Source organism: Apteryx mantelli, chromosome 2 (assembly GCF_036417845.1).
Source record: "Apteryx mantelli isolate bAptMan1 chromosome 2, bAptMan1.hap1, whole genome shotgun sequence".
NCBI classification, from domain to species: domain Eukaryota; kingdom Metazoa; phylum Chordata; class Aves; order Apterygiformes; family Apterygidae; genus Apteryx; species Apteryx mantelli.
Window position 1 is genome coordinate 139,220,222 of NC_089979.1, and position 55,019 is coordinate 139,275,240.

General features: G+C 38.2%; 1 long non-coding RNA gene across 1 annotated transcript; it reads right to left on the reverse strand.

Annotated features, from left to right (window-relative positions):
* Positions 1–1,892: 1,892 nt before the first annotated feature.
* LOC106483413 (uncharacterized) lies at positions 1,893–39,533 on the reverse strand. The gene is made up of 4 exons (XR_001292384.1): positions 39,517–39,533; positions 39,000–39,167; positions 11,432–11,588; positions 1,893–1,961 (listed from the first exon to the last, which is right to left on the reverse strand). It is a non-coding gene; the product is annotated as an uncharacterized lncRNA (long non-coding RNA).
* Between the last annotated feature and the right edge of the window lie 15,486 nt (positions 39,534–55,019).

A 55,019-nucleotide genomic window follows, 5' to 3' on the forward strand; every position in this document is an offset into this window, starting at 1 on the left:
TTTTTCCTTCCCTTAACAGTAGTAAAAACAAATAAAATGCCTACCTGTACACACCAAACTGTGACTTCAGCCTCATCTATGAATTCTTGCCAGCACTGTTCCTTGAGATGCATATATGTAAACAGAAATATAATTTGAATCCATGACCAGAATTTAGTTAACTGTTCTGAGAATGTATATTCACCATTTGTTGGCTCGCCAGTATTGACAGATAATGTTTAATGCACTGCATCAGAACCCCCCCCCCCAAGAAGCCCCCAAAACTCAGCCCAGACTAATTTATACCACCCGAACTCACAGAAAGAATATCAAATCTATGACAGAAAAACAAAGTAAGGGTGTCAAGTACCATATTGTATCTTGCTTTCATACTCTAGACCTGATTTGCTTAACAACTTTCTTCCTATGCCCCCATTGTGTCTGGGTGCTTGGAGCAGATGGCAGGTTTCATCTTTACCTGGGACTTTTCTGATTTGCACTGATTGCTGTCATAGCCTTAATTCTCTTTCATTGTGGCTACTCACTCTCAAGTACGTTTGACAACAGTAGTTACAAAGTGACAACTTAGAGATATTTCAAGGCTTGCTAGCAAATACAAAAATATGCATACCTAAAATGTGATTTAGAGACTGAAATCCTTTGTTCCCTCTCATCGTTCAACCAAAAGTGCAGATATGTATGTGGAAACCTTGAAGATATAGCTAATTCTACATACTTCAGGTTCAATCACATCATTCTATTGCTGTTACTTTAAACTTTTATCTACTGTTCCCTTGTTATACTTGTTTTGTGTTAATTTGATTGTAAATTCAAAGTAAGGGCTGTCTCTTCCGTGTGTACAATTTTACCAGAATGGCGAACTCCCTCCCTGGAAACCTGACTGTGATAGGATAATAAACAGTGATTAGCACAACTTTAAATACTCAATATCTATTATTCTTCCAAGAATTCTGGGAGGCGAGCTTGGTGGACTGCCCTAGTCACTGAGAGAGATTTTTCCCTGGACCAACCTCCTCTCCCATTCTTCTGATCTCAGGAGTTCACAGCATGACAGCATGACATAATATTCCAGAATAGTTGTCTCCAGCATTTCTAAAAGATGACAAGATCTGAAATTCTACAATACCCTTAAAAAGTGTGTAACTGTAACATATTGAACTGCTCTTGACACATTGCTGGACTCTTGATGAGTAACTGAAAGACCCTGCAATCCAGTGGGATAAGTTGCTCTGAGTTATGGCACCAAAGCTCTCCTGCAATGTGTAATAAGTGTTAGCTACTTAAGCAATGGGTTCACAACAGCCAGCGAGCCAAATGTGCAGCTGCCTGAAGTAGACCATAGGAAATGCCTAGGAGATGGTCTCTCTTCTCAAGGATGTCAGCTCCCATCTCCAGGGCCAGACGGGGGGAAAAAGTATTTCCACTCAAGATTCTCAGCCACAAAATCACTCATATAATTAAGTACCTAACTTCATCTCTTTTCATGGGGAATAACAAGACTAAAACACTCCTCCTATTCAGTATTGAAGAATAATAATGTTCAGTCCCAAACCTGCTCCATTTCAACCAGAGCGCAGAGCCTATATTATGTACACTCTCTTCTTGCCCTAACTGGATTTTTCTACAAGGATGAGTTTTTGCTGAAATCATTCTTGTCAAACAGGCTCAGTCAGGCACTGAGCTGCTAAAACTAGTTATTAGTCCCCAAAGCATAAACTACTAGTTATTTAATACTGGCCACATGACCCACTGGCAAAAAAAACCCCCAATATGTCCTGTGGAAAGCATGACTTCCAGGCTAGTCTGAAAATTTGAAAGAAAAATAAAGTTTTACCAGCTCAACGTTAGCTGCTATTTTAAGCATTTTGTCGCTATTGTCCTCAGAGCTCTGTATCAGTCCCTAAGAATGGAGGATTCTGCAGCTCCATTTGGTGAGTGGAAACTGGTGCCACAAGGTTTTGCTCAGAGGAGGAAAGAAAAAAAAAAATTAGCCAGCAGTTTTGTGACTGCCTGAAGTTGAATTTAATGAACTGCAGCAAAAGCTTTCTGCAACATTAGAAACAGAAGCTGGAGCTAAACCCTACATTTCTGCCTTAAATGGCTTCCACTTACTAGTTGATGAGCAAAACATTAGCAGCAGTCATTTGTTCAGTTTTACAGAAACATAAAATTAAGCTTTGCCAGAACAAGCAAGAAGTTAATTGCCAGTGTCAAACTGGCTCTCCAGTCTCATGCCACAATTATAGTGCTAAAGCAGCCAAAAGTCTAATCTCTTCAAAATTTCAGAATGGCAAAATGTTGTTTATGTTACAGATGATTACTATCCTCCACCTCTGTTGATGCATTCTCTTTGAAATTAGGTGGTCCTGAAGATTATAAGATTTCCATCTGCCACCTTGGATTAATGAAATTGCAGTAAAATGTATTTCTCCAGAGTACTTCATGGCCCTTGTCAAAAAAGCCTGACCACCACTTACTAAAGATGATTGTCTTTGTGTTAAACAAATTTTTAATAATGATGTGTAAAGCTTTCTATTATTATTTAAGGCTATCTATACCTACAATAGCACTATAGAGATACTAGTATTGTAGACTACTATAGCTAGTAGATAATAATGAGATAATATAAATAATAGCATTTAGCGTTATTTTATTTTGTTTTGCACAATCCTGTGCATTTCTTCATATTGCCATAGCCCTTCTGAAAAAAACACTGTACTTTTGTCCTGCTGTCATCAGCATACATATTTGACCGTCAGCCACACGTCTGAGTTGCATTCACTCATGTCTTGAAAGTCTTTTGACCCAGCTGCTAAGAGGAGCATCAGCAGCAGAGTACGAGCTGGGGTAGCAGGAGGAGTTCCTGTAAGTAGGAGAGCAGCTTTAGGAGGGCCTGAACAGTTTGTGCACCCAGACTCTTGAAACAATTTGCATTGGTTCTGCCTATGTGGCCATGGTGTGGTGACATTCAACAAAGCAAGTCAGCGTGGACCCAAGATCATGTACGCCAATCCTCAGTGTAAAGCTAGTCTGAAAGCCTCTATCCAGCACTGTGCAACACCCTGCAGGCACCCGCTCTCTCCTGAAGTCTTTGGGTGCCATTTTAAATTGACAAATAGAAGGCTCCCACATATAATTGGCTAGTTTCTTAAATAATAATAAGATGGTACCTGCATGAGAAAAGGGAATTTGGCTGAAGAGTGACCTTTCTCGATATCAGCATCAGATTTTGGATTTGGAACTGCTTTGTGGCATCTGGAGAGCATGCTGCCATAGCATACCAATTCTTGGAAATCAGAGTAGATCAAGATGATTTCTTAGTTTAAAAAATTTACATATAAACTCAGTCATAAATCACATGGCAAGTAGTAAGCTCTATACTTATTATATCTGCAGGACATGGTAAAACTGCGTGGACCATAAAGAAAAGAAAACAAAACAAAACAAAATATGCATTAAGAATGCTGGAGGCCAAGTTTGATGAACTATTTTGCTGAAAACAGTAGCTTGTTAAGACCACAATGACTGGCTGAGTGTGAGAGACTGCCAATGCATAACACAGAAAAAAACACTTTGGAAGTGTGTCTTTATGCTAGAACCAGAAGGACTTTTAAAGAATATCTTCTTGTTTGTTTAAATTCTGCATATACTAAATGATTATATATGAAGCAGAAGTCATGCCCTAGAAGGATGTTTTTTAAATGTATCTCTCTGAAAGATGCCTCAGAAACCACCCAATGACTGAGCTAATAGAAACAATAGCAGAGAGCTCTGTGTAGCTACAGAGAAAGAGGGTGGAGAACAGGAAAGAGTATGTTACCAGCTGATCCAGAAAGGCAGACTGAGTTCTGAGTATATATGCATGATGACTGGTAGGGCAGGAAACTACAGAACTCCTTTATGTTTGCATATGGAGGACAAAAATGAAAATGTGATGATAGTGATGCCAGAGACAGGGCAAATGTCAGATGTGACCAGCTGGAGCCAATAGGGCACAAGGAGGATTAGAGCATTTAATATCCCTGCTTTCGCTTCCCTGTTCAGTTAACCAGAATGCACCTGAGAACTGCTGCTAACACTGTGGTCCTCACCCCTTCTGTCTATTCTGATCCTAAAAGATCAGAATAGCTCCAAACACAGCAAGAGGGAAAAGTTGTTTCTCCTAAATCTCCACCCAAAACCAAAAACAAAACACCTAACAAATGCACAGTTGTATCTTTCCACCTTTGGGATACCATATGGATACTATGTGGAGAAGAGTGTAATGAAAGAAAAAAAGAATTCAACAAGGTCATTACACACAGGAGATATTTAAAGCATTTATATAAGCAATGCCTTTATCCAGATCAAGATGGCAGATGAGGTGTCACAAGGATAACCAACTGAACTAATCATCTTGTGCACTTAACATACCAATGATCTGGAAAAATGTTAATAAGGACACAGAACTTGCTAATGATAAAATAAAATATTGAGTGAGCAGATGTGGAGAGCCCACTGGCTAACTGAAAAAAAGTAGTAAAATTCTGAGCAAAAAAAATTCTGAACAAAAAAGTGGCAGGAATGAATAAAATATTGCTAGAATTCACTGTAAAACACTGCAAGATAGCAGTGGGGGACAAATAACAGCAAGGCAAAATATGTCATAAAGCAATGAGCCACAACAAAACTTAGCATGATCAAAGACATAACACCAGAGCAGGCGCTGTGAGGCTTTTCTCCCTCAAGAGTAGAGCAGAATTATTCCAAAATAACTTACATTTGCAATAGTAAATAGTTAAATAGTGCCCTGAACTATAGTTCACCAAAGAACTGGTGAACACGGGACAGCCTAAGCAAGGAATTACTAGTACAGCATCTCTTCTTAAGAAATAACTCAATGGCAAATGACATTAATCAGCAGGAAATTTGTAATGATTGTTCAAAGAGCATCAAAAAAATGTAAACTTTTTATAACATCAAGGGTGGTATTTTTTTCTCACATATACATTTCCAAGTTGAGTATCATTTGGCTCAGGCCTTCATGGGCCAGACCAGTTGTTATATATTAGCCACTGTATCTGGCAGACTTAGGTGGCTTTTTCTTCCATGAAGGGGACCAATTTGTTTTGAACTTATGTCACCTCTGCACCCACTGCTCTTCCAATGGTTCCAGGATGCTTGAGTAAGAAGCAGATCCAAGGTACAGTCTACAGTGGGTACCGCTGCTGTAAGTTCGTAAGAGGCAAGAAAGAAACAAAGTGCCCGGCAGACAACTTTTTCCTCAGAGCACAATTCTTCCTCAGGCAACAAGGGCAGGTTAGTACATAGGTAAGTACCTGAAATGTGCCTGCCCACCAATAGCAGGGTTGAAAGAGTCTTTTAAGCTGGAGACAGCTGAACAAAATTCTTTCAAAAGGAGGATTCGAAGGAATGGGAATGCAATGATGAGGTGAAATAAGACTAAAATTAAATTCCAGCACATTCAGATATTCAACGTACCTTGAGAACAAAGCAAGCAAAAGCATGTAACTGAAGTGCATGAAGAAAATAAAAGGTTCAGATAAATGACCTTGAAAATTCATCAGGGAACACTTCAGCTTGTATTTTCATGATTTCTAAGACCAAAGCACACTCTCTCCAGAAAAGTAGTAGAAGTCCCATCTGGTGAATCATTCAAAACAAACTGCCTATAGCAATGGAATTGCTGAGACAAGCAATTCTGCTGGTAAGGGGAAAGCACCCATATCTCCATAGTTAGGGAGTGCTGTTCTGGTGACAGCACAGGTAGAGATGCCTACGGTTAAGACTGTGCAATATTTACAGTTACAACAAGTAGTGTCATTTACTTCTAGTTCATTAATCTTTATGTAATTTAATTTTTTGAAAGCTTCAGCTAAAATTGGATATTATATGTTGATTTTCTCATTTAAAAAAATCCGGCAATCGTTTTATTAAGAAATGTTACAGTTTCTTTGCTTTGGAAGAGAGCTCAAACTGGGTAACTGTGAGAAGGTTTTTCTGATGTCAAAAACAGCTCTTCTCCAATTTTTCATATCAGAACAAACAACAAAGCTATCAAAAATCTCCAATTCCCACTTGTCCTGTAGAGACTTCTTAGAAGATTTGAAAGCTAAACTCCCCAGAGAAGTCTTTGTCATGGTGCATTAAGGAGTGGGCAGAAGATTACGGGGACATATGGACAAGGGGAAAGATAAATTAGAGAGGAGGATGGGGATGAATATTGAGAAGCAGAAGCAGAAAAGTGAATTGCAACAATCCACTGTTCAGAGTGAAGGAAGGTTGGACTCTGTGAGAAAAAAATACCAGGTGATCATATAACTAACAGCACTGTAAGACATACATATTTTTCACTCAGTACATGACTGTATGTTATTCAGACACTGAGACAGATAGTGTTTTGGGATTCATATAAGACTTAATGGGGTTAACAAATAACCCAAATGAGTTTTGGTTCATAGCTTCTAATACTTCCAGGCACAAATATGGGCAACATCACCATTTTTCACATGTACAAGTAGGGCAGGATGGGCTCCTGGGGTCTGGAAAATATTCAAAATTATGATAAAAAACACTGAATTAATCAATCATCAGACAAGGGAAAGAAAAGACCCTCTTACTACAAGTAGTGATCTCTAAGGGAAAAAACATTAAAGTACAGAGAAGAAAATAAAATCATGTTGTCATCTACTTTTCCATATTTTCAAAGCCAACATGTGTCTCAGTAAAGGCTCTCTCCCTCACAGCTTATCAATATCTGGTATATCATGCACTAGCATCACATTGTCATTTTCCTCATCTCTCTAGCACATTTCTTTAGACATGAGCTTGGTACCAAAGCAAAAAAAAAAACACATCTAAGCTGTGAAAAATTAATCCTTGAATGCAGAAGACCAAGGGACCTTGTTAACCACAGTGCCAAGTGTCTAGTCAGACAGAGGACTGCAGAGGAGACAGCAAGAGCCCTGCATCAAAAAGCAGATGCATTTCTAGCCCAGGGTGCAATTGGGCAACAGAGGAATGAGGGATCAAAGCTGTAAACTGCCCAAATTTTAGTTTTTCAAATGTTACGCACTGTTTATCAATTGTTCATTTGGAGTGTGAGTCCACACAGCCTTTACATTTGATCAATTGCCAGGTTTTCAATTGCCTAGAAAGATCAACTTCTCTCCTACACTACTTGTCTAATAGAAGCATATTTATTCACTACTTGTAACGTGCATTTAAAATATAATGAAAACACAACCCAGAGATATTATCTTCTAAGCTATAGATTTTTAGGTACCAAATGAAATAAGTTTGTGAAATAACTGCTTTGCATCACCAAAGATTTTGGACTTCAGATTTGTAAGATTTGCTTGCTGAGAATTAAATGCAGCCCAGGTTGGCATCGCCACATCAGTACATCAAATTAAGCTGACTTTTCAAATGAGCTTCTAACTTGTTGGCTAAAAAGGGGAAAAAAATGGCACGACCTCACCACATAATACTTCCCTTGTTGCTAGTCTGCATCCAGGCGATTTTACCTCATGGCGTATACTGCCATGTTAGATGACTTAATAGTAGCTCCTTTGGATTAGCTTCACTTTCCTGGCATTTCTAGATTATAATTAGAATGGGCTATTTAACACACTGTACAGTGGTTTCATGACAAACATATGTGGGACTTCTGGGATGGAGAGGCTGATGCATTAATAAGTATGCTAACAAATTCAGCCAATATGTTGTTAGTTTTCCAATCATAGACTCTTATCTTCATTTGAGAAGGCAATTTGAATTTGCTTTAGACTTCAGTAGAGGAGGATGTAGCTAAAGCTGAATGACTTCTCTAGCAAAGCAAATATTTACTTCATGATCTTTCATTAGCAAATGTTTGAGGCCTGTTTCTCTTTTTTATCTCCTCCACAGAAAGGCACTATAATGCTGCAAGATGAAATGTAAAAATGCTAGGTTTGGTTTCACCCCCAGACCACCTATAACAGTGGCCTGTGTGACTTCCCCAGAACTTTCTTCAGGACTCTTGATTCTCATGCTTTTGTCCTCAGTGCAAAGTAAATAGTATCTTAAGGTAAAATAAAGTCTGGATCATACAGAATAAACCCATATAATTTGGTTTCTCAGAGCAAGGCATCCCTGAGTATTCTTGTGGATGAAACTTTTCAATATTCCTTTGCACTTCCATCCAAGACTCAAAAAACAGTACCTCCTGTTACAGACCCTGGTTCTACACCTAAACTTTAGAGAATCTAGTTGTCTTTTACCTATACTGCCTTGCTGCTTTCATCCCCAGAGACTTGCTGGAGTGACTGCTGGCCAGCTGTGGCTGTGCCAGCTCCCTGAGCGGAGAACTCCAAGCCCTTTTTTTTACTATGCAAATGTGCTCCTGACTGGGGACTGGCATTTCCCTATAACGTCCTGCTCTTAATTACTACTAGGGTTTTTTTTATTTGTTTTTGTTCCACCTCCCTCCTGCAGTTTTTAGTCATTTTATCTCCCTTCTGGGGAAATGCATTCCAACAAAATGCCTGAAAGCCCTTGTAGGGCCAGAATTTGTCTGAAGATTGGGGGAAAATCCCCCCAAAAGCAGTAGCCTATGCAGGACAATGTTATTTTGACACCGTCTAGTATTCAGTACTATATCATCTTAATTCTTCTACCTCACTACCTCATAGTTGAGGTTGGAACATCATTTGGTAATGCAGGCGCCTTCTGGCCCTTGAAATAAACATTTCAGTGGAGCCACTACTCTTTTAGTAATTAGCTTCACCTATTCCTAGGCGGCATATACCATATAATCAGTGAACCTACTTGTTGGCTTAATTTGATCTTCCAGATAAACATAAGCTTATCAAGGCTTAATTTCAGTAGTTTCTAACCTGCATTTTGTTTCGTTGCTTAATTAAGCAATGGTTTTGTTGCTTAATTTGTTGTGTTATATAAGCAATATTTACTACTGATTCAACTGCCTTTTAGAATTTAATAACTTAGTAGGATCAGTCTCCGGGTTACAGTCAATAATCACTTATCAGTAAGTTAAGGACACGGAACCACACCAGTGATTAGCAATAAAAGCAATTCATAGTTTTTGTTACAAGGACAAGCCCAACCAACATACAGCTATGATCTGACAAAAGACAGAAAAATGTTACAAATAATCAACCATCAGCCTTGCCTCAATAACAGAGGGCAGACATCACATTATGATGATGAAACAAGAGAGCTCGTCTTCTTACACTAACCCTCAAACTCTTTTATGCCCTGTCTGCTCACAAGTTATAACTTTACATCAAATGTAAATGGAAAATATGGTAATTTACTATGAAAATTCCTAAAATGCACTTGTTGTTAAATCTTCTACTATGGATTACATTCTTCAGCACTTTCTCCTATTCCTAACAAAATCCATTAAAAAATCAGTAAAATATATGGTTGGAAATGAAAATGATTCAGTGTCATCTTGTCTGTACCTTTAAAACAAATTATCACGTGCTTACAATAGAGTATTCTCTAAAACAGGACTTCAGGCTTGATGGCTTTTTATATTACCATGTAGCTATAGTTCTATGCCTTTAACAGTGGTTGTCTATAACACGAAAATCCTATCTCCTAATTATTCCAGACTAAATCCTATCTCCTAATTCCTATAGTTATTCCAGATTGTGCAGGAAATTCTGAAATGTTTTAGAAACCAAAGTGGTGGGGGAATGCTTCCTAAAATATTGTAGATGTATTAAAACACCATTCCAGCAGTGGTATTTCTCTTCCAGTGAGTCTTTATTTCATAGGGATGAGTAGCCTTAAGGGGAATATGCATTTTCACTCCAATCTAATATTTTTTATCTTTCTGCTTAGACCTTTCAAGCTCCTGACACTTTTATCTGACCATTTCTCAGGACCTAACAAGCAAGAGCAGAATCTGATTTTTCAGTGATGCTAATAACACACAACTGCTTTTAACAACAGTTGCTTTGATAAACATGATAAATAATAACACGATAAATGAAGATACTTGTTTCCGATTGTACTGTCCACGTGGAATTTCCCTGTATTTGGGCAAGCAGAGGGCAAAGAAATAACAATTGGGCACAAGGGTAAGATCTAAACCCAAGTGATACAGAGAATAACTGCAGAAGCCTGCAGAAAATAAAACTGCAGTCACAACATATTGGAACAATTTATAAGATATCATATAGGTAGGAAAAGGGTAAAAATACTAGGGGAAAACAACTTTGCTTATTAGCTCAGCAGAGGTCTGGAGCAGCAGCATAAATATACTGGAAGCATACAATAGCTAATGACTTAAAAGGTGAAAAAGATGCCAGCTTTACTCACTGAATTAAGGATGAAAAGAACTCGCTGTTCAGACTGACTCCTGTTAAACTAGCAGTCAAGACACACAGGTAACCACAGAAACTTTAGAAAACCTTCTAGCCCTAAAGTCACTAATTATTGCAGAATACAAGTGATATTGCCTGGTTACATGGCTGAGTTACAGAAATCACCAAAGCAAAGGTTGGGAAGAGCTTAGATGATTCAGGAGATCAGTTGATACATGATAGAAAAAAATGAAACAATGTACAATCAACTTGTTCACAATATCTGCTTTGATCTTACAGTACGCACTAGGAACTGCAGTTCCAGTGAATACCATACTATGAGTTGCAATCAATAGTTGTATGAGATCCTGCAGCAGTGGCAAGAAAAAACAGTCAAGCACAGAGCCTGATACAGAAGCTCTCAAAACCACATGTCCTTCTTGTGCAGCACTGATGACTGTTCAAGAAGGAACAACACAAAGCAGTAAGAAACCAGAGTGCGCACAGAACATGGACAGACTGGTGCAAAAAACACAACCCTCCTCCCAGAGGCAATACCAGAGAATTTCAGATCATCATTTGCAATTACAACACAGACTCCACAGAGAATTCTATGATATCTTGACAACTGTTTAATTTAGAAGGCAATAAATGAAGCATTTATTTCATTTGTGAGGGGAGAAATAGGCCTTAAAATCGAGGTCATAGAGGATCTGCTATGTCTGATTTCACACCACCATTAGTTGTAATTTTTAAAAGACTTAGAAAGTATGGAACACATCCTTTCTGACTCTAAAAACATATACGGTGAATATCTTTGTTCCTCTGCTCATTCATATGGGAAAGGCACACCAGCTATGTACAGCATGCATTCACACCACCTTGTAAACTGAAGTGGCCGTGCACTGAAAGGCAGGGATGGCTCACCCCGTGCAATCAGTACTCTCCCAGGCAAGGCTAGGCATAAGCAGAGGCATAGCACAGCCACTCCACAGCAGTATGGCAAAGCCTTTTGTTTCTTGAAACTTTTTTCTGGAGGTGGTGGTGGTGGTGGTGAAAGTAGAAGGAAGAGAGAAGACAGTGCAGCTCTGTGCATGCAAGATGTGCCATGTTACTTGCTCTCCGGCTGGAGAAGATGCCTTAATCACCGTCCATCATTAGTACAGGTTGATCCCTCAGATCCACACAGGAGCTCCAGAGGATGCTGTTATTGACTCAGGTACTCTGAGATGTGCAGATACTCTTCCAGATGTCACTGTGATACCTAAAAGTCTGCAAGACATTAGCCAAAGAAAATCTGTAAATCTCCTCTTAGATCTTATATATAAGATGTTCTATATTACTGACTGACATTTTCACAATAAGATATTTGTACTTTTATGTGCTTCTTCAAGCATGTAAAATATGAAATTTCTTAGGATCCTTTTAAACAGTTCAGAGAACCCCTTCTAGTACACCCCTTTTACAATGCAGAAAGATCTTGAATACTACAGGTAAATAGGTAGTCAGGCCTTTCTTGCTACTGTGAAGTTAATAAGCCCAGTTATTAAAATATGGTTGATTGACTTCTCTATGTTCTTTCCTTTTATAAAGAACAAAGGCACAACAGTTTCAAACATTTTCCCTTTTTTCATTAAAGCCCCCTGCAGTTTGAGGTAAAAGCAATTTAATAAAGCCTCCTTCTGATGTTTACAGCTCTAAAAAAGAAGAAAGAAGAAACTTCAGAAAAGTTTACTAGACCACTAAAAGGTATTAGGGGCATATTTTTCCTGTCACGTTTATGATGTCTACTAGCCACTTTTACTTTTGCCTCAGACCAATTAGCCAAAAAGAGACCTATCGCTGAACAAACTGAACCAGAATAACTTCATCATTTAATAAGAATAGCACCTTTTCAAACCTCACCATCTGACTTCAATTTCTCTGAATCAAAGTGGGACATCAAAGATGTTAGATGAAGTGCAAAGATTGTTAACTGCTGAAAAAAGTGATGGTCCAACAAAAAAGCTTAATCGAACAGAGGTGCAAATGAAAGCACTGAATCTTTAGCAGAGCTTTTAATATAATGATAACGCTTTATACATCAAAACATGAATTGTTGAAAAATTTTGCAGAATTTTCTAGGTGGTAACTATTACAGTGTTTGCACTACTAGAAAATTTACTTGTAATTTATAACTTATCTGCACGTTTATATATATCTTAATCTGCACTATATATATGTTTTTAGACACTGGAACCACTAGCATATTAAAACGTCTTTGTACAAAACCCTGGAGGCAGAAGAAAAGTGTTTTTTCAGAAACTTTTCTGTATATATAAGCTGATTTTGGTCTTTATTTCTCCAAAATCTAGTGCTAGGGGACTAGATCTGGGAACTATATTAATAATAGCATTAATAAATAATAAAAGGTTATATGAGCAATTGCAAATAACGTACCAGGCAGCTGAGCGTGTTACTAATGAGGCAAGACTTATCCAGCCCCAAGACATTGGGTTGATTTTGAGCATGTAAGGCCTGAACTGGGGTATCTAAATGACAATACATTTTCAAAGGCATTTACTTCTCCTTTAAATACCTAGTCATAACAGCCAGATTTACACTTTAACAGAGTAATGTGCAATATGGAGGAGTCCCTAAGTGGTAGCCTGGTGTTTCACTCCTCTACCTGTCATTTTAGGGGCCTGTAAAAGTAGCTGCACCCTTCCTGCTCCTCTGGGAAGGCTGCTAGACATTTGGTGGAGTGACAGGAAGATCATTATTCATTTTATTCATATTACCAGTGAGGAGCTCTGCCTGCTCGAACAGTCAGCTTTCTCTCGTCTTATGAATTAAATAGTCTCTCTTTTGGAAATAAAATTGCAACTTCTATCAAGCAAAGTATCATTGCATCTCACTACCCATGTTAAGCAGAGCGTAACTCAGAGTGGAAGCCCGCAATGAGCAGGCTGGATTCATTCAGAAGCTTCCCATGTACCTAATTAAAAGACAAGAAGAAGAAGCGACCTAATCTCCCCTCCCTTGGAAAAGCTGCTGACTTGTAAGGTGACTACTGTGCTGTGATAGCAGCCCTGGAAGGAAACATTTTCTAAAGGGTCTGGGCAGCAGCCCTTTAAACCTGCCTTTTGCCAGAGGTTAGACCTAGAAAAGCCAGCAGCAGAGAAACACATATGGGAAAATCATGTTGATACCTTATTTGGAAAACTACCTCCTGCCATATTTTTGCATACAAAATTCACAATTATTAACACTCTCATCAGAGTTTTCATTACTCTTTCTTCCTGCTGGCATTACTGCAGCAACACAACTGTGATTTCCAATGCCTTCCTCAATAACAGATGGGTAGGCGACCTCCTGTACTGAATGCATGAATAACAAGCAAGGCATGCGTTTGGAGAAAAACCACACAATCAAACCGCCTCTCCTGTTCGCTGCTTCATTCTGGTGACCATGCTATTCCCTCTTTATAAGACTGTGTTCAAAGGCTTTCTCTGCAGGGGTCACCATGGAATTAAATTACTTCTCTACTTTTGATTGACTGCAAAGCAGCTGTCAAACAACTGAAGTGTCTCCAATCTCCCTCACAAATTACAGTAAATAGCTGCTAAGGTAAACTTTGCCAAGCTAGTTATGCCTAGCAGCACTGCCACTGCCACGTGCAATTGGCTTAAATAGGGAGAGAGAAAAGGCTTTGGCAGTAGGTAATAAAACCGAGAGACAAAGCCCATAAGACTCTAGCTTGTGTGAGCTTCTGCGTTTCGAGAAGGGAAAACGGTGAAAAATGAGAACTGAAGCAAATACGGGGCAAAGAAAATAGGCCAGCATTTGGTTTTGAAGTTGTGTCACAGGGCCTCGGTGTCTGAATAATATTGAGGTTTCCATTATGAAAACACCTTGGCTGTGCCAGGAAAATATTTTCCCTGTATCCATCATCAAATCTGGGGCGATGGCTATTTTGGAGAGGATAAAATGATAGTCTAATTGTTTTCCTGAGAGAGGGACCCCTCCAGTCTGACCAGCCCTCCCCACCTAACCGCAAAATCTTGCTCCCTGAGCCTTAGACTAAATGGCAAGCCGAAGGCCTGGCGAGAAGAGGACACAGCCTTCCTCCAGCTTGCTAGGAGCAGCCACCTGGTCCCCTGCTGTACAGTATGTTTTTCTGGGGACCCAAATGTTAGTCTACTCTTTCCTAAGCCACCTGGGTAAGTGGAAGTGTCTTGCTGACACATCGGACCCACCACCAAGCCCCACAAGGAAGGGAGGGTGTGAATGTAATGCCTCACGGCAGCCTGGTCAGCTGTTCCTGCCAGCCCCCTGGGGCTGTGGAAAGGGTGGTGGGGCATGCTTGGCACTTACACAAACAAAACTGGTTATTTAGGTCTTGATCTGGTCTCTTGGCCAACAAAAGAGCAATTAAAAAAAGAGAGGGAGAGGCTGTGTTTGTCATACTTTCTTGGCTTAGAAAGTGTTATTTCTCCAAGATGGGGAAGCTAACGTCCCCTTACTGCCTTGGAAATGGCCTCAGCGGTGGTAAGATGAAAATCTTATGATGCTAACTGTAGAAGATAAGATGAAGGAAAAAAAAAGTCACAGAGGGGGAAAAAACAGAAAGAAATATAACAGGGTATCAGCTAGAAAATTTATAATGAGAGGGCTGATTTTGCTTTTTTTTTTTTTTTTTTGACATTAAGCAAATCTTGTCACTTTTAAAACACTGTCAGTTTTTGGTACACCCGATGTACCATTGCCTCAAGGAAAACTATCTACAGTGATAGCAAATGCTGCCAGCAAAATAATCACAAATCAGCCTTTTACAAAGGAGAAATATGCAGGAGAGGCCGTGTGGTCCCACGCTAGGGGCTGTGCTGCTTGCTAACGTGTGGGAGCAAAAGGCACCTCTTTTCCCACAAGGTGGCACTCCTGTCAAATTTCTCAAATTGGGGGAGATCTGTTTCTTTAAGCAGAAGTAAAAACTGCTATATTTTCTATTCTGTTCTATTCATTCCATTTCATTCTATAAAATTTAACATAGCAAATTAACGTATTCCTAAAAATACACAAATACTTAGGTATTTTGATACGTTATGCAAAGTCTCTGAAGATACTTTCATTGTAACAAAAGCAGAAATAAAATCAAGGCAATGTAGAGGTTTGGAGTCACAGATTACAGTATTGGGAAGGTCCCATCGGGGACTAAAAATCTTCCCGTTCTCATTTACATGTCTTTGAGTACAGCATTGCCCTATCCCATACAGTGCATCTGGCAATTCCCTGCTCTGCCAATGTTTTCCCTGGCTTTAGCTTTTTGAATTGCTGCTCCCCTCCAGCCCTTTGTGCTCCTTTGCTGCTGCTCCAGCACTGCTAGGAGCAGCGACATATAAATCAACAGTATTATATGTATGTAGGTATATCTCCCTTTAGATATCAGATTAGCAAACCCAGTAAGAGTTTAGTCCAACAACAGCTTTGAGGAAAGACATCAGTAGTGTCAACAAGTTTTAAAAAGAAGGTGGAAGTAAAGTGATAAGGTAGAAGGCAACAGAATACACTGCAATTTTCTGCAGAAATGGGACAAAGCACAGCACAGTTTACGCTACTGAGGAAGAGTATTAGGGACAGTCACTTGCACTACCAAGCAGTTTCTTTAAATAAGTGGAAGAAAGGACTAAGGACCAGAAATATTCTTACCATAGTAGTTATCCTGTCTAATCCTCACACTAAATATATTGTACCACCTTTGCCTAGCACAAGAAGTAACATAGTTAAATGTACCTTATTTTCCTCTGTTGTCTTTCCTGTCTTCTATTGCTATTGCTCCCCTTCATCTGTTTCCAATATACTTATTTTTAAATTAAAGCATTTGTTCTCCAGTTCCTATTTTATATATACACACCCTCATATTAAGAAGAAAAAAAAAAATGTATCTCCTTTCCTGTCTCATTCAAGTCCCCATGGCCTCAAACTGACCCCTGTGTTAAGTGTTGGAGAAAAAGGAGTTGTTTTTTTCTTGAATTATCTAGATGTTTATCCATCCCATGGGGAAGAATTATTCCTCCCTACCCCAGGGAAGTCTTCAGTTTGAAAATATCTAGAGTTACATTTTCTCTCCCAAAATAAATACTGTAAGTAATTTACTTTACCACACTGAATTACAGGGGTGGGGGGATCTGGGAGAAAAAGCTTCAAGAATTGTACTGGAATTTAAAATCAGGAATTTTCTTCGACTTGTTCTGTATCTCCAAATCCCGTTACCTTCTACCCCAAATACTTTCCCATTTCCTACAAAATCAAGAACTCTGTATGTCTAACTTATCTCTCTTTCTTTAAAGAAGAACATTATTCTTCTCATATGTTTGAGTGAATACCACCATAATCTTAAGCCTTTTGCTAGGTTATTTCACTGAAGTGTTTACGGCATGACAAGCAGCAAACTCCTCAATTTAACCACTATTTTCACGTCTATTATCAAGCTGAAATAGAAGAAGACAGAGTTTTCACTGGCAGAACTTTTAAAATAAACATTATTCCTGCAAACAGTAGGAACAGCATTGGCTGCCTGGCCATCAAACTCGCCTTGGAAAAACTTCACACACAAAGTCAAGAAATGGCAAATGCTTAACACTGATAAGACTCCCCCAAGGCAGAGAATATTGTAAATATGCTTTAAAAACACTGATATACAACTTTAAAACAAAACATTGCAATGCTCTGTTCTTCTGTCTCTGTTGTTTTCACAGGTTTATTAAACATTTTGGGAAAAGTGACTTGCAAAGATGAAAGTGGATCCTGGTTACAAAGAATGGTCTTAAAATGGATGCAACAATCTTGCAGAAACCTGCAAATGGATTTTGCAACTCTTACTACCTGCAGAAGCTCAGGAAAGAGAACAAACTATGCATATTCTTTACAGGAATTCCCCCTGGCCACCATAATGGTGAAATCATGACCTTGGTTTCAGTCAAATTTCACAGCCATCTTTTGACTCATATTAACAATACAAATAAAATTTGATCACTCCATTATGCCCTGTATGTGGATACTTTTCCCCTCTCTGGATGAACGGTCAATGATAGTTTTATGTGAAATACAGGGTGGCCAATACCACTTTCCAGCTTATCACAATGGCACCTGGGCTTCAGCCAAGTCAACAGTTCTGACGGTTAACAAATTAGAGTTCTCTAGCATAATTCATACAACATGATCCAGTTCGCTCCCTTCTTTTTTGCTTGAAAAACTAACAGTGTAAATATAGTGTATGAAAGTCAACATTTTTTCACCTTGAGTAGGCAATAGAGAATATATGTAGCCTTTGTTCCCTATTCCTCTCTCTTTCTGGGCCAAATTAAGAGTCACCAATTTACTAAACTAGTGATATATTTTGCTTGAATATTTCAAAAGCTGCAAATAATTTGATGATAGTTATGAAAAGATACATCACAAAAAAGGGATACTTGAACAAGCAGTTCAGAGTCAAACAAGACCCAAACATTTTAACAGTGGATTCATGCTACAGCCAGTGAAATACCACTAGAATGACCATCTGCCATCACAGGAATTACAGAGGTGGTGAGATAGCTCATGTGGCTGGAGACTGGACTGATAACAGGCTCTTTAGGAAGGACAGGCCAGGAAGGCAAGGAGCAGGGGAGTTGCACTTTATGCAAGGAACAGTTCAGATACATGAAGGTTTTCTATGGGAAGCGTGAAAGGCCTATCGAGACCTTGTGGGACAGGATCAATGGGGAGGCCAACAGTGGGATGCCATGTTGAGCATCTGCTACAATCAAGAAGAGGACAAAGCCTTTTTTTTTTTTTTTTTTTTGAGTAGCCTGAAAGAAGCCTCTTGATCACAGACCCTTGTTCTTATGGAGAACTTTAACCAACTTGCTAACTGTAACATGCAACACAGCAGGGTGCAAGCAATCTAGAATATTTTAGGTGTATGTCAGGGACAATTTTTAACGTAGGTGCTGGATGGGCAATTAAAGAAGATGCTGTGCTGGACCTGCTACTTGTAATAAGGAGTGATAATTGGTCAGAAATGTGATAAACAATGGCAGTCTTGACAACAGTGACCATGAAATGGTGGAATTTAGGATCATGAGGAGAAGGAAGGCAAATAGCAGAATAAAAACCCTTGACCTCAAGAAAGCAGATTTCAGCTTGTTTGGGAACTGATCGCATGGGAGGTGGCACTGAAGTGTAAAGGAGCCAGGAGAGCTGGTTGAGTTTCAGTGAGAACCTCCTTGAAACACAAGATCGATCCAACCCAATGTGCAAGGAAAAAAATCAGGCAGGGCAAGAGGCCAGCTTACCTGAATGGCAAAATCCTGTCTGAGCTCAAACACAAAAACAAAGCATACAGAAGGTGGAAGCAGCAGCAGGATACCTAGGAGAAATGTAGCAGCAGGTAAGTGCAAAGTCCTGTACCTGAGACAAAGTGACCCCATGCAACAGTATATGTTGGGGCTGACATAACAGCTCTGCAGAAGAAGTTCTGGGCGTGGGAGGCCAGGTTTGCTGGACATCACATTGACCATGAGTCAGCTGTGGACCACTGCAGTGAAGGAGGACAACTGCATTAGCAAGAGCTTGAAGGAAGTGATCAGTCCCAGGATGCCACACCTGGAGTCTTGTGTGCAGTTTGGGGTCTCCCCAGAACAAGAGAGGGACTGGAGAGAGTCCAAAAAAAACCCCACCAAGGTGGTGAGGGTGCTGGAGCACATGATGCACCAGGAGAACCTGAGGAACCAGGTTGGTTCAGGATGGAGAAAAGACAACTGAGAGGGGACCTAACTGCAGTCTTTCTCTACAGAAAACGGAGGGAGGGTCTAGAGAAGATGGCACCAATCTCTTCTCAGAGGCACAGGCAGCAAAAGGACAAGAGGTCACAGGCACAGGCTGCCCTTCGGGAAATTCCAGCTGGGCTTCAGGAGAGAAACAAATTCATCAAGCGAGCGGTCAAGCACTGGAGCAGGCAGCCCAGCAAGGCTGCAACATTTCTGTCTATGGAGAGAGTTCAAGCTCAGCTGGACAAGGGCCAGAGCAAGCTCTGCTTTGAGCAAGGGGGAGCTTGGACAAAAACACCTCTGGAGGTCTTTTCCAACCCAAATCATTCTGTGATTACTATAAAGTCCATTTCATGCTAAGCACCTCGACATAGATATCACACTATCATATTTTCGTACTTATATTGAGAAAAAAGGGTCTGTTAGTGAATTCCCCTAGTGAACTTGGGGCAAGCCTTTCATTTTCTTCAATCTGATCCATAAATAAAATAAATAAATAAAATCTTCAATGCCAGTATTAACAGTAAGAAGAATTTTCATACAAGTGGCTACTAGTCTGCATTTACATCTCTACAACCTGGTCAGAATCAGATCCAAAAGAATTTTTCTTCTTTCTTTAATAGTGATTAAAAAAAACCAGCATAAAGTGAAGTAGATTGCAAGCATGAATACTGATAATGTTATTTGGTCTCTATATTAGGAAGTTATCATACTATTTTTACCTATTAAAAAGGTCTGAGCTTTCTGACAGTTTAGTAAACCCCATAAACAATAAAATATTACATGAAAATCTTCCTATAAGGCTCTCAAGCATAATTTAAATATTGCTATTTACATCCCAAAATACACTTTAAGAAAACAAAATTCAATATAGCCATATTAATCCTGCTGTGAGAGAAGTTAATTCCAGCTTTTTCTAAATCTGCCATGATTCTTATCAATGTTGCATGAATACTACTTCTATCTCTGAGCCTTCTTCAGGCACATATCCTTCTGGGCACGGCAAGAGAGAACTTCTCCATATCATGCATACACCGAGTCTTGCCTTCCCCTCCACTTTCCCCCTCCCACACTCACACACCGCTTCATCTCTTTTTTTCATTTAAAATCCCTTGAAAATATGCTGAAAAGTGCTGAAAAGCCATCTAAAAAGCATGAACAGTCATTTTGGTAACAACACGTAACTTCTCTACACTGTTAAACCACCTGGAGCTCCAAGGACAAAGAAGCCATTCTGATGGTCTGCTTGTCAGCTCCTATCCATCCTGCGAACAAATAGCACTTTGGGAATCTATTCCTTTGGCACTGGCTTAGCCTCTCTCTAAAGAGGAGACATAATAGGATGTCGTAAAAACGCCCTCTCCCAATTTATCCTGAAATATTGTACACTCAAAATCTACTTGCTTTTCCTTTGTAACTCTCTCGCTCTGTTTCACAGGACTCACAAAAGCACACTGATTATGCCTTGATTCTTCAGACTCTCTCTTTTTACCAGAGAATATCCTGTCTACAAGCAAGAGAAGACAAGGCTTGTCTACAAGAGGAGCCAGTATGCAGGGAGCTAGAGCCTGCATTTGCCATTGCAGCAATTCCTCATGGAAGCACAGGTTGCACTAAAGATACCTCCAGGACAGGTCACTGGCTCCCTTTTGGAAAGGGGCTATACTTCTCCATGGGTTAGAGTGCACCAAATGCCTAATTCCTGAACCTGAATTTATTGAACTTGGCTTATATTGCAAGAGTAAATTCAGCCTCCTTAAAACTGTCTGTATAGTTTTAATGGTTATGATACTCTTACATAAACTTATCCTCAAAATTGTTGATGCTCACAGGGGTAAGTACTCTTACTAAGGAGAACTTTTTTTTCATCAGAGGTGGCAGCAAGAATTTATACTGGGGAATGAAGTGTTTCTCTCCAGTCAAGCATTTTGCTGTGTATACGTTATATCAATGAACTCAAGTAGCATTTCAAAAACAGATCAAGTATAAAGTTTGCAGTAGAAACCCTCAGGGTGAATCAGAAGGGAGAAGTTTAGTTGGTTGCCTGTAAGTTACTTTAGGATCCTGCTGGATGAAACAAGCTGTAAGACAGATGTAGGGTATGTGCATGCACAAATAGAACTGTCTTATGTTTTCAAAGTAAATAAAGGTAAATTGCTCTGTCTCAATCACAAATAACAGTTTTGACCATGTCTGACAGCAGCCTCAAATACTTATGTCCTACGGTGAAGACACATAGCAAGGTAGAGAGATGCCCCTAACGAAGGAACAACTGCCATGTAAACCCAAACACGTATATTCTTAGGAAACCAGAGAATTTCATCCAGAAGAAATCCTCAAGAAACCTGGAGTCAGAAGCCCTTCTGCTTGTGGAGCTCTTTGCTTCACTGTGCGGTCTGTAAGGACGGTTCTGGGATTAGACCACCTCTGTTAGTTGTCTGGAGAGTGGTTTATTTTGTGATGTTCATCTAAAAATTTCACTCAGCACACATTTTCATAATACACATGGAAAGATTTTAGAAAACAATTTGGAGAACACACCCCCTACACACAAACATCATGAAGACAAATACTCATGGTTTTGTTCCTTTTTTCAAACCACTATTTTCTTGCTGAGACTGATTAAGAGTGAATCAGATATATTTCAGAACTACAGATACATTTCAAAGTCACCTAAAGAGAAGAAAAGGCCAATTTCCAATACTAATAAATGTATGATTTTTGCAAAACAACATGCATCTGTGGTAATTCCAAAAGCAGCACACAGAGCTATGTCCCGCACAAATATTTATACACAATGTAGATGCTGTCAAATAAAAAAAATACAATAAAATACATTAACAAGAAAGATTGCCATTTATAAGACAGAGTTTGAACGAAAAAACTGCTACATCATATGCACTCAATACCCCTTAGTAATTTTCCAACAAAATAGATCAGCCAAAAAGCCAACACCCTTATGCAGTGCTGGTAACTACAGCAGAAGCTCCACTAGAGAGCAGCATACACTAGACTTTGAGAAAGAAATGGGCCAGACCTGTTCATTTCCCATTCTTTTTCCTCTTTTAATTTTATTATTCTGTTGCAAAAAGGCAATGAATGCAAACAAGCCCAAGTAGTTAGTAAAACAGCAGTTCCAAAACGCTCGCAGGACTGCTACATCGCTCCAAACTAGCCAAGTAATTCCATGGAACATGTGATAACTATTAAGAAAGGCTGTAGTAAAACATTAGGAAGTACGTTTCACCCTGCTGCTACTTAAAGACATATTCACTTGCAGAAAAGGGATGTCATTTTTATTAATGTGTTACAGATATATTCTGGAACACTTAAATCCATAGTCAGGCACATAAATACATGAAACTATTTTGAAGTAGATTAATTCAGTAATTATTTCAGGAACACTGGAAAGACTAAGCATAAGCAGGAAAATGATTTTTTTTTCAGTTCATATAGAAAGAAGTTGGGCTTGCCATTTTACTATGCTATGAGTTTTATATTAGTCACATATAAAAATATGAGTGTTTCTCTTGGCTTGTACTCCTAAATGAAAAGGGATTTAAAATCCCCCCAGGGAAAAAAAAAAAAAAAAAAAAAAAAGCCCTGTTCTTAAATCACAGAAAACAGGAGTTTTACAGAAGCCTTTAGCTGAATGCTTTACCCACCACACTTCCATAAAATCTGTAATTCAGGTGAGACCTTAATAGTTCATACAGAACAATAATAACTTCTCAAATGTTAAAAAGGATCTCACACCTGAAAAGGATGAGAAGTTCAGCAGCTGGAAAGAGGGAAACAGAATTATTCATATTAACATGAAAGAAAAAAAACTCACACTTGCAATAGCATTGATGAAAACCCACATGTTTTGGGGAACACCTCTCTTTCCATAGGCAAAAAAGTCAGATTAAATGCTAATTAAATCCACTACTGAGCAGAGAAGTGTGTGTCCAGACACTTTGATTTGGCTGATCTTGTTGAAGGGGACATGACAAGCACTTAGGCTGAAAGCCCTTCAATTTACATGGAAGCAGAAAAAATGTCTTAATGTTCTCATTAGCATTTCTTGCTAATGAATTGCTGTGCTGAACAGTGCACAATCATGTTTTCACCACTACCATGCTTTGTAGCATATTGCACCATATTAAGCCCAGTTCAACAGAGATTTTGAAGGATGCTGGGAGACAAGAAAGAATGTAGGAAAAATGTTAGGCAAATATTTAAATACTAAAAGTACTTGGCAAATTAGGAGATTTGTTTTGTTTTCAAAGAGACTTAGGAGTTAACTGTCATGGATGTCAATTAACATTAACTTGGTTGTAAAACAGCTGCAGATGACACATGGGCACTTCCTTCACTTAGGTACATTTGAAAATCATAGTATTTACCATTATTTGGGCATCATATTTACAATTCTCTCTCTATCCTGAGTATCTGTGGAGACTACCCTTCTGTTATCCATGCCTTCCAGATTCTCTCTTTGATATTAACTTCCAGAACAACTAAGGGAGAAGCATACAGGAAACAAAACAACAACTTCTGATTTTTTTTTCTTTTTTTTTCCACCAACAGCAGCAGAGGCATTATGCCACAGTAGCTAGGTCATCAATAAAGAAGTTGTCATCTGGCTCTATCTGTTTGACTAGCTTTTTCTCTTTCTCAAGATAAGTCTCAGACTTAGAGCCTCAGAGACAACCCCATCAAAGAAATCTGGGGCAAGATTGATACTCCAGCAGAAAGCCTGTCACATATAATCTTTTTAAAGAAACCAATGGTGCAAACAACCGCAACTTGCATCTTCCAGTCTAATGATGGATTTAGCTGTGCTACAGCAGCCTTATAAATGTGCAGATAAATATGCTTACATGTGGTCCTGTTTTGTTGCTATATGTTAAAAATTTTGGACCTGATTCTAAGGACACCAGTCCTGTGTCACTGCAAACCTCATGCTTCTGAGAGGGGGATTCTGTAAATGCCAAAACTGAGTCAGGCCAGTATCACTAACATGATCTGGAGGAATGGCTCAGACCTCAGCTCTGCAGGTGATTAGGCCACACGGTTCCACCAAAGATAAGCAGCAGAGAAGACCATTTACCAATGGGGCCTTCAGATATAGTCAGTCAGTAATTGTGAAAAACTCATTTTTAAAAATTTTCCTCAGAACTGCAGGAAATTTAAAATAGCAATTACAAGGATACAATAATGATTCATGCAATCCCTCTCCCCATTCCTTAAACCAATTTAAATATGTAAAATTCATCAGTGTTTCAAATGCAAACAACAGAGTTCCAGGAATCCTTTTTCTCTTCAATTAAACTTTGTAAATGCAGTTTTCTGAATATCTGATAAAGAAGTTCTTTGTCATATCAGCATCATTTAGATGTTCCTTTGAGCTAGAATGACTTATCTACAAACATAATCAACTTCTCTTAGTCAAGTCAGGACTTGACTTTTATGGTTGGTGAAAGTCTCTGCTCTTCATAGCAATATCATTGTTTTTACTGAAAAAACCCTTCATTACAAATTCTAGGGAATCTTATATTATGGGTTATCATGGTTTTATAGTTATTAGTAGCTGTTTCATTCCCCTATTATTTGTTATGGGCTGCAAGCATTTACAAAAGACATCAGTGCAAGATACTTGGGAGATGCATCGGGCTAGTAGGTAGACACTCATTTGGGGGCAATACATGAGCTAGGCAGTGCATTGTAGGATAGCTGTCTATGTTTGACGCTTATAAAATTACATGGTAGGTAATGACACACTTCCCACCTGCCTACTATCTATTTTCCAATCAATTCCAATCTATTTCCTAGGAAAGTGAAAAGGGTTTGTTTCTGTTTAACACATACATTTCTGGTTAATGACGCCTTCCCTCCTTTGTTGCACATAACAGACTGAATACTTATTAGTAGCTATAATTTAATCATAACTATGATCAAATTTGTTTTTTCTTAAACAATACTCTCCAGTGTGCAGGTTATTATGATAGTGATACTATATGGAGAAAAAAAAAAACACTGGAATTGACTGTCCTCTGGACCATACATATACAGAACCATACATTCACTAACAAAAAGCTTCATGGTTGCATATTACATTTTATTAGTTTTAACTTAACCATGGCATTCAAATAATATTTTTTTAAATAATAGACATATCACTACTTTGTATAACATAGAGATACTGCATCAAACTTTTCCAAGTGAGACTCAGCTGAATGACTACGAGGAATCATTTATTTTTGTGGCACTTCTGAAAGAGAAGGACTCTAGGACACTAACTTTGCTTCTTTTATATTTTACAGATTTTAGCCATTCTTCCAGGGGTGACGAAAGAAACGTACCACACTGTGTAACAAAGCATGGTACATTCCTAGCTTTGGACAGAAATGACATGGCATATTTTACTTTCTTTTCATGCATCATTTGTTTTATTTTGAGAAATTCTGTCCTTTCCCTTGGTACAGGGTAGCTATGTTATATGAACTGTAAAAGGAAAGTTTAGTTATCATTCAAATATGCTTGCTGTCTTACTAAGTGGAGAATGTTATCCCTCTCTCAGATATTTTGGCTTCTGAAGGTTAAGGTCCTGGGGATTCTGCCAGAAGGCAGATGCTGGGCTGGCAGACGGCGTATTCCTTCAGTCATGGGGGTGTTGTCCTTCATTTCTTCTGGAAAGAAAACCTTTTGAACAACTGTACAACAAACTCTTTTACTTTGCCTTTTTCTACTGAACAATGTAGTAGTCCCAGGAGAGGCAGACAGTTTCTTTGGGATCTATTTTCTGCCCACCCCCCGCCAAGATGTTCATGATCCATTATTTATTTTAGCTTTGTTTTTCTTCTTTATGAGGAATAGCAACAGCAATACGCTAGGCTCTTTAGTTCATTCCTCTGACAGAGCAAAGTATTCTCCTATTTTCTCTAATATGTTACTAGCTTACCTGTTTCCTTACCTCCCATGTCACATTCCTGATCCATACATCTAACCTCTAATCCTAGCTGGGGGCAAACAAGGGTAAAACTGTCAGAGACTGGATTAGTAACAGAGCTCTGAGTTTATTAGGAGAGGCTGCCTTGCTGTTCTTCTCTATTTCCCTGTGCTATTTAGTTTTTCAGATGTGGAAAACGAGAAAGAGAAGTGTGACTTGCACTGGAAGAACGGAGGAGATAACACGACCAGAATCATCTGCTCCATGTACACAAGATTCATGCAGTGTTTCCCCCCAAAAGAAAAAAGATATTAAAAAGAAGATTTTAAAATATTTTAAAATAGCAGTGAATCACTGTTTTCTTCTGCCTTTGGAATTTTGCTGACCAATCCTTGGTCTTAAATGTCTGCTAGATTTCAGGGGGGGCTGGGAGACATTTTGCCTAAAAATAGCAGGGGGAATAGCTTTTTTTTTCAGAACACCATGCTCTATGATATGGTATGAGTTTGTACACATGGAGGACTATTGCGAAGGGAGAAACACAGAACTCTCACTAAAGTTTCAACTAGTCTCTGATATTTCCTTTATCAGGAATTTTCCTTACCTTCATGGTGTCATGACTAAGGGAGGGAAAAGAACTTCACACCAAACTATTAGCGGCTGGGATTGCTTCTACTTACAAAAATGTGCATTTTAAAAGTGTGTCTCTCTCTGATTTCCCCATTATAGCCACCATTTGAGCCCAACAACTCCTGTTCTCTGCAACTAGACTCCATGTTAGTGGTGACAAGTAGCCTCGGAGCAATTTTTGCCTCTTCCCACTATCTGCTTCCACCTCACCGACTTCTGCTTAGGGCAACAGAACTATCATCTTAGCTGTTAAAGACAGATGCTCAAATAACCAAAACCTAACCAGTTACACAAACTAATTTCAGCTAAGAGCAAGCATAATTTCCACCTCCTTTTTCAGAAGCAAGAAGAAAAAGATATTTTCAAAATGAAAATGAAATTGCCTAATCATGTGCACTTTCACTTTCCAAAAGTAACTATTAAACTGCTACCCTATTAACTCTGACAGTTTTAAACCTCCTGCTGTATGAAAAATGTATAGAAGAAAAAACATAATGAGGAAGACAACTCTCTCCTTAATACCTGTAAGGACTGTCTTGAAGCAAGGCTTGACTACAAAAAGCTACATTCCTGACTGCTTAGAAACACACGTTCACTGTGAGGCTGCTGATTCGGCTGCCATTGGTACAGCTCATATCCCCCAGAGATCCCATGCCAACAGCAACTCACTGAGTCCTTGAGAGAAACAGCGCATAGGCCTGGAAGAAGCAAAACCCTCCTCTTTACTATTTACTTAGTGAGAGGTTCAGGAAGAAAAAAAAAAACTGCTTAAAACAAGGACAAGAGAAATTTCTGCGATTTTGAAAGAAAATAAATCTGGCTATCAGAACTTTCTTTTCTATAAATACATTGGAAAAACAAATTCTGACAAAAAATGTAATGGAGGACTCAGTATATAGGCCATCAATCTGTCTCTGACAATACAACCATCATCAACAAACAGCAGAAGAGAACATTGTTCAATTACAGTATATTCCATACAAGGCTTCCAAAAGTTTGTAGGCACTTATTTCACAAGTTTCAAAATACAGCAGCATATTATCCTTACTTAAGGTAGGAAGGCTGAGGTAATAAAGAGCAATAGACCTGCCCTAGGAGACAGAAGATTGTCCGTAAGGTCTAAGAAAAGACTGCAGCCTCCCCAAATCTGTCTCAGGGTTTTTTTGCGAAGGTCATTTTCCCTCTTGATATTGCATCTTTCTTAGCAAGTCTAATTACCATCCTTTGGCAGTCACTACACTGAGCCAAATTAAAATGAAATCACTGTGTGGGGGAAGCCAGAAATTGGACCTAATATTTTTGTTAACTCTTTTTTTCAACTAAAAATACAATTAGTAAGATATAAACATTGAAAACAAAGGACACCATGAGTAGCATGTATTTCTTTACACCTTAGAAGGGAAAGAATATTAAATATCAATGAAATGCTTCATTTTACTTTACAAAATGTGTTTCAGTAAGTCTACTTTTATCAAATTTAACTTTCAAACACTAAATTTAACATGCTTTCAATATTCCCTGCTGATTTGCACAGGGCAGTAAGAATTATGGCCAAAGAATCTCTTTAAAGTCAGTATTTTGGCTTACACATTGGCCAGCTTCTGTTCAAAGGCTTTTTGTGAATAATAAATCAAGTGAATAGCATAATAAAAATCACACTTCCTTTGGAAGAATCTGTATACCACATTTGCTTTGAAAGAAAATTAGTTTTTCCTTTGTGAAGCTGGTAAAACAAAGAATAGTTAATATTTGTCCCTAGCACCACATATTTTAAAGCTATTTGTTTTACTTTTCATATTTGATTATTGCAAATAGTGTAATGAAAAAAGGATCTTATTTATAACAATTGTTTCAAAGATAAATCAGAACATTCTCATGTAATCACAATGGCAATGACTATACAAAACTGTTTTAAAAATTGTTCTTAAAATGGAATTAAAAAAATGGTAATGATCTCCCAGATACTTTCTTGGGAAAGAACCACTGTATATTGTCAGCAAAATACAAATGTCAGACCAACATACAGTGGAGGGCAGGTACAAAAGCAATCCAGATGTTAAGATCAAGGCTGGAAGGAGGAGGGGCTTCATACAAATACATATAAATACATACACACACACAAGAAAGTGGGGAGATTGGGCAGGGGAGCAAGCCCTAGCAACTTTAGGGAGAAGTTAAGCAGCTAGAGAGCTGGAACCGTGTTTTCAATTGGCTTCCTTGCAACCTTTTCTTTCCAAGCTTATAATGAATAGTTAGACCTCTGGACCTACAAAACAAATTTTTGTTTCATGATTAAGTCTGCCCGGTGTTGGAGATGATGGTAATAAGGCTGCAACCTGCAAACCCAGGAAACCCTGAGCCCTCACAGGAACAGAAGCAGCCGAGAAGATAATGAGTGGCGCGGAGAGGGGAGGAAGGGAGCTCCTCATTAACACAAGAGTGAGGGGACAGTCTGCAAAATTGAAGCATGACAAGATACAAATCTGAAAAAGATTTTCCTTTTTTTCACACACTACACAGTTCGGCAGAAGGATTTGGGGCACATCCGTGCCGCTGAATCTTGCTAAATTCTTGGCATCAAAGGTGGAAAGGACTGACTCACAGTGATCATGGTAGATCGTATCATAGCCACAACAACAATAGTTAATGGTAGCAAAAATTTTGAGTAAGTTATGCAGTGTCATGTTTCATGGTTTAAACTATTTTCTCTAGCATGAATGATGATGACATCTTTAGGGAGTGCAGATGATCCCTCATTTTCTTTTCTCTGATGAATCTGTACCAACTGATATGTCAATTACTTATAATGTTTTCTATTATTTCCTCTAATGTAAGACTGCAGCATAAGCCTGATATTTCAGAAATTTCTGTCACACAATGAAATGATGTAGTGTCAATCTACTGAAGGAGCACATCCCACTATTTCTGTTCCCTCAAAAATTGTTATGGGGATGCAATACATAAGCTACAAAAAAAATTAGGATAGTGGATATAAGGATGCTTTTGTTATTGAATTAGGGGAGGTTGATCCTTGTTATTGAATTCTACTGTTCTAGAGATAAGATCCCTATTAAATAAATAGAGTTTTTTGTCTTCCATGTGTATTCAAACTAAGAACACAGACTTGCAATGATAAATGCCTTAAAGATTTGTCCTACAGGTTGTCACTCATCAATAGCTCTCCACTATTAAAAAGTAAAATAAAAGCATAAACCTTTGCAGGTCACCCATACTATCTATAAACAAACAAACAAACCTAGCAACATAAGCAGGAAATCACATAATTAACAATCATAGCAGTAAGAAATGAAATAAAACTGTATTTTAATTTTTATTATAATTAGCTAAAAAATGAGAATTCACAGGAATATTGGACCAGATCCCAGTCCATTCATTTTCACTTGCTATTAAATTCAGAATGATTTTATTTGCACAAGCTAGACTTAATAGATAATTTTATTTATTTTTGCTTTTCTTTTTTTATATCAGAGTCCAATCAGTTAAATTTTAAATCATCCAGAATTAGTTTTTCCCAATCCATAGTAACCAAGTCAATTAGAAAGGGTAATAAGGGAAGAAATCAAGTCAAAATTAATCTGTTAGGAACAAATCCAACCAACACAACAGGAGAGGAGTCTGGCTGAGCTCACCTGAGAACTGGAAAGTTAGTTCTTGGTCTGTATGGGCATAGCCTTCCATTTGTAGATTTAGGTTTATTTTTTTAAGAGTATAATAACATGACCTCCATCTGCTTGCTCCGTACGTGTTACTTTCAAACCCAAAGGAATCACGGTTTTAGAATTATTTAAGGAAGATCAAATAGGGCATAAAAGGAAAGCTTGTTTGTTTATTCATTGTATGACTACTTACATATAATTATTTTAATTCATCTCATCACACAGAGTAAAACACCTGAGACAGATGTTTTCATGCAAAACTATTCTTTTTTTCCAATACAAACTGACAGAGGAAAAGAACTAATTGGTTATGGACCGCCATTTCTCCTTGTTCACTCATAATTGCTTTGCAAGTGCAACCACATAGATCTCTGCAATCAGATGGTGGTGCTTTACTGATACTCTCACAGTTCTCTTTGAGGCTTATAGCTGGAAAGGTAAGAGAGTTTGTAGTCGTACGTTAGGTACTTCTACAGTCTGTCTCCCTCCCACTTGCAGAAGGAGTCCCTCAAAAGCCCTCTTGTTGTATGTCTCAGTTTCTCCTGTCTTTCATGAAACTTCAATGTGTTTGAGGGAGTGGTGTCCATGATCTCTGTCACATAATCTTCAGTAGGGTTAATTGCTTTTATACCTAGCCTGAGTACACAGTGACTGTTGTTATCAACCGCTCCCAACAATGTTTTACCCAAGTTCTAGCTCAGCAATAAATATGTATGCCATTTGCACCATTTTAAAAGAATATTTTGAGAAATAAAACAAGCTATGTCACTCTGGGCACATGCCCTGGGGCACAGCTCCACGGACCAGTTCAGACTAACGGAAGGTTAGACCGCAGAGGTCTGGGGCAACCTGGAGAGCCGACTTATCACTGTGATGGGCCTCAGGTTTCATCCAAATTCTGTTCTGAGCACCACCAAATTTGGAAGGAACAGAAATAACTTAAAATAACTGTAGCCATCCATCACCCCTGGGGTTGTGAGGCACAATTTAGTCTCCTCTACAATAGAATATTTTCAAAAATGACTACTTAAAACAACTTCCTTTCTGCATCTTTTCATTCAGAGAAACTTCCCTATCTATAAGGAGACATTATGGCTAATCCAAAGTAATGACACTCTCTAATCATCTTCTCAAAGTTTGCAAAACACTTAGAAAAATTAATCAGTATGTTTCTGGCTCTAAAGGAACTTTAAGGACAGTGCAGAAAAAAAGCTCAAGGATGAAACTATTTCATGGCCTTGACAGTGAAGTTATTCTGAATACTAGGATATCATCTTGGAAGAGCCCTTTGGGGATGGAGATCTCACTATGATTTTTCAAAGGACATATTTTATGCAAGAAATGAATGCTGTTTGTCAACAAGAGTAATGGAACCTCACCACAATTAAGTCATTTTGTCATATGCGCATATTTTCTGCAAACAGTAGTGAAAGAAGATAACCAACACAACTCTACAGGAAAACAACTTAGATGAAATGAGGAAAATAATTTCTCTTTTAGAAAAAGAATGACTCAAGCTATCTATAAAGATCTTATCCTCCACCTGTGAAGGCAAGCTCTTTATCCATGTAATGCTCTGTGTGCCCCATAGAGTGTTTGATAAAGGGTGGCAGCAGTTCAGTTCAGCTTACTGTTTGGGAGAAATGGGTTTCTTAATCAGGGACCCTAACCAGGCCTCAATCATCACGAGATGAAAACGGGAACAAGCGATCCCCAAGTGCGCAATAAATCCAGAGAGCATTGCAACAGATGCTTTGAAAAACATTCTGTTTATGAAGCTGTAGAGCTTTCTGGTAAATCATGCATAATACTAAGCCAATCAAAAGACTGTCCAAAGTTTAAAAACATTAGGAAACAGGAGCTTAATTTGGAACAAGAATGGCTCAGCTACTTTACTGCAGTTGTCTATGTAAGCCATTCCTCAACTGAGCTACAGTAAATACTGACATAAAAATTAAGTAAATAAATTTTAAAAAGTGAAATCGTTCTCTCTGTTTCATCTAAATTGCAAGAAATTCAGGGTTTTTCAGCCCCTTCAGGCAGCACCTACTGACTATAAGTAAGAATTGCATTACATTGACATATAAAATTATCTACTACTTAAACATTCTGCAGTCTTCAGGCACAACTAGAGTAGTGAAAGATGGAGTTCAAACCAGCAACTGGTTTGAGGGTGGCAAATCTAATAAATTTATCATTTAGTGAGCCTTTAGAAGCATATGCCCATTGGACACCCTGCAAACTCATTTAGTGACTTGATTACATGATTCTAACCCACAGAGTGAGATGAACAGCAAATATGAAAGGAAACGTACAAGTAGCCAAGCATCACAAAACATTTTGCAGTCACAAGCCAATGAAAACCTTTTTATTTTTGCTATTTGGGAGACTTACAATTAAAATACCCGGGAGGACTGTAACCTTTTACTAGGAGATAGTTATATATCAGAAACAAGCAAAACAGCCTCTAGTTGCAATTATCACATCCATCAGCAAAAATGATATTAAAACCACTTCAAAGCAAGGGGCAGCCCAGTGTAAAGCCAGAGGTTGTCATTACTCATGCAGCACCCAACAACATTACTGCTGTTTGCCACTGTCACTACTAATCTTGGTATCAGGCAATAAGAACAGCTGTGAATACCTGAATTTGGCCATAATATAAGTTGGGAGCAGCTCTTCCTCTTGCAGATACATTTTAAATAAAAATACAAGACTCTTCATGGGGGTTTTGTCTGTTTTTTTAAAGAACACTAGTAGGAGCCTGTCTTATCTAAACAATTATAGACTGACAACCTAAGTGCACTCAGTGCACTGAGTTGGAGTCTAGGTTTCACAGAAAAGAGCAGGAATTCAAATGTTCCCTTTCCCCTCCTTGCAATCTTTCTTATTTCTAGTTATAAGATGGCAGTTCCCATTTCAGCTCCCATTCTTAACTCTTCTCATGCACCTCACTCAGTCTGGATTCAGCTGCAGGGCCAGATACCTAATCCTTATGCATCCAAGGTGTGAGCATTAATTTGTTTTATTGTATCTAGTGCTTTTCTATCTGTATTGTATTTCCATATTCCTAAAATAAGACCTCACGGATATGGCAAGAAAAAAGGCTATTACTGATTAGAAGGTATTAGAATAATTTGCTAATGAAATCTAAATATATTGATAAGTTTAGCTGATGCAAATTTAGAGGCAAATTTGCACCCTTTTCCTTGATTTCTTTAATGATGCAAAACTTTGACTATTGCACAAAAAGTTTGCATATCTAAAAACAAATTGATTTATTAACATTAATCATAACTTAACATGTAAGGGTGAGGTAGCCGGGAAGATTAAAATTGCAAATATTCCCCAAGGTTGTACACAAAACATCTTGCATTATTTTTTTTTAAGTTAAAAGAGCTATTATTAGAAATGTAGCTCTTTGTGGGTAAGCGTGGCAGATGGTGCATAGGGGTGAGTGGTGAGCAATTTACAGTAAACAAATTCTTTATCTCTGACGGGTCATGGGGAGAACTAACACGGTCCCCAATTCAATCAGGGAGCCATCTAGAAAACATTGGAATTCAAATATGCTAATTATGGTAGGCCATGTTTAAAAAGAAAAACAAAAACAACAGAAAGGCTTTAGATTAACAAACTGAGAAAACCTTTCTGTATGGACCCTTTTAAGGACATGCCTTCTGGGGCTGACGGTGTGATGCAACTTGTGAAGGTGCCAGTGCACTCAACATCTGCTATGGAGAGCACTCTTACAGGCTTAGTACCATTGAAGCGTCAAATTTAATCCAGGTGTTTACTGACATGCCATGGTCCTTGCTAGTAACCTCTGCACATGGGCTACTGTGTGCAAATAAAACTTTATAATGACTTTAACCATTTGTCTTGCAAGACAAAACACCATGCATATCTGGGAATGTTTAGCAGGTTTTCCTCATCTTTTGAGGAGACTGTAAACTGTGTCAGAAGCAGATCAATAACTTTGAATAAAGCAACCCTAAGGAAAAGTATGAGAATAATGATCTTAAGGGAGTTTTCATGCACTGTTCAGCCACAATGTATTCAGGAGGAATTTAATTCTGCCCATATTAAATATGTCCATCTGTAGTAGTACCATGAACCACTAGTGGCATAACAATAGTTTCCCAAAACATTTTCTCTAATTTTTAAATTTGGTCTCAAATGGCAGCCTGTGCCTTGCATGTAACTGGCACCACTAGACACAGGTAGAATATACATTTCCCTCTTTATGTGGATGTTGGGTACGTGAGCTTATAGATATGCAACACTGGTGCCTGCCCACTTAAAACAGACCTAAATTAATTTTGCATAGAAAAATAAACGTTTTTTGGGTTTTTTGTTTGTTTGTTTGTTTGTTTAATCTGGTTAGGTATAGTCACTCTGGGCACTACTTCAATTTGAAGGAGAAATTGGTAATCAGGTCAGTTATCCTCATTGGAATTCCATTTATTCATATGAAAGTACAAATTCTTGCATTCTTTGCACAGAAGGTCTCAACCTGCCAAATCCTGTTTTCCTTGTCTCAACACCAAAATTGTACCGGGCAGCAGCTTCTGTCTAAAACCCCTCTCTCTTTCTGCTTCTCTAGTAATTTTAGGATATGTTGACACTTCCTCCTTGGTCTGTTTCCCATACATACTTAACCTGATGGCTTCAAGGGCACGTGGGAATACACCTTGACATGCACACAGCTTCCAAAAATACTTAACTTTCATCCATGGATCTGTTCTCCGAACCTTTCATATTCCTCACTGCTCAGGCATTCTTCCTGAAACCTGCCCGTTGTATTGCACTCATGAACTAAAGCAAAAGCCCCTACAGACCTACCTGTGTGTACTGCTGCTTACAACACGTAACTAGCATTTGCCTATGGAGACAGAATAATCTCCAGGAAAAAAAAAGACTGAAGATAATTTCTTGAGAACAATGACTTGCAGAAATCAATCGTAATAAATCAGGTTTAAAGAAAAGTAAAATTCTGAACACATTACTTCTCAGTTTCTTATCTTGTACAGCTTTTGAAAGGCTCAAATTTTCCCTTGCCTGGCATTAAAAGAACCTTTATAGTTTTTACAGAACTTAGTCATTTCCCTGAGGAAATTGCAGTGCTTATCACCATGACATCAAGAACAACAAAATTATTTCTCTTCCCACCCTTCAACATTGCAAAGATAAAAAGTGGTTTTAAATAAACAAATATTCCTCGGCAGTATTTGAAACCCAAACATGGAACGAAAAGCTGTCATCACTGATTTTCACTATGCACAACAGTGACAGAAAGGAGAAATCAGCAACAGTGATGAGTAAATGTTTTTGTTTTTTAAAGCCTTTGCTTTTCAGAAAAAGATGTTATAAAAATCATCAGTAAAACAGTTCTCGTTTATATCAGGGATTTTTGAATCTCAGATTTCCTCTGCCATTTCAGCCTGAATAATCATTTATCTGCATTGTTTGTTCCTTGACATAATGAAATATATGCTCTGTGTTTTTCACACTCCTTATCCATTCTGGATAATCCCATGTAAGCCATTTTTGGCAAATTACATGATTCCTACCCACCTGCATCTGTGCTGGAGATGAAGGCAATTATCATCATGATTCATGTTGGCCAGTCGTTTGAGACAGTGGGCTGACATACAGAAATGCAACTCTAGGAGGTTCAGCATCTCCCCTGGCCAGGGAGTATTCCCGGGAGGCTAAGTGACGTAGAACTGAAAAGTTGTGGCAGGCTACTCACTTAATCTAGAGGGCCATGGTTGCCTCTTGTTCACAATTTATAATGCACAGGAAAGCCCTTCTTCACAGACGTCTGGTATTTGTGTCTTTCCAAAGTTCTACATTTACTTTTCAATGGCCAACTAACATTGTAATGCTGGGAAATTGTAGTATGGGAGGATTTTCTTAGTTTCTGTTTCTCCTGGTTAATATTTTCTGTTAACAGAGACCTAGAGCATCAGACAGGCTTTGGATAAATGGTTACACTTTTAAGTAACCTGCACAAGATAATATTACTCTATATATTTTTTGGATGTTATTCAATATTTATTTAATAAAAATAAACTATGTTTTACATTTTCTTGGTATTCTGTCAAGTATCTGACTTGGCACTTCAAGATAGCGTAATTACAAATGAAACAATTTTTAAAAACTGAATAATACAGCTATTTTTTACTGTAGTAATAAATTAACTCTTAATTGGAAATCATTATCTAGTTACATCCTGAAGGGCTAGATTCTTGGCTAGAAAATGCTAAATAACTTCAAGCAATTAACCAGAAGACATGTAAAATCATTGTTTATTGAGACTGAAGATGAGAAAAAATACTGGCTGAGAAACAATAGTGAAGGTCATTTAGATGAGCAGTCATTACTGATATACCAGATTCAATCAGTCACCAAGGGTTTGATTGCATGAAAGTTCTAGGCAAGAGATGAAACTTCTTCACATGAGTTTTGCATCCAATAAAGTCATCTCTATTTTTATGATGGAAAACCATCCCTACCAATCCACACAGCAGTATTTCTTTACTGAAATGATTGTGTATACTACAGTTTCAAAAGATAGGTAGGAGAACATTTTATTATCAGCATTTTGTTACAAAATATGCATCTATCTCTAATAATGGAAGTACTATTTCATAAGTACAAGGAAGTACTATTTCATAAGTACAAATTATATTTGTTCTGCATACATATATTTATTCTTAGAGCTGTAATTACTGAAACACTATTTCAGCTGAGATTTCTCTGCGCTCTAACTTCTGTAATTCCAGAAAAAAAGTCAAAACTATACTACAAGAAATAAAGCAGTCTAGTTCCAGGTCTACTTCCAATAATAGCTCTTGAATCCACAGATGTATAATATCAGGCCTCTTGTACCACAGGTCTGTTTTCTGATGTGCACACCTACATCTCTTTTTGCTTTAACAACAAAGATGATATAATTGGCAGGTTCAAGAACGTGAATTTCAAGCCTTCTTTCTGCTATTTTTATTTCATTTTTTTTTTTTTTTTTTTTTTTAAGATTAGTCTTTTATCATGTGTCAGTCAGATTGGGGGTAGAGCAGCCAGGAATCTCTGACTATCCCCTTAACGAGTTATGAAGGCCCTTTAAGATGGAGATGTTCCAAGCTGGGTGCCCCAAAAATAGAAGTATCCAAATTATTTTTGAAAACCTTGATTATGACACTTCCATTTTATATTATAGTAAATCAATTAATTTTTGCAAATGGGATGTTTACTGAACACCAAATCATTTTAATTAGGTTTAGTTCCTTGCTCTTGTTCTGTTTTGGAGATGATGGTCGTAACAGTGCTATAAGTAAATCTATTACAATGAATTTCCAATCTTCTCTTTCAAAATATATGTTGTAGCTCAGGATGCAATCAATTCTCTTTCTCTCTCGCACACACATACATACAAATATTTCTGCCTTTTTCTCGACAACTAAAGCCCCATGCTATTAAAAAATAAATAAATAAAAGGAATTCTGAAAATGACTTGCTATCAGAAGCCATCAGATGAACATATTAGTCTTATTAGGCTGCATTGTTGCCTAAGGAGCCAGTTGCCAAGGGAATCATTGAAACCACCGATTTTGACTTTTGTAGAGGATTTGAGAAAATTGCTTTTAAAAGAAAAATCCTTTCATTTTACTCACAAAGTAGAAAAAAGCTAAACTAGGCAGAACACATAGAACTTCTCTGAGATGTCTGATAGAAAATTCCCCCCAGTGGGAGCTTCAAACAGGTATAATAAATCTAGACTTTTAGAGCTATAATATTTTTTTGGTACCATATACTTCAAGGGAAGAAGAGTGAGGGGTTTGAACAACTGTGTTGCAAACAATACATATACAACAGAGTATAAACAATAAAAACAGACGTTGTACTTAGCTGTTCAGGAGAAATCATAAAAATTGTCAGTGTAAATGTGCTAATTCAGTCCTGATACACGCACGATCAAAAATATCAAAGATGAAGCATGTCATACCACCATCCTTTCACGTCCTTCTCAGACTCTTGCCTATGCAGCTTCTATGCTGCCCTGTATACAATCTTTGTGTAGTACACAATTTATTCATTTACTTTCTGAAGACTCTTCCTGCATAGGCACACAAACACCGGCCTACATCAAGATTAATTTCTTTCAGTGTACTAAGTGCTAACATAAGAAAACACTCTTCTGTCAAGATAGCAGCCCTATCAGTTACCCTTTTCTCTTCATCCTACTTTTTATTAACATCCTCACTGAGTCCTTTTCTCAATTCCATTCTCAATCCCTGAATCCATCAAATCCCATCAAATCCAATCAAATCCCTCAGTTTGATTCTCAATCGCTGACCCTGGGAAGACACCACCAATCAGGGCATTAGGTGGCAAACCCTTTGGGACTGAGCTGATGCCAGTTTTATTTATTTAGTGAAGGCACTCCATTTTGAAATGAGCACCCATTAGTACTGGACTACGTGTCGCAGAAAGCACAAACGTGGTTTCAGCACAATACAATTTTCAGCCTAGTACGGAGCTAAAACCTACCAATTAATGACTCCAAAGCACCACCTATTCTGAAAACAGTAAAAATGAAGCAGAAAGAAAAAAAGAATACAGACATAAGCAGTAGTTTGAAAAGTACCAGCAAAGTTGAATCCAATCAACTTTCTCAATTGGCAGAAGGCCACTTCCTTTTTCCCTGTAATATTTCATCTCCTTTCCCACATTCCAGATTGGTTTTCTGCACATGTTTCCAGGCTCTGTTCCTCTCCCACTTCAGGTCATCTCTCCTGCTTCTGAATTGTAGATGCTATCATAAAGATAAAGAAACATCGTAAAGATGCTTATGATAAGGTCATCATAAGTTATCATAATCTTTATGATATGCATAAAGATATATTTATGAAACATATATCATAAAGAAGCATCCTGCTTTTTATTTTGGGAAGGTTTTTTTTTACAGAGAGATTCTAATTTTATTCTAAGTTCTTGATTCTAAGTTTACAATTTCTCACTATGCTGTGACCACTTCTTGCTCTTCCTGAGAGAATGACACTTTGTGTCACCCGGATTTGTACATTCTAGATGCAAGCAGGCTCGTGGTTTCTACGCTGGTGCATTTGAGTGTTCACAGGAAAAATGATACCCGTTTCATTTACCTCATAGCTAGATGCAATGACCTGAGGCATAGCTCCAGCATCAGGTGCACTGATGAATATTTTCCACACAACAGAGTGGTAAAATTCTTGTCTGGAAGCTCTTTTCTCAGTGCCCTAAAAGCAAACATGCAAGATCAGCAGAAGTATCTTTTCATTGCCATGTACATTACCAAATGAATAGTATTGCAAGAAAAAACAGTGCATAATTGCTGAAATAGTGCTGTAATAGTGGATTTACTGGTAAATTCATGATATTCCAATCATACCAAGCCATTACTATTGGATTTACTATTTAAACAGACAAAACCATTTCAAACAGGTTTGCAAATGTAACTTTTCTTTAGGCAGTTATTGGTTTACAAAAAGTTATAATGTTATATAACAATAACAGTTGGTACAACTAGTTGCATTGAGTAGTGATGCTGAGAACATGTTACTCAAGCCATCCCAGATGTTTGCCATGTTAATTCACAATGCTGGACTAAGTTTCAGAAAATGTCTGCAGAAACATTTGGAATTATGATAGAATATTTGAGAATATTTTGAAATAATGACAAGTTAATGAATTTTTGCCTAAAGAATTCTTTCACCTCCAAATGCTAAAGAGGTCATGGAAGAAAAATGGCAACATCTTGCTTGCACAGAATTTCCCTGTGCCAGTATCAACATAGGAGAAAAGAAAAGGAGAATATGCTTGACTCTTAACAGGAACCTTAAAATAATTTCACAACAGCTTGTTAGTTAGCAGAAGTCAATTCAACAAACATTCATATCCTTTGTCCCTTTGTAAATTATCATAATTGTTCAAGATGTATTTATTTGCCTTCTTATCCTTTTCCTTATATCAGCATCTCCAAAACATAATATAAAATCTTTGTTCCATATTATGAAGCATTAAGCAATAAAAGGATATAAAACCTCTCTGTTCTCCATTCTAGAATTTACATAAAGAACATTTGCACCAAGAGATAAGTTCATGTTAGTCCTAAGACAGATCATAACAGAGCAACTGTACTGAAGCATGGATAAAAAATGTCTATAAAGACTACAGCTAAAGTGTTAGCAGAAAATAATTTCTCAGACCTTCAAGGAGTCTGCTGACTTCCTGAGATCAATTTGACTATGTCCTAGTTTGGACTTACATGGTGCAAAATTATTCTTATTGCCCTGAGATGGCCTCAGCAGTCTGCAACATTTAGAAAGTTTCCAGTATTTAGCTGCAAAAGTCTTTTTTGCTCATGGTTAAATTTCAAAAATTTGTCCTTGGTAGCTGAAGAACTTCAAAGAATATCCATCTCTCTGTGTTAAACTTTCTTGCTTCTTATCTATTCAAACTTTCTTTTCTGTAAATTGTTGAAGCTGAAACATCATTAAGACAAGACAATTTAACATTTGTCTTTGCGAAAGATGTAAATAATCCTCACTGCTCTGGGAAAGTTCTCTTTATTAGCACATCTATGATCTCTAATATCTCAAAGCCAGATGTTTCCCAGTTGGATAGGGGTGGGCACAATGCAGAGTTTTATGTGCTTAATCAATCTTAAACAGAAAATTTCTAGATCATCCAAGACACTGAGAGAACTATTTCAACATTTAAATTATTTCAGCAATTTCATTTTTTAAACAATCCCTCGTTTGTCTGCTTCCTCTGTAGTACTTTGCATATTTTAATGCAAATATTCCTCCACTTTCAGTAAAATCTCCTGTGTTTATTTTTTGTCTCTACAGAACAAAATGCATACCCCATCAAAGCAGTACATGAGTTACTTAGGTATGATTCATGTCACCGCATGTTTTTCTCCCCTATGACAGACTAAAGATTCCTGGAACTTGGGGCAGGAGTGAGCTGGGAGGTTTTTGATGGTCAACTTGCTCTGGTAGAAAATGCTGAATCACCTAGAGAAAATTTTAGAAGGAAATACACTTGTTTTGGCCAAGACTATGTAGGGAATACTCTGGGACTGAGCATAGATTTTATGGTGACAGAAAGGTGAATAAACAGGTTTGGGATACTCACAAAATTCATATTTTTTCCCTGAACTAGCAGAGAAGAAATTTAAATGACCAGAGGCCTGGTGGTATTCAAATTGCTTTCTTGTCCTACTAACTTTTCTAGAGAGTGGGTGAATTTCCCCATGCCCATCACCTGGAAAAAAAAAAGTTTCATTCCATTGTGGAAGAGAATCAAACAATAAAACACATCACAGTTACTGAGTTACTGTTGAGATTTTTGCAAGAGGAAACTCTTATTTTTGAGTCATTCCTAATAATCATTCTTAATATTAAGTGCAGTTAATCCTCTTGTTGTCACTGGAGCAGCATGCTCAATGCTGCTCTTTTATCTCCAGAAACAGGAACAAGTCCATATTTGTCAGCTTTCTAGAAAACAGCCTAGTGACTCAGTCTGAGGCAAATTTAGTCTAGCCAAGGATGGCTTTTGTTTTCTACTTCCATCTGTCTAGAAAGCTTCATGAAATATTCATGTGACAGGAACTTCTTTCAGAGGAAGACTACACGCCTAATGTCTGAGTCACTAATTTTAGTAGGAGCGGGAGTGCTATAAATGAAGTCCTGTGTGCATAAAAGCTCCACTTTAAGAGCATGCCATTTAAGATGCCATCTTTGTAGCTATGAAAGGACAAGTGGTGGCACTCCTTCTATTTATTACTTTATAAATTGGATTTGTCTCTAATTCCCTCCCCCGTCCCCTTCCTTTTTTCAGTTCCCAAGGCAGGAAACTAGTATTATAGGCTAGCTGAGGCTGCTCTGTGTTAGCAAAATGCATGATCTTGAATAAGCAACCTCCCCCCACCTCTTTTTTTCTGTCAAGCCTTTCACTGTATGCCAGTGTTAAACCCAGAGGAGAAGTGATGATTCCCTGTATTTACTGCATGCACACACTTAGAGTTTCCTCTGTTACAGATCTTTTTTCAAAAGTTTATTCCACAAAATTTCCCATGTTTATTTCCCATATAGCGTAATCCAGGTTTGGACAAAGTACAGATGTTACCTCTTCAATCATTTAATCTCAGTAGGTAAAATGCCAAAGACCAAAAAGAAAACAGATGGGCAGAAAGTCTTTCAAATCTCAGGCTAAACAGGCCTGTTTGCTGGAACCAGCTAAGAGAAAAATGCCTTGATCATTTTTTATTTAATTTCAGACATTTTAGAGAATGAGCAATGGGAAAATGAAAAACACCTCTAAATATTTTATGGGATTGATTAAACAAATATATGTAAGATTTACAGTAACTATGATAAAAACCACCTACAGGCCTAGGCCAACATTTCTGTGATTTTTTTTTCATACTGTCTCTACACTCTGAAGAACAGAATTTTTCCTGGAAAAAAGAGCTAGAACATCCATTCAACCGAGCCAAGTCTTTAGAATATCTTGTATCACAACCGTCAGTCCCCATTAAAACAAATCCGAACAAACTTATTTTAATGAAAATGCAAAACCATCTGACTCTTGAAATGTATTATTTACCATTCTTATTAAAATAGTCCCAGTAGAGGCCATGACTCATTCATTATGACCTCTTGTGCCAGGCAATCTATAAACACAGAAAAAATACATTTGATTTAAGTCTGACACACTCACACCTTACATGCTCCACTAAATTGTTTGACTTGAAGAACACAATGAATAATTTAAAACTACATATTGAGACAGTGTATGTTTTGCATGTGCAAAGTTAAAGAGGATGCAGTGTTATCAAAACAGTAAGATACTCTGCAAGCAACTAGTTTTAAAATGTGTCTTTTAGACTGTAAGCACAGCATGGTACAACTGATGGCTTCGTGTGCATATACTGTCCTGAACGTTGGGGCCTGAAGTTGCTTAGACTCTCTTAATGCCTTCTGACTACACTGTGATTGAACTGGCAAATGTTTCTGGGCTGCTGATCCTGCCAGCAGCACTGAAAAGGGGACAGGTTTTCTGTTGTTCCACTCAGATTTCAGCTAGCTTGTGAAAAATTGAGAAATCCATCCGCTGATTTGTGGAAGCACGCTCCGGCTGCGGCAGAAATTGCCAGAGGCACAGCTTTTGGTGGGAGGTTCTCATGTTTGCTGGCGTGAGTGAAAGACTGATGACTTGCTGAGTAAGAGAAAGAGCCTATAAATCAGTAAAATCCTTTGCAAATCTCCTTAAACGTTGAAAACCCCTAATTAGCCCCATTCTACAAGGCTTCAATCCCTGGCAGAACAATGATGACAATGATGACCGCACACTTAGCAGACTGCCTGTGAGGGTAATGGCCTCCTTTTCTCCTGTGCATTATAAAAATTTGCAACGTCTCTCCAGGCTGGTCACTGCAGGTCCTTTTTTTTAGTACGATTGCTCTTTAACTCGCCCCCATAGCAGCAGCAAGCTTCCCTAAAACGCATACCCAAAAACCATTCTTACACAGCAATTGCTCTGAATATTTGCCTCCTCCTGGAGGGTCATTCTACTCGGACAAAACGCACACCCAGATACCTGTGGCTCCAGTTTGACAACTGCTGTGCTCCTTCTTCATCGGCTAATTCTCTGCGATGTCTGTCAAATGGTTTAAATGCCATAGTTCAGTGAAAAATAACAGGCCTTAAAGAAACAAACAAAAAGAAAAACAAAAATCAAGCCAACCCTAGAGCTCAATTACACTGACCTAAAAAGCCTCCTACTATGTAGTTCTTGCATTAAGATACAACTTTGCAGGAATCATTCCTGCTGGGTTATAATGTGCATGTTTTTTATTTTTATTTTTTAAATCTCCCCCTTGTCAGGCAAAAAGCCATGATGTGGATGCTGGAACATTAAGAAAATGAATTCATAAGCCAAGTCTATCTGCCAGAGCATTCTTGCTAAATGCTGCAATGAGTGAGATACTCAGCATGTGGCCAACCAAAACTGTCTCATGAATAAATAAATAAATAAATAGAATTAAATAAAATAAAAAAGCAAGGGAATGAGGAAGAGAGAAAACATTTCTGACATCTATTTATTGATCATGTGCTTACACACATGCAAAATCCCTGGGGTGAAGGAAAAGGTCTCTTGGATTCGAATTAGTGACCAGTCTGGTAAAACTGAGAAAAAAAAAAGTGAACACTAGTCCCACTGTTGACCCCCCACACGCACGGGCCTGGAGCAGGCCTGCGAGGGGCAGCTGCCAGAGGCATGCATGCCGTGTGCTCGCAGGAAGCCTGCCCGGCTGCGAGCAGCAGCGCTAAGGCGGCAGAGGTGCCGTGCAGCCACAGCCGCGCTTCCTGGCGGCAGCAGGAATCCACACAAGCTTACACCAATTTTAAAACCAGAACCAAACCAGAACCAGAAAGCCGTCATTCTTAAAATTAATCTGCACATTTTGTTATCTTTCACGTACAGCTCTCCTGACCATGTGGTCCAGCTCCACCTCAGAATTTGCATTTCCTACCCAAGCTGCCTGCTGTTTTGGTGCAGAACGCTATATATATGCAGTTACCTCTTTTCACGGCAGCTATGGCACTGCTCTTGTAGCGTTCTTTGGTAATCTGTTCCCTCGCTGAAGCTGAATATCAAAGCAATTAGTCATTTCTCTTATACCTTCATTCAACAAAGGCCTTGGCACTATTATAGCCTTTCACCTAGTCTTATTTACTCTGACCATAAACAGCATTTCACCCACTGTTTTGAAACTTTTCAAAGTGTCACTGCCAAATGAAGTGTTACCAATTTGCTATCTCTATACTGACAAACAGTTAAATATTTCTGTCAAACACACATCACAGATAAATAGACTTTTAAATCAGCTTTATATAACTAACACTAACTTCAAGGGTGAAATGGAGACTAGATTAAACAATGCACTGAAGATGGAAACGGGACCAATGAGTTGGCAAAAGTCAGCATAAATGCCCATAAGACCAATTTAGAGGACACTGGTATGTGCACAGTAAGATTTATAATGACCTACAATGTACTGTGGCATAATTAATCTTGGGTAAAAATCAAAAGAACTGGTTACAGAAGAGCCGCTCACTTGCAGTCAGGTTGGAAATAAAGTCTATAATATACTGGGAACTACAGAGTACACATCTAAGCCCAAATCCGACAAAGATAATGTGAGAATGAACTTTACACTTAGTTTGATCTCTAAACCTCTGTGAAATTTTAATTAGACAAACTCTGTTCTAAATGTTCTTTTCATTTTGTCTTTTAAGTGCTGTTTAGCTTTTCAGTACTGCTTTGTTAGTTTTCTTTCTCCTAATGTATATTCTTCCCTGCTCATAACCCTCATTTTTCTATAAAAAGAAAACTGATTACTGATGTTTTGATCACCCATGTCACAGAATTGCCCATTAGTCATTTTTCTCAGCCTTGCAACATTTGTTATAAATGTTACAAATGCTACAATGCTACAAGTGTTACAAAAATGTTACAAAATGCCACCCAGTTATCAGTTAATACTTTAACTAATGATAGTCTCACTTTCATTTCCTGAAGACTTTTTGGAGGGATAGCAGGGAGAGAAACATAACTCCGTCATTTATTGATTTTTTTCAGTAAGGCTAATGAAGCTAAGACCAAAAGCTAACTGTGCTGCAAGCATGCTCCATAGGCATTCTTAAGGTGAGAAAAATAGAGTCCTGGTCAATGAGGAGTAGCAGAAATGAGTGCTTTGAATGTAACCCAGGACTTCCAAAATCCAGCCTAGAACAAAGGTGCTGCTGCTGCAGCGAAGCCCGGGGCGCTGTGCTCGCACTGCACAGGGTACACCCCGCGTGGTCTTTCAGAATATGCCACTTTGCCCCTCCACTAAGTTTTAAAGCCCTTTTATGCTGTTTTACACTATAATATGTAACACTGCTTACTAATATTTCATTAAACTCTGCCTCTCGCAACAATTTCCACAGCAAGAAGGCCCAGCCCAGTGATCTGCTGGAGAAGGAGGGCACCCTGGATGTCTGAAGGATCACCTACCCCTCTTTCCTTTATCACACATGGGGTCAGGTTCATCATCTCTTCACTGCCATCGAGAGGTGGATAGTGATGCCAATTTGCTTAATTCACAGTCATGCTGTACCAAACTGCTCCCATTAGTTCTCCCACCCCTCAGTCCAGTCACAAGCAACAGAGAACAAGTAGCTGCATCCTCCAGATAACCACCACCGGCTTCTGCCAGCTCCACACTGGCACTCCATCAAAGTCATTTGGGAATGGGCCTGGACTGCCTATCCTGGATCTCATGAATTTGATTTTGTTCCAATTGGCATTCTAAAAAGGGCCAGAATGACCATAAATCATTTAAACTCTGCATTAACAAAGTTAATGGTCATCATGGACTAGACTTTCAGGGTCCTTTTTGCACTTGTCTGTTCAATATTATATGCATTTTATTGACTTTTTATCTTCATATTAATTTTCTTCATGATTTCACATACTAAATTATTAGTTTCCAAAAGTAAATTATCCACTTCTATTTTTTTTAAATGTCCACTGCATCAATTTTTCCATATATATTACCTGTGATCAAGTATTCTGCGTTCTTTCATACAGTCTCAAGCTAAGGGCTCTGAACAGAACTACTTATTCAGAGCATTTTGCATTGAGGGCAGAGAAGAGGTCATTAAAACAGCATAAGCTAATCCAAGAACTCAGAAGTGAGAGGAAAATGCTTGTGATGACCTTTCATTTTGTACAATAATTTATCTAAAACAAATGTTCCTTTAATTTGCTTTATAATGGTAATCACAGGAAATGACTGTCCAGCTCTTAGAGGGTTATCTGCAGTAATTAAACATCTTATTTTCCAGAATTTCTCTTTCCATTGATCAGACTAGAAGTACAATTCACTTCTGCTGGGAACACACGTCTAGAAGGTCAAAAAATAAACTTGTGCCATTTCCTTCACCTTCTATTAAAGATGTATCAAACTACCCATGAACATTCATACTGTATATCATTGAACATGAATGGGTTGAATGACCTGTACAGAACAAGGGTATTGAGCAACCTATTAGACATGCTGACAAAAATACAATATTTGGGTCATACTATACAACATAAAAATAATTACTTCAAAAGTTACACTAAAAGATACAGCTTACTTAAAACTACAGACAACTTTTATTCTTCACAAGTCATTTTTGCAATAGAGAAGGATAAATATATTTTTGTTGTGGGTTACCATTATATTTAACTGTAGTCTCAAAGTCTCAATTATAGCTATTATATAGTCACAAGCTATATTTAAAATCCAAAAATAAGAGTTGCATACAACAAATATTGTTGGATCCTCTTTTGTTTATTTTTCTCTTTTTCCTGATGAAGTAAACCATCATGAGTATTTAAACCCTTCAATTCAGCCTTTTTTTTTTTTTTCTTGAATAATGCACTCATGGATGAAGTAGCAGTCTGACTTCAGAAAAATCTAGTTTTCTCATCGTTTATGACAGAACCTTTATCATGAAAAAGATGACACAAAAGAAACCAAATAAAGCTTCTCCAAAATAATCAGGCTCAAGTAAGGTACACAGTTTGGGATATGAACAGTCCCCACTACACATTTTTGCAAATAGGAAACTCTTTCATGGAAAAATACTTCAACTCATACCAATCCAACTGCTAAAGGACATAGTTGAATGAATGAAAGCAAAACAGGAAATCTCATTAAATGTTGCCAGCAGCTTCAAATCATTATGAATTTTCCAATACAGCATCCAATAATTGTATTAGCTTTCCAATAATGTAGTTAAATGTCTCTCATTACAACTAATTGAGAAAGTACAACAGATTACCCAATTTCACCATTTTATGAAAAGAAAATTATGTTTGGTCAGCTCTGCTAACAGTTGAATGCATAGAAGTGCATGAAAAGTCACAAAAATTTCAGCACTTACCTTTTTGGTGATCAGAATACTTTACATAATTCCCTTATTGCATACTTCTTCCCGTATAAACTTCTCTGCTCTATGTTCTTCAGGATATAAAGATTTTCTCTTCAAATTACTGTACCACATATACCATAGCAAATGAAGTTAAATTTATTTTTACCTCTAAGACAACATACCTATTGGAAAACTGACTTACAAAAGTTGAGTAAGGCTTCATAGCCATACTATTTCTTTCATTACGATCATAAATGTTTCTAGCTAGCACATCTAAATAGATTGTTATTTTTTTGTCAGTGTCAAACTCATGAGTTTTCCTGGTGCTCCTGAGACCTCCACTGCCTCAGACCCTCAGGGCCCCCATTCAGGGGACAGCCCAATTAGTTTTACACAAAGGTCTCTCTGGACATAATCTGTAGGCAACAGGCCAGTGCACAATTTGAGCTGCACAATCTTCCCCACCGCCAGTGAGGAGCATCCTGGAGGAAATCCAGATGAAACTTCTAGCATTAGCAATCAGGCTAACCCCTCTAGCAAAACAAAAAAGTCCACATAGTTATTGTTGTTGTTATTACAATTACTTGACTTAGAAAGTGAGTAATTTGGCATTGCGCTAGTAAGAGTGAACGTGCAGAATGCACCATGTCATTTGTGGCAGAATCACCCTTTCGGCCAGCGCAATGTGCACCTGCCAGCGCCTTCATTACGAATCACAAAATCAGAAGTAGTAAGACTACAAATCAGAGGCATAAAATGAACGGCTGTTCAATTCTAAGCTCCTATATGGTTCCTGGCAGCTTACTTTCAACAAAACTTTAAAAAGAAACAGCACCACCTCCCCCCCCACCCCTCCATAAGCTGAGGCAATAAAAGAACATGCATTTGCAACATGCCCACAGTATGTTTTTACAGAGGTCCAAATCCATAATCATCACCTAGAATGGGTTCACAGAGGGAAGATACAAATCTAAGTGAGATGCAATTATTCAATTATTTGGACTCACAAGCATGACACCAAAGGCCTGCAACCAGAAACAGTGTGCAATTACTGCTCTAACTCCCTTTCGGCACCCTGTACTGTATGACACCCACGTGCTTCAGAGACTTGGGGGCTGGAGGCCACAAGGAGCGTATGCTCGGCTTCACGTCCTCGTGCCCACTGGCTACGGAGGGAGGCAGTCTCCGCGCACAGCTGCGGGCTGCCCAGCTTCCACCCGTCACTCTCCGTGGCAGCAGACCATACCCAAAGTCCAGCACAGCAGAAGGGTTCATCTGCTCCCATCCAAAGAAGAAAGTGTGACTGGTGGGTAAAAAAATAATTAGGAAGATACAGGAACATTGCCATGCAGCTAAGTGCTTTTTCCTTCTGAATGCATCTCTGAATTTCACACACTTGGCAAAAAAAAACTGGAGAAACTTTGCCTTCAAGTATGAGGCAGACTCTTGTGCAATAGCACAAGGCTACAATAATACAATGTCTATCGTAGTATCAATAACAATAATAATCATGTTGATAAAGGATACAGTTCTCTAATAAATATTATGGTGATTAATTTTCCAGAACTTTCAAATGGCCATTTCAAACTGGTGTCTTTATATATTATTAGCCTTGCACATATGTTATCATTGATTGTTTTTTTTTTTTTTTTTAACTTAAAGCTTTTGAAATATTTATGGCCTAAATCAGCAACAGAGACAAAATATGCATGGAAAAGATAGCATAGGGGACTCTTGCGACACATTTGAGAAGTGCTGCATGGAAGGAGGTACAATTATTAAAAGAGTGGCAAGACATGAAGATGCTATGAAAGCGATCACACTAGGTGAGAAAGAAAAAAGTATTTTGCAAAATACCAAAAGAGATTAATTCAGTCTACTAAATTAAGATTTCTTTTCTTCTACCTATCATTTTTTTTCTGCCTTCATAGCAATTTTTCTGGTTAGTAAATAAGCTACCTGAAGCCACACATTTATTTAGAAACATGGGCTATGGGACTGGATAAGAGAGCACTGCAAGGAGCCAATAAATTATCATTGTGTCCTGCCTCCCTATTTAGGAGCCACTAGCTACCATCTTAACTGCTTCTGTACAAACACTGCTTGGTTAATATCAAGTACAAATTTATCACCCAGCAATAATAATCTATCCCCCCAGAAACTTAAATCTGGGAATGGTTTTTTCACTGACTGGCAGGATAGATTATTCAAAGTCTTTCTTTCCTCTCTGCATCCAACATAAAATTTTCACAAAGAGCTTAAGAGAAGGAGGTCATTATTTAAGGGTCGGTTTTGGAGAGAATTAATGAATGTATTTGAAATTCCTGAAAACTACCTAAACCAAAACTGAACAGAAAAGATGGAGTACTAGAACAAAGGACAGAACACAGTTAAGATCCACTGCAGAATATAAAAACTTACTGGGTCCCTCAGCTGTCATTTTATATAATTCAAGCCATTTTCAGCCCTTCAAATACCAGAAAGACCATTCATAGGGATGAGGGGTGTGTGTGTGTGTGTGTGTGTGTGTGTGTGAGGAATAAAGCTTCAAATCACAGAATTGAGATTAATGTATTTTGCTCTCATTTAATTTGGCATTTTGTAAGCGGGGCAGACAGTGCCCTAGGGGTGGAACTGAACCTGCAATCCATAAAATTTCAGCTAATTCATTAGAAAATCTAAATTCTCCCTATCATGAAAGAAACAGTGATCTAAATGTCTGCAAATAGAATTATTTTTCAACAACATATTCAGTTGCATGTCTTCACAGAATGAACCCAATTCAGCAGTATTCTCAAAGAAACCATATCCCTTTCTTTAACGCAAAGGTGGGAATGAAAATGAGTACTGTACTGACTGATAAAGGCGAGCTATTGCTTTCCAATAAGGTGAATAGCACAATCCTGATCCCAGAGCAATCTGGCATAAAACAGGCTTTCCTAGTAACATGAAAAGGACATTGTGTGTGGAGTCCCTTCCCATTGATTCATTCCTGCTTTTCAGGCCCCAGTGCTGCTGGAACAGATTGCCTCCTCTAGTGCAAACCCCAGTGACATCTGATTCACCCCCTGGCACCGAGTCAGGCCTATCTGGACAAGCAGGCCTCATGGAGCTGGGGTCTTCAGTTTTCTTCCACTGTGTTTATCAGCAGTTTTCATGCTGTTGAAATGATCTTGGCAGTACTATGCACAGTAATCCCTCACTCTTTTGTGCCATGTTTGTTTTGAAACACAGCTCTCCTCCCTTCTAGGTGTGTAATCTCAGAAGACTTAAGCCCAGGAAGGTTGTGCAAATGATCAGCTAAACTGGACTCCTTTGATGATTCAGATGATGTGCAAAATCAATGCCCTGTAAAAACTAATATAATTTTTAAAATGTAATTAAGTTAACTAGCTGCCTATTTAACACTAAAATTCCCCAAGGACTCGGAGCCTGCAAGTGGTAAAGCACTCCATACATTATCTAAATAAGCTGCCCTGGGTCCTAGCCCTGTCATTAGGTCCACCAAGGGAGCAGCACTGACATCCATGGTGCTCCCAGCACATGCTAGGAGCCCTTTGGGGGGTCCATTTGTCAAATGAAACCCAGTATGCCAAACCTATATAAGTAAGGTTAGCCACATGCCCAAACACTTATGGTGCCTGGAGTGATAGTCTGTGGAATAACAGAGCAATCTGCTGTACATATGAGGGGAGGAATTGAATTTATCTGTACCTACAATCATACTCAAGAGCTGGATAAAAAAAGATGCCAAATGAAACAACATGTAATAACAACCTGCCTCAAAATATCTATGAGCGAATGTCTTGCAACTTATTTCCTGAAGGAAGAAAAGGAACCAATCCATATCTATATATAACCATCAGCACATGGTACAGTGTTTCGTATTGTGAATTAGATGTTATCCTGCGAAGGCTCCTAAGAATAAGGCAAATTAAGACCAAAACCAAGAATTCAAGGGAGTCCCAGAAATAACTGAGGATGTACAGCCTATTTTAGGCATTTATTAAAGCATTTATCTATTTAATATATAAGTATCAGTTCTTCAAAGCCAGCCTAATACACTGCAACAAACAAGATACAAGCAAGCTTAAACAGAACCAGACAAACCCATTCAAAACTACAAAGGTTGGGTAAAAAAAATCACCATGGATCAATGCAATGTTAGAAATAGAGGAAAGATTTGATATGACTACACTGAAAGATGCCCATACTCAACAGACATCATGAGATAAATGCACAATTCAGTAGTTTGTATACAAGATGACCGAAGCCCAAGAATGAAACTTATTTGAAAAAGATTTCTACAGCTGTTCCTGAAATTGCACATTAACCGTCTTTTTGATCACATTAGTAACGGAAAAGAGTTGACAGAGGAAAAAAGGTACAGTAAGCCCAGACTTCAAAGTACAAACTCCCTACTTGTTAAACAGAAGATAGGCAATACATACAAAAACTTTCCTTCAAAATAACCCTTAAACTCATTAATATTGTGTCATTTAAGGATCAGTGAAACATGCAGAAAGGTGATGGCAATGTTCTAGTGCTGGAAGGAATTAAGTAGCAGAATTCTATTTATTTTTCAGTAAGGAATAATTTATTGCCAAGATGAAACAACAGGCAGAAAATAAAATTTTTACCCACCAGAACAATTCTCATAATCATTCAGACATGATATACTGTTATTTATTCTGAGCACTGGTAGGACTCCAGCTGCATAGTTCAACAGATTTCTCCTATCATCAATCATCAAGGGCAGATCAACTGGTCTTTGCAGCCTTTGAGAAGACAGTTAGAGCTCTGCTGCTACAGCAGCTGAAGCAAACTCTCCCTCAGTAGCTACCTTTCCCTGGAGTACAGGACTGGAGCGTTTCACCACACCATTTTTGAAAAGGTCCAGTCCTTGCCTCCAGAGAGCCCATATCAACTAGCCCCAAAATCTCACTTCCCATAGAAACTCCCCTCATTTCCTACCTGTAATTTTCATGTACAGTATAGTGGAAGTTCTCCAAACACAGAACAGCCCAAACAAGAAAGTCTGATTTCATAAGTCACACTTCAGGCAAACCTAATTGTTGAGCCCTTATAAAATTACAGGGGACTCATACTTTACCTTCTGGGAGGACAGTAGCTTAGTGGCCAAAGCAAAATGGTAGTGAGGTTGCAGCTGACCAGCCCCAATCAGTGGGAAAAACAGAAGAGAGCATGCTGTTGGCAGTGAGAAGGAACTCCATCCGAGTTACTTGAAGTCATGGCACCAAAAGACATACTCTCCCTGCCAAGTCCTTGCATGGACTCACAGACCTCATACAGGAATGTGCCAGGCTGCAACCGAATCACAAAATGTTCTAGAAACACCCCGGGTCAAAATTCGGCTTCGTTCAGGACTTGGGTTGCACGGGATGCAGAGCAAGTGGCACAGCTGCCTAGGGCCCCACATCACCATTTAGCCGCTTAGGCTAAATTAAGTCACTGTGAGAATTATCAAATGTGCCCTGTAGCATATTCTAGCACATAGCCCAGGAGCAATTTCTAATTCCCAAATTTCTAAGAGAAATAATGATATCCTAACCCAACTGAACAATAGGATCAGCTATTACACAACATTTGCTGTGAATGTGCTATAAAACCTATTTTTCTCTATTCCTGCCAGCAATTAGGAAACACAGGACAGCGGGAACTGGAGCTCTTTTATATCAGTTAAATGTTCAATATATATCTGACAGCTGATTTCCAGCAATGTTTTGTCAGGCTCTGACAAATTATTTATGGACTCACAGGACTTCGTGGCATTCAACAGCTTTCAGAATTTGGAGATTTTTATTTTGGTGATTGAATAGGGATCAACTGTTGTGGACCTGTTGAATGAAAAATAAAGCCTATAAAGTGAAAGTATTAAGACTATTCCCAGGAAGATATCTTTCACATTGCCTAAGGTATATGTATATAAATTACAAGCCTGAAATGATGGTATTTAAATTCTTAAAATTTTCATGGTGGGGGGGGGTGGAGGGGGGAAGCAGTTAACTTTACACGTAAGACACACATGATAATGTAGACAACATTTTGGGGATGAATCTCAGAGACTTAAAATATGCAGCAACACTTGGTATTTCTACTAAATATGAGAGAATGTACATCTAAAGGCTACATGTTATAAAAAAGATGACTAACCAACCTGACTGTATATAGTGGTTCCTTGCAATGTTAAAAGCATATTGACTATATCTTTTCATTTTATATACTGACTTTTATATACTGACTTCTTGGTATGGGAACAAACAGGCCTATTTACCAATAAATTCTTTTTGCAGTAACAGGAATTGGTACCTTCTTTTCATCTTTGTGAAAAAATTACTTTCTTAATGAAGGTCTTTTTCCATTCACTATAGCAGTCATTTAAACTATCAGCTAAATCACTGTCATTTCTCATCTTGATTCCAGGTATGTTCACATAAAGACTGCCTACAATCTGAAACCAGGATACGCTACTACACTTCATAGTAAACACAGCACCTTTTTAGCATGTCTGATAATCCCTTACCTTATATAATCTCCTGGTATACTTATAACATGAATCAAAAAGTAAAACATTCAGTGATTATATAGTATCTGGCATACAAAGGACTTAGGCTCCAAGGCACAATTTA